Source organism: Salmo salar, chromosome ssa14 (genome assembly GCF_905237065.1).
Source record: "Salmo salar chromosome ssa14, Ssal_v3.1, whole genome shotgun sequence".
NCBI classification, from domain to species: domain Eukaryota; kingdom Metazoa; phylum Chordata; class Actinopteri; order Salmoniformes; family Salmonidae; genus Salmo; species Salmo salar.
In genome coordinates this window covers 93,738,945-93,793,944 of record NC_059455.1, presented here as the reverse complement: position 1 = coordinate 93,793,944, position 55,000 = coordinate 93,738,945, and the positions used below count along the sequence as shown (strand labels likewise).

Genomic DNA, 55,000 nt, shown 5'->3' with positions numbered 1-55,000 from the left:
CTCTCGCTCTCTTGAAGACGGAAGGAACGTAGCCAGCGGTCAAGGATGAGTTGATGAGCGAGGTGAGGTAAGGGAGAAGGTCTCCGGAAATGGTCTGGAGAAGAGAGGAGGGGATAGGGTCAACCGGGAAGGTTGTTGGGCGGCCGGCCGTCACAAGACGCGAGATTTCATCTGGAGAGAGAGGGGAGAAAGAGGTCAAAGCACAGGGTAGGGCAGTGTGAGCAGGACCAGCGGTGTCGTTTGACTTAGCAAACGAGGATCGGATGTCGTCGACCTTCTTTTCAAAATGGTTGACGAAGTCATCCGCAGAGAGGGAGGAGGGGGGGAGGGGGAGGAGGATTCAGGAGGGAGGAGAAGGTGGCAAAGAGCTTCCTAGGGTTAGAGGCAGATGCTTGGAATTTAGAGTGGTAGAAAGTGGCTTTAGCAGCAGAGACAGAAGAGGAAAATGTAGAGAGGAGGGAGTGAAAGGATGCCAGGTCCGCAGGGGAGGCGAGTTTTCCTCCATTTCCGCTCGGCTGCCCGGAGCCCCTGTTCTGTGAGCTCGCAATGAGTCGTCGAGCCACGGAGCAGGAGGGGAGGACCGAGCCGGCCTGGAGGATAGGGGACATAGAGAATCAAAGGATGCAGAAAGGGAGGAGAGGAGGGTTGAGGAGGCAGAATCAGGGGATAGGTTGGAGAAGGTTTGAGTAGAGGGAAGAGATGATAGGATGGAAGAGGAGAGAGTAGCGGGAGAGAGAGAGCGAAGGTTGGGACGGCGCAATACCATCCGAGTAGGGGCAGAGTGAGAAGTGTTGGATGAGAGCGAGAGGGAAAAGGATACAAGGTAGTGGTCGGAGACTTGGAGGGGAGTTGCAATGAGATTAGTGGAAGAACAGCATCTAGTAAAGATGAGGTCAAGCGTATTGCCTGCCTTGTGAGTAGGGGGGGAAGGTGAGAGGGTGAGGTCAAAAGAGGAGAGGAGTGGAAAGAAGGAGGCAGAGAGGAATGAGTCAAAGGTAGACGTGGGGAGGTTAAAGTCACCCAGAACTGTGAGTGGTGAGCCATCCTCAGGAAAGGAACTTATCAAGACGTCAAGCTCATTGATGAACTCTCCAAGGGAACCTGGAGGGCGATAAATGATAAGGATGTTAAGCTTGAAAGGGCTGGTAACTGTGACAGCATGGAATTCAAATGAGGATAGACAGATGGGTAAGGGGAGAAAGAGAGAATGTCCACTTGGGAGAGATGAGGATTCCAGTGCCACCACCCCGCTGGCCAGATGCTCTCGGGGTATGCGAGAACACGTGGGCAGACGAGGACAGAGCAGTAGGAGTAGCAGTGTTATCTGTGGTAATCCATGTTTCCATCAGCGCCAAGAAGTCGAGGGACTGGAGGGCAGCATAGGCTGAGATGAACTCTGCCTTGTTGGCCACAGACCGGCAGTTCCAGAGGCTGCCGGAGACCTGGAACTCCACGTGGGTTGTGCGCGCTGGGACCACCAGGTTAGAGTGGCAGCGGCCACGCGGTGTGAAGCGTTTGTCTGGCCTGTGCAGAGGGGAGAGAACAGGGATAGACAGACACATAGTTGACAGGCTACAGAAGAGGCTACGCTAATGCAAAGGATGTTGGAATGACAAGTGGACTACACGTCTCGAATGTTCAGAAAGTTAAGCTTACTTTGCAAAAATCTTATTGACTAAAATGACAAATGATAGAGTACTGCTGGCTGGTGGAGTAGGCTAGCTAGCAGTGGCTGCGTTGTTGACTTTGTTTGAACGTGTAGCTGGCTAGGTAACCTCGATAGTTTCAGTACTACACCTTATCATGATACAAAAGCAACTATGTAGCTAGCTAACATAGCACAAATCAAGACGTTCCTTTGTAATGTATTTAGTTTCTACAATGCTGCTCGTCGGTAATAGTTGGCTAGGTTTGGAAAAATGGCGTCGCGGGGGATGAAAATAGCTGGCTAGCTAACCTCGATAAATACTCTAAACTACACAATTATCAAACTATGACAAAGACAACTATGTAGCTAGCTAGCTAACACTGCACTAGTCAAATCGTTCCGTTGTAATGTATTAATTTCTACAACAATCAACCTAACAGTTAGATAATGACGATAAAGGCTTGAATTTGTTTAACGCAGAAACACTGTGTTACCCAAGCTTTACCCACTGTTTCTAGATATTACATACTGTATGAATTATACATGGCCAGGATGTGACTCAGTACTGTCTGTGTGTCTATGTGTGTGTGTGTGTGTGTGTGTGTGTGTGTGTGTGTGTGTGTGTGTGTGTGTGTGAGTGTGTTTGTTTGTTTGTCTCTCTGTCTACCATAGCATTCCTCTTTAACTCAGTTCATACACTACAGCCCTTATTAGTGACTCTGAGCCCTCACTCCCATTCCTTCTTACTGGTGCACAGAATGGAATAGCCAACTGCACCGAGTGTAGCAATCTGCCTGTCCAAAAACAATTCCTTATATTGTGATTTGTCTAGAGACTTGAAGGCTTGGAGTTGGATATTCGATACAACCTGTGTAACTCATCTCCCCTTTGTAGTTTGATTTCAACTCACCGTCATGGCCCAACTCCGTGTGCTGCAGCCATAGTCGCTGGACGGCACGGCCAGAGTGTTCCGGTAAGTTTTAGAAGGAAATCTCATTGTTGAACATCTTGGCTATTTATGGAAGCAGATATCAGAGATTTTTTGTCGTCTTTGATTTGATTGACAGCGTGCGTGGTCTCATAACGGAAGTGAAAGGCGAGCTTTTGTATAAATAGGAAGGGTTGAATCATAATTATGATATTGTGGCAAGCGCTTTTTGTTTTTGGAGCTGTGAGCACACAGGCGCTTTATTACAAGTTGACTGTTAACGTCAAGTCAAGTGTACATTCACCGGTTCCAAAAGCTCATTTGGAAAAGGGACTTGAGGTGGACCAGTCTTAAACACGAGACAGTTACTATAGAGATACAGTATATTATGCCACAGTCGGGAGAAGAAGAAAAAAAATATAATCTCTGTAAAAACCATTGGTGGGAAAAGAAGCCTAGGAATTGACTGATGACAACCAATCAGGTATCTAAATGAAAAGAAGCCTAGGAATTGGCTGATGACAACCAATCAGGTATCTAAATGAAAAGAAGCCTAGGAATTGGCTGATGACAACCAATCAGGTATCTAAATGAAAAGAAGCCTAGGAATTGGCTGATGACAACCAATCAGGTATCTAAATGAAAAGAAGCCTAGGAATTGGCTGATGACAACCAATCAGGTATCTAAATGAAAAGAAGCCTAGGAATTGGCTGATGACAACCAATCAGGTATCTAAATGAAAAGAAGCCTAGGAATTGGCTGATGACAACCAATCAGGTATCTAAATGAAAAGAAGCCTAGGAATTGGCTGATGACAACCAATCAGGTATCTAAATGAAAAGAAGCCTAGGAATTGGCTGATGACAACCAATCAGGTATCTAAATGAAAAGAAGCCTAGGAATTGGCTGATGACAACCAATCAGGAATCTAAATGATGGTACAGTTAATATATTGTGTTGCACGTCTCGCTCTTTTCATGACAAACCGTGCCATATGTTCTGAGGATAACGGTGATAATGGAAGAGCTAGTTATCTACAACGCATGTCATCTTGTGTTTTGAGTAAGTCTTTTGCGTAGCCATTGTGTTCTCACTAAAGCCATTCAAGTCAGAAGTAAATAAACTGTCTGTGTACATCTGCCTCTGTCTGAGTGTGTGTGTGTGTGTGTGTGTGTGTGTGTGTGTGTGTGTGTGTGTGTGTGTGTGTGTGTGTGTGTGTGTGTGTGTGTGTGTGTGTGTGTGTGTGTGTGTGTGTGTGTGTGTGTGTGTGTGTATGTGTGAGTGAGTGAGTGAGTGCGTGCGTGAGTGCGTGCGTGAGTGCGTGCGTGCGTGCGTGTGTGTGTGTGTGTGACTCATCTGTGGGTGGCTATCAACCCTTGGGCTTAAGCGTCATTGCATCATCCTACACAGACAAAGTTCCCCTTCCATCGTTGCTTGATGACACTAAGGAGAAGGAGACATCCCGGGAATACTGAAGACGTAGCGGCAATCAGCAGTTGAAACTACAGAATACCAAAGCGTCCTCACTCTAAAAATTCATAGACAGAGCTATGGACGCAAGGACTGATCTCAAAAATAATGTTTTAGACATGTTTTGAGGCTGTTGAACTAAGCTCATGAGGCATTTCTAAGTTATATTCTTCAATAATCAATGGGTAGATATGATTAATTTATAAGTCCAAAAATGGATGTATCAACTGCAGACTTCTCCTTTAAGGGATATGGTGAATATCATGGATGTATCAACTGTAAACTTACCCTTTAAGGGATATGGTGAATATTATGGATGTATCAACTGCAGACTTACCCTTTAAGGGATATGGTGAATATCATGGATGTATCAACTGCAGACTTCCCCTTTAAGGGATATGGTGAATATCATGGATGTATCAGCTGCAGACTTCCCCTTTAAGGGATATGGTGAATATCATGGATGTATCAACTGTAAACTTACCCTTTAAGGGATATGGTGAATATTATGGATGTATCAACTGCAGACTTCCCCTTTAAGGGATATGGTGAATATCATGGATGTATCAACTGCAGACTTACCCTTTAAGGGATATGGTGAATATCATGGATGTATCAACTGCAGACTTCCCCTTTAAGGGATATGGTGAATATCATGGATGTATCAACTGCAGACTTACCCTTTAAGGGATATGGTGAATATCATAGAGGGAACAGATTTTAGATGACTTCATACTAGAACGTAGGCACTGTAGGTAGTCTACAGTCTAAAGCAGGAGACCGTTACTGTAGATAGTCTACAGTCTAAAGCAGGAGACAAGGAGACAGTTACTGTAGGTAGTCTACAGTCTAAAGCAGGGGACAAGGAGACAGTTACTGTAGATAGTCTACAGTCTAAAGCAGGAGACAAGGAGACAGTTACTGTAGGTAGTCTACAGTCTAAAGCAGGGACAGGAGACAGTTACTGTAGATAGTCTACAGTCTAAAGCAGGAAAGGAGACAGTTACTGTAGATAGTCTACAGTCTAAAGCAGGAGACAGTTACTGTAGGTAGTCTACAGTCTAAAGCAGGAGACAGTTACTGTAGGTAGTCTACAGTCTAAAGCAGGAGACAGTTACTGTAGGTAGTCTACAGTCTAAAGCAGGAGACAGTTACTGTAGGTAGTCTACAGTCTAAAGCAGGGAGAGACAGTTACTGTAGGTAGTCTACAGTCTAAAGCAGGAGACAGTTACTGTAGGTAGTCTACAGTCTAAAGCAGGAGACAAGGAGACAGTTACTGTAGATAGTCTACAGTCTAAAGCAGGGGACAAGGAGACAGTTACTGTAGATAGTCTACAGTCTAAAGCAGGAGACAAGGAGTCAGTTACTGTAGATAGTCTACAGTCTAAAGCAGGGGACAGTTACTGTAGGTAGTCTACAGTCTAAAGCAGGGGACCGTTACTGTAGATAGTCTACAGTCTAAAGCAGGAGACAAGGAGAGAGTTTGATTTGTGTCTGTGGGTTTTGGAAACAGTTAGGGAAAGTGATATTGAATTTTGTTATCAATGTTCATAAACTTCAATCAATCTACTCAGTCTGCAACCCAGAGTTTGTAAAGTTCTGGTTTAAATGAAACAGACAGAATTCTCAGCTTACAAAAGTCAAAATGTTTATTCACGAGGGCACTCTAAAGTCAAAAACTGAGGACCCAGTCCTTTTATAATACACACACATTCCTATCTTTAGACCACTCCCTGCTTAAACAACCAGTACTTTTCCACTAACCACAAAAAACATACATTTGGTCACATCCTTCAAGGCTTTCACCTCCCCTCCCCCGTGGGGGCCCTCTTGGTTTGAAAACCTCTAATGATTTTCTATTATCTACTCTACAACTTCACTCTGCTTACATCTCTACTAAAGAATATAATACCCTAGTATTACAATTCTAACAGATCTACACACATCCTCGTTTTAGCTTCTCATGATTCTCAAACATTTCACACTATCATACAATTTCAGAGTGGAACACTTTAGCCATTATTCTAAAACATACAAATTATTCTATCAGAAAGACAACTACAATTAAGAGTGTGTGTGTGTGTGTAACAGGTGTGAAATGACCAGCTAGTTAGCAGTGCACACTAGTAAATAAAATACATTTTTATTTGTCACATACAACAAGTGTAGACCTTACAGTGAAATACTTACTTACAAGAAAAAAAAGAAAAAATAAGTGTTAAGTAAAAAAATAGAAAATAAAGAAAATAAAAATAACAAATAATTAAACAGCAGCAGTAAAATAACAAGCGAGGCTAAATACAGGGGGAACCGGTACAGAGTCAATGTGCGGGGGCATCGGTTAGTAATGAGGCTATATACACGGGGTACAGGTTAGTTCAGGTAATATGTACATGTAGGTAGAGTTAAAGTGACTATGCATAGATAATAAACAGAGACGAGCAGCAGCGTAAAAGAGGGGTCTGGGTAGCCCTTTGATTAGCTGTTCAGGAGTCTTATGGTTTGGGGATAGAAGCTGTTAAGAAGCCTTTTGGACTTCGATTTGGCGCTCCGGTACCGCTTGCCGTGTGGTAGCAGAGAGAACAGTCTATGACTAGGGTGGCTGGAGTCTTTGACAATTTTTAGGGCCTTCCTCTGACACTGCCTGGTATAGAGGTCCTGGATGGCAGGAAGCTTGGCCCCAGTGATGCACTGGGCCGTACGCACTACCCTCTGTAGTGCCTTGCAGTCGGAGGCAGAGCGGTTGCTATTCCAGGCAGTGATGCAACCAGTCAGGATGCTCTCGATGGTGCAGCTGTAGAACCTTTTGAAGATCTGTGGACATTTGACAAATCTTTTCAGTCTCCTGAGGGGAGAATAGGTTTTGTCATGTCCTCTTTACGACTGTCTTGGTGTGCTTGGACCATGTTAGTTTGTTGTTGATGTGGACACCAAAGAACTTGAAGCTCTCAACCTGCTCCACTACAGCCCCATCGATGAGAATGGGGGCGTGCTCAGTCCTCCTTTTCCTGTAGTCCACAATCATCTCCTTTGTCTTGATCACATTGAGGGAGAGGTTGTTGTCCTGGCACCACACAACCAGGTCTCTGACCTCCTCCCTATAGGCTCTAATAATTTTTTAGAATGAGCCGGTATTTTGTCGAATCTGAGGCATAGTTGAAAGTCTGATCGTAAGCTATTTGAACGGTAGTCTTGACAAGGTGCAGTTACAACTCTCATACATTTGTTTACGAATTTAACTCATCAACGGTTTCTGCATCATATTCCACCTCACTGTTATAAAATACACATCAACACTGCGGGGAAATGTACTTTTCTCATGTCATTTTGGAACACATAGGAAGACCAGTTTTACTCAGTTCAGTAACACTTTATCTCCCAAGAGGGTAAAGCAATCTGATGCGGAATTGAATACATACAATTTATACATGAATTATCACACGATTATATCGGGTGTGTTTATTCATGTGCGTACACACACCTGCACCATTGAACATCACGTCCATTACCTCTCTACAATTCCCAGCACTCTTGGTCGCCAGGCAACCTGTATGTATTCTATTTTCACACCCAGAATAAACAACCTCCTCTCTCATTGGTCCATTTATTCTAAGCTATTATTGACCACCAATCACCTTTACCATTAACAGACTACAGATAGTAGTGAGCAGTGAACTGAGGTGAGAGAGATTAGCAGCTCAAGGTCTTCCTGTTTCAGCAGGTCACATTGCTTATATGTATTAATCTAATCACCTCTAATCATAGGATGCATGTTAGTTGTGTACAGCGACTTCCTCTCCTTGTCCCCTGTCCTTCCTCTGCACTGATGTGAACACATGGACAGGTTAAAGCAATACAGGCTATTCGCTTACACCTGTCCAATTCTGTCTGTGTAAACGGAGGAAAGGAGAGGGGGGTGAGTTGTCATAGCTGGATGAGTCATTAGCTGGATGAGTCATCTCTCTCAGTCCAAAATAGCACCCTTTTCCCTATATACAGTTGAAGTTGGAAGTTTACGTACACCTTAGCCAAATACATTTAAACTCAGTTTTCACAATTCCTGACATTTAATCCTAGTAAAAATTCCTTGTCTTAGGTCAGTTAGGATCACCACTTAATTTTCAGAATGTGAAACGTCAGAATAATAGTAGAGAGAATGATTTATTTCAGCTTCTTTCATCACATTCCCAGTGGGTCAGAAGTTTACATACACTCAATTAGTATTTGGTGGCATTGCCTTTATATTGTTTAACTTGGGTCAAACGTTTCAGGTAGCCTTCCACAAGCTTCCCACAATACGTTGGGTGAATTTTGGCCCATTCCTCCTGACAGAGCTGGTGTAACTGAGTCAGGTTTGTAAGGCCTCCTTGCTCGCACACGCTTTTTCAGTTCTGCCCACAAATTTTCTAGAGGATTGAGGTCAGAGCTTTGTGATGGCCACTCCAATGCCTTGACTTTGTTGTCCTTAAGCCATTTTGCCACAACTTTGGAAGTATGCTTGGTGTTATTGTCCATTTGGAAGACCCATTTGTGACCAAGCTTTAACTTCCTGACTGATGTCTTGAGATGTTGCTTCAATATATCCACATCATTTTCCTCCCTCATGATGCCATCTATTTTGTGAAGTGCACCAGTTCCTCCTGCAGCAAAACACCCCCAACAACATGATGCTGCCACCCCCGTGCTTCACGTTTTGGATGGTGTTCTTCGGCTTGCAAGCCTCCCCCTTTTTCCTCCAAACATAATGATGGTCATCATGGCCAAACAGTTTTAATTTTGTTTCATAAGACCAGAGGACATTTCTCCAAAAACGACGATCTTTGTCCCCATGTGCAGTTGCAAACTGTATTCTGGCTTTTTTATGGCCGTTTTGGAGCAGTGGCTTCTTCCTTGCTGAGCGGCCTTTCAGGTTATGTCGATACAGGACTCATTTTACTGTGGATATAGATACTTTTGTACCTGTTTCCTCCAGCATCTTCACAAGGTCCTTTGCTGATGTTCTGGAATTTATTCACACTTTTCACAGCAAAGTACGTTCATCTCTAAGACAGAGAACGAGTCTCCTTCCTGAGCGGTAAGAAGGCTGCGTGGTCCCATGGTTTTTATACTTGGTACCTTCAGGCATTTGGAAATTGCTCCCAAGGATGAACCAGACTTGTGGAGGTCTACAATTATTTTCCTGAGGTCTTGGCTGATTTCTTTAGATTTTCCGATAATGTCAAGTAAAGAGGCACTGAGTTTGAAGTTAGGCCTTGAAATATATCCACAGGAACACCTCCAATTGACTCAAATTGTGTCAATTAGCCTATCAGAAGCTTCTGAAGCCATGACATCATTTTCTGTAATTTTCCAAGCTGTTTAAAGGCACAGTCAACTTAGTGTATGTAAACTTATGACCTACTGGAATTGTGATACTGTGAATTATAAGTGAAATAATCTGTCTATAAACAATTGTTGGAAAAATGACTTGTGTCATGCACAAAGTAGATGTCCTAACCAACTTCCAAAACTATAGTTTGATAACAAGAAATTAATGTAGTGGTTGAAAAACAAGTTTTAATGACTCCAACCTAAATGTATGTAAACTTCCGACTTCAACTGTAGTTCACTAGGGCCCATAGGGCTCTGGTCTAAAGTAATGCACTATATAGGGAATAGGGCTCTGGTCTAAAGTAGTGCACTATATAGGGAATAGGGCTCTGGTCTAAAGTAGTGCACTATATAGGGAACAGGGCTCTGGTCTAAAGTAGTGCACGATATAGGGAACAGGGCTCTGGTCTAAAGTAGTGCACTATATAGGGAATAGGGCTCTGGACTAAAGTAGTGCACTATATAGGGAACAGGGCTCTGGTCTAAAGTAGTGCACTATATAGGGAACAGGGCTCTGGTCTAAAGTAGTGCACTATATAGGGAATAGGGCTCTGATCTAAAGTAGTGCACTATATAGGGAACAGGGCTCTGGTCTAAAGTAGTGCACTATTGCGTCCTACCTGACAGGTCGCTCCTACCAGGTGGCGTGGCGAGAATCTGTCTCCGCACCATGTGCTCTCAGCACTGGTGTCCCCCAGGGCTCTGTTCTAGGCCCTCTCCTATTCTCGCTATACACCAAGTCACTTGGCTCTGTCATATCCTCACATGGTCTCTCCTATCATTGCTATGCAGACGACACACAATTAATCTTCTCCTTTTCCCCTTCTGATAACCAGGCGGCGAATCGCATCTCTGCATGTCTGTCAGACATATCAGTGTGGATGACGGATCACCACCTCAAGCTGAACCTCGGCAAGACGGAGCTGCTCTTCCTCCCGGGGAAGGACCGCCCGTTCCATGATCTCGCCATCACGGTTGACAACTCCCTTGTGTCCTCCTCCCAGAGTGCTAAGAACCTTGGCATGATCCTGGACAACACCCTGTCGTTCTCCACTAACATCAAGGCGGTGACCCGATCCTGTAGGTTCATGCTCTACAACATTCGCAGAGTACGACCCTGCCTCACACAGGAAGCGGCGCAGGTCCTAATCCAGGCACTTGTCATCTCCCGTCTGGATTACTGCAACTCGCTGTTGGCTGGGCTCCCTGCCTGTGCCATTAAACCCCTACAGCTCATCCAGAACGCCGCAGCCCGTCTGGTGTTCAACCTTCCCAAGTTCTCTCACATCACCCCGCTCCTCCGCTCTCTCCACTGGCTTCCAGTTGAAGCTCGCATCCGCTACAAGACCATGGTGATTGCCTACGGAGCTGTGAAGGGAACGGCACCTCCATACCTTCAGGCTCTGATCAGGCCCTACACCCAAACAAGGGCACTGCGTTCATCCACCTCTGGCCTGCTGGCCCCCCTACCTCTGAGGAAGCACAGTTCCCGCTCAGCCCAGTCAAAACTGTTCGCTGCTCTGACACCCCAATGGTGGAACAAGCTCCCTCACGACGCCAGGACAGCGGAGTCAATCACCACCTTCCGGAGACACCTGAAACCCCACCTCTTTAAGGAATACCTAGGATAGGATAAAGTAATCCTTCTAACCCCCCCCCTTAAAAGATTTAGATGCACTATTGTAAAGTGGTTGTTCCACTGGATATCATAAGGTGAATGCACCAATTTGTAAGTCACTTTGGATAAGAGCGTCTGCTAAATGACTTAAATGTAAATGTAAATGTAAATGTATATAGGGAATAGGGCTCTGGTCTAAAGTAGTGCACTATGTAGGGCTCCTTTTGGGATGCGTTCCCTGAGTCAGAGAGCAGCAGGCTAGTAGTTCACCATCCCTTAACTGGAATAAGTTTAAATACATGGCTGGGAGTCTCTGGAATAAGTTTAAATACATTTTTATTTTACCTTTAATTAACTAGGCAAGTCAGTTAAGAACAAATTCTTATTTTCAATGCCACCCTAAGAACAGTGGGTTAACTGCCTTGTTCAGGGGCAGAATGACAGATTTGTACCTTGTCAGCTCAGGAATTTGAACTTGCAACCTTTTGGTTACTAGTCCAACAGCTCTAACCAGCAGGCTACGCTGCCGCCCCAAATGACTGGGGGTCTCTGGAATAAGTTTAAATACATGACTGGGGGTCTCTGGAATAAGTTTAAATACATGGCTGGGGTCTCTGGAATAAGTTTAAATACATGACTGGGAGTCTCTGGGGAGGCTACTTCTGGTATCAGGGCTAGTAAAGTGTCTTAATAGAGATATGGGCCACCACGAGCCTCCAGAACAGCTGTAATGCGTCTTTGCATAGATTCTACAATTGTCTGGAATTCTATTGGAGGGAATTGACACCATTCTTCCACAATAAATTCTATAATTTGGTGTTTTGTTGATGGTGGTGGAAACGCTGTCTCAGGCGCTGTTTCAAATCTGGTGACACACACACATACACACACACACACACACACACACACACACACACACACACACACACACACACACACACACACACACACACACACACACACACACACACACACACACACACACACCCTTTAAACCCCCTATGCTCCTTTGAGACCCCTCTTTCAAAATCACCGAGATCTCTCTTCTAGCCATGGTAGCCAAATATTTGGCAACTGGGCATTTTTATACATGACCCTAAGGATGATGGGTTGTTAACTTCTTAATTAAATCAGTAACCACGCCTATGTGGAAGCACCTGCTTTCAGTATACTGTACTTTGTGTCTCTCATTTACCCAAGTGTTTCCTTTATGTTGGGAGATAACTGTATAACTTCAAGAGCCTTTCTCTCTATATGAAGCCTAAAGAAATCTATAGTAGGGTTCGAGAGTCTTCTAAAGTGTTTCGAACACACACACACACATATACACACATATATATACACACACACACACACACACACACAGAGAGAGAGAGAGACACTTTTGGTTTGTACGCATCACACGGTTCCACAGATGGTGCTGTCATGACTGCCCTGTGAGGTCACAATGGGTCAGATCAGCTTGTTAATGGCTGACAACAGCCGCAGAGGGGAGAAGATGCAGCACTAACCTTTGATGATCTTCATCAGATGACACTCCTAGGACATTATGTTATAAAATACATGCATGTTTTGTTCAATCAAGTTCATATTTATATCAAAAAACAGCTTTTTACATTAGCATGTGACGTTCAGAACTAGCATTCCCACCGAACACTTCCGGTGAATTTACTAAATTACTCACGATAAACGTTCACAAAAAAGATAACAATTATTTTAAGAATTATAGATACAGAACTCCTTTATGCAATCGCGGTGTCCGATTTTAAAATAGCTTTTCGGTGAAAGCACATTTTGCAATATTCTGAGTAGATAGCCCGGCCATCACAGGCTAGCTATTTTGACACCCACCAAGTTTGGTACTCACCAAACTCAGATTTACTATAAGAAAAATTGGATTACCTTTGCTGTTCTTCGTCAGAATGCACTCCCAGGACTTTCTACTTCAACAACAAATGTTGGTTTGGTTCCAAGTAATCCATAGTTATATCCAAATAGCGGCGTTTTGTTTGTGCGTTCAAGACACTATCCGAAGGGTAACGAAGGGTGACGCGCCGGCGCATTTCGTGACAAAAAAATTCAAAATATTCCATTACCGTACTTCGAAGCATGTCAAACGCTGTTTAAAATCAATTTTTATGCGATTTTTCTCATAAAATAGCGATAATATTCCGACCGGGAGTCGTTGTTTTCGTTCAAAGACTGAAAATGTAAAATGGCCTCTTCACGTGCACGCGCGCCCCCGTCTCATAGTTCTCAGATCGACCACTATCCAAATGCGCTACTGTTTTTCAGCCAGAGACTGCAGAGTCATCATTCAACGTTCTGGCGCCTTCTGAGAGCCTATGGGAGCCTTAGAAAGTGTCACGTTACAGCAGAGATCCTCTGTTTTGGATAGAGATGACAAAGAAGGCCAAGAAATGGTCAGACAGGGTACTTCCTGTACAGAATCTTCTCAGGTTTTGACCTGCCATTTGAGTTCTGTTATACTCAAAGACACCATTCAAACAGTTTTAGAAACTTGAGTGTTTTTTGTACCCAAAGCTACTAATTATATGCATATTCTAGTTTCTGGGCAGGAGTAATAACCAGATTAAATCGGGTATGTTTTTTATCCGGCCGTGAAAATACTGCCCCCTATCCATAACAAGTTAAAGCATAGATTACTTGATGTGAAAAATACATAATAGGGTCTGTTTGTATGTATGTCTGTATTGTCTAAAGACTATACCGTACCCACGTCTAGCTAGGACTCCCCTCACCCCGAAAGCGCAACTTCTTGCCGTTATCTTATCACTAACACATTTACCACAGTACAATTAATGGTTCCTACAGAGATAGACTGTGAATAAGGGAACTCACAAGTAAATACATTCATGATTTCTTATTCCAAATGGGCGGTGGTTGGTGTGCAAAGTATTATGATTCCTGTGAGAGTAGTTTCCAAGCGTATCCAAGTGTTGTGTATCTCTTTCTCTCTCTCTCGCTCTACCCCTCCCTCTTTTGGAAAACAAGCCGTCATATTTTGTCAGTCCACTAGGGACCTTTGTCTCATATAAAGGGTGTATGTTTATTCTGTGTAATTATTTAGTTAGCTAGTAAATAAATGATTATTAAACCAATAGTGGTGTAGTACTGAATCATGTGCAAGGCTGGGGGTTTTGCAGATGCATGAGGTTACGACAGTTCAGAATGAAGATATGATAAGAGGTAATGATTAATCAGATGACTGTTTATCGATGTAATAGAGTTTAATTCAGGAGATGGTAACTCTTTAAACAACCTCTTCCGTGGTGCCCCAAAATCCTAATGCATTATATATATATATATATTTTTTTTTCCCTTCACATTTTCAAACAGTACATTTATATTTTCCAACGGCGCTATTCATTTGGGTGAGATTTTTTTCTTGCCTGAGTCGCGTCGTTTCACTGCCAAAAATAACATGAAACCATCTAGTGTTCAGCGAAATAACAACACAATGTCAAATACAGGTAGCCTAGTCAAATAATTAACATGATTTTTTTTGTATGCAAATTAACACAAGCTTACGGACAATGTCAAAAGTGATATAGCGAAGCACCTGAGTGAGTTGGGTGCGCAATTACGCAGGTACTTTCCCGAAACGGACGACACAAACAACTGGATTTGTTATCCGAAAACTAAATGCAGACTGTGTGTGGAAAATGAAATAAGACTGAGACTCTCTCCAATGAAAAAATAAGGTTTTATATGTAAGATGGATAAATAAAGAGCAAAATTATTGATTATTATTATATTATTATTATTTGTGCCCTGGTCCTATAAGAGCTCTTTGTCAGTTCCCATGAGCCGGGTTGAGACAAAAACTCACACTCATTCTTATGTTTAATAAATGTATCGTATTGTATAGTGTGTGTGTGGCAGGCTTACAATGATGGCAAAAAAACAACATTTGAGAGTGTGCTGACCCTGCTGCTAGAGGGGGTACGCAGCTGGGGGTTGAATGTTTGAAGAGGTAGGGGACTATAAGAAGTTTGGGAACCACTGGTCTAATGTGATTTCTCATGTTGAAGACAGAGCGTTTCTACACCTTGTGGCCCTGCAGAGGCTAGACCTGGCCCATAACCAACTCACCACCATCTCAGTCCACATGTTTTAGGGACAACCTCTCAGCGCTACACCTGGATAACAACCTAATCACGACTATCATCCCCTCTCTGGATCTATATGTAGTGAACTTAAACCAACAACAAAGTACTTGATCTAAAAGCTGTTCAGCCCCTCTTACGTTTTACCAAGTTGGAAGGAGTTGTATATTGGTAAGAACAACTTTACTTCGTTTGAATCGAGGAAATTATCAGACATGTCCGTAGGGCTGAGGTTGCTGGATGTATCCCAGAATCATTTTACATTTTAGTCATTTAGCAGACACTCTTACCCAGAGCGACTTACAGTAGTGAATACATTTCATACATTTTTTTTCTTCTTCTCTCCATACTGGCCCCCCGTTGGAATCAAACCCACAACCCCTGGCATTGCAAACACCATGTTCTACCAACTGAGCCACAGGGAATCCATTGGAAAGGTTCCAGGCATCACAACAGATGTTCTTCCTAACCTTCAGAATTTAAACCTCTCCTACTGTGGCCAACATGGAAGCATGGAATGGGATGTAGGCAGACAGGTCTTTTCTGGGTGACATATACTTGCTAGACCCGAGTGGCGTCCAGATATCCTTAGAGGATATGAGTATGGTACTTCAAAGCTTCACCAATTCTTTGTTGACATCTCGGACACTTTTTCTAATTTAAGGAGAAAGACATCCTTTGCTATAAAAGTGGGCAATATTGCCTGTTACATATCTACTCTGAGTGTACTTCGACTGGAAAAATATTTTTTTGAATTGCTGTACAGGAATTGCTGTAGCCCCCCCCAAAAAGCTTGATTTATCAGACATTAATATGTCTGATCTGTTTGAGTCGTTATTTAGATCCATTAAGCAGCTGATAAATCTAAGACTAAGCCACAACAAGCTATAATCTGTATCAAATGCCATAAGGAATCTCCCAACTCTAAATTTCTTGGATGTCAGTTTCAATAATATCAATACTCTGGATTGCTCAGATTTTGCCAATCTAACAGGACTCATACAACTCGTCCTTTACCACAATAAGATGTGCCCTCCAGGATTTGAAGGAAGGACCTTTTTTTTCACCTTTATTTAACCAGGTAGGCCAGTTGAGAACAAGTCCTTTATTTAACCAGGTAGGCCAGTTGAGAACAAGTCCTTTATTTAACCAGGTAGGCCAGTTGAGAACAAGTCCTTTATTTAACCAGGTAGGCCAGTTGAGAACAAGTTCTCATTTACAACGGCGATCTGGCCAAGATAAAGCAAAGCAGTTCGACACATACAACAACACAGAGTTACACATGGAATAAACAAACATACAGTCAATAATACAGTAGGAAAAAAATGAATGAAAAACCTTGAATGATGCTTTCAATAGAGACCCTGCAGTTGAATGGAAATAAGCTAAACCCAATCAATAAAGAAGACTTCGAAAGTTTACAATCACTCAACAGTTTTGCTTTTATTGACAATCAAATTACCAGTATGGAAAATGGGGAAATTGAGGGATTGGTCAACCTTACAACCCTCACTCTGGCTGCAAATAAAATCCCTTCACACATACACTACCGTTCAAAAGTTTGGGGTCACTTAGAAATGACCTTGTTTTTGAAAGGAAAGCACATTTCTTGTCCATTAAAATAACATCAAATTGATCAGAAATACAGTGTAGACATTGTTAATGTTGTAAATTACTTTTGTAGCTGGAAACGGCAGATTGTTTATGGAATATCTACATCGGCGTACAGAGGCCCATTATCAGCAACCATCACTCCTGTGTTCCAATGACACGTTGTGTTAGCTAATCCAAGTTTATAATTTTAAAAGACTAATTGATCATTAGAAAACCCTTTTGTAATTATGTTAGCACAGTTGAATACTGTTGTTCTGATTAAAGGAGCAATAAAACTGTCCTTCTTTAGACTAGTTGAGTATCTGGAGCATCAGCATTTGTGGGTTCGATTACAGGCTCAAAATGGACAGAAACAAAGCACTTTCTTCTGAAACTCGTCAGTCTATTCTTGTTCTGAGAAATTAAGGCTATTCCATGTGAGAAATTGCCAAGAAACTGAAGATCTCGTACAACGTTGTGTACTACTCCCTTCACAGAACAGTACAAACTGGCTCTAACCAGAATAGAAAGAGGAGTGGGAGGCCCAACTGAGCAAGAGGACAAGTACATTAGAGTGTCTAGTTTGAGAAACAGACACCTCAGAAGTCCTCAACTGGCAGCTTCATTAAATAGTACCCACAAAACACCAGTCTCAATGTCAACAGTGAAGAGGCGACTCCGGGATGCTGGCCTTCTAGGCAGAGTTGCAAAGAAAATGCCATATCTCTGTCCAGTGTCTGTGTGATTTTGCCCATCTTAATCTTTTCTTTTTATTGGCCAGTCTGAGATATGGTTTTTACTTTGCAACTCTGCCTAGAAGGCCAGCATCCCGGAGTCGTGATCCTGGAAGAGATCCCAGACCAGCAGCTCTCTTCTTACCACCGCATGAGTAGGCTGCTAAAGAAACAGACCGACCTGAGCTGGCTCAGAGCAGGGGTGCACACCGGGGTCTTCTGGCAGAAACTCCGGGTGGCTCTGGAGACCAGGGACTCCATCCTCACCGGGGTGGAGAGACAGTGACAGACACAAACTAAGTGTAATAACCTAGATGTTCTGAACTTTATCGGAAAAGTTATGATATTAACATGACAACGTTATAGACAAATGTCCATCCATTTTATATGAATTCTGAATTTAAAATTAATTAATTAATTAAATTAATAACATTTTATTTTTGTGTCAAATTGTCGATTGGCAACCAATCTCGTATGGGATTAATTGACACATAAACAAACATTACAATAATTCACTATGGTAATTAAATGATCATTCTCTATAATTAGAAATTCATCTAATATACTTGAATTAAGTTACATGCCTACCCATCTAGGTAAATATTGAACAAAATGTGAGTAGGCCACTGGAAAAAAAAGTTTTAATTTTCTTAGCTTTGCCTAATATCATTGGTGTTTTTTTTATTCATGTATAATTATTACAACAGTGTCCTACCTTATTTTCGGTTGTTAATTTGTGCAGGGAAATCCCTTTTGACTTGTAATGTTCTAATGTTCATGATGAATAAAAGTTTGTAAAAGTTTGTCAGTTATGCTTCATTTCAACTAGCAAGCCACTTGTTAGCTAATACTAGCTAGCTGACAAGCTAATGAAGATAACTAACTAATGCTAGCTAGCTGACAACCCAATGAACATAATGAATGCTAGCTAGCTGACAAGCTAATAAAGATAACTAACTAATGCTAGCTAGCTGACAACCTAATGAACATAACGAATGCTACCGTGCTGACAAGCTAACTAGCTGACAAGCTAACGCAAAACACTCAGATGAAGATGGGTAACTAAGCTATCAAATCAAATCAAATTGTATTTGTCACATGCGCCGAATACAACAGGTGTAGACCTTACAGTGAAATGCTTACTTACAAGCCCTTAACCAACAATGCAGTAAGAATAACACATAATTAAAGAGCAGCTGTAAATCAACAATATCTTGCTGGTTTGCTAGGTTAGATCCACATGATGATCTTGATGTAATTTTAACTCCACCCACTATCCATTCAGCCTCTATGATTACAACGAGGCAAGCATAACGATGCAAACCTCCAGGACAGATGCAAACCTCCAGGACAGAGCCACCCCCCCACCCCCACACACGACAAAGCACCATCTGACGTCACAACTTCGGTCTGTAGAGTGGCAAGTCTACCACTAGAGGGAATGTCATCTCTATAAATGCCATCTCTATAAAATGTCAAGTTCACAACACTCTGTAACTTCAAAAGCCTGTCTGCTATGGAAACGTAACCACAAGTACAGTGATTGTAGACTTGGAAACATTTATGAACACTGTCTGTGGTGTTGCCTGTGGTTGATGTTGAAAGACTCACAGGGAGTGTAGCCATCTCCTGTGGCTTCCTCTGCTCATCCACCTGCCGCAGAACCTCAGATATACACACACACAACACAATGATGTTGCAACTCATTTTTTTCCCCACGAGGATTGTTTACGTATTTATATTACATTGAATTATATTATGTGAAATATTAGTCTAGGGTGGTAGTTGGATAAGGAGCGTCAGCGTTGAGCTCACTGAACTGTTGAATGGCCACTATCAGAGATGTGCTGTTTTGCTTACGGAGTGGTCATAGAGTGGAGTTTCAGGGTTAGAGTAGTCTAGTCCACCACCCGTCTCTGTCTGTCTGTCTGTCTGTCTGTCTGTCTGTCTGTCTGTCTGTCTGTCTGTCTGTCTGTCTGTCTGTCTGTCTGTCTGTGTCTGTCTCTCTCTGTCTGTCTCTGTCTCTCTCTCTATGTTATGGTTGATATGTTGGTTTAGGGTCAGGGAACTCAGGGATAGCGGAATACTGATTGAAGCAGAGAATTGGCATGCAGTGGGATGAACATGATATCTGTGTAGTTATCATGCTCTATAGTGGTGTATGCCTGAGTATGTCTACTGGATAATTGCATTACTCAATCAGGAATGTCCTCGAAAGCATTACAGGCATTGCAGCAATAGATTGGTAATCTGTAGTGCACATAGAACATATCTACCACTTCTTAGATTTGATTTCAATGAGAATGACAGATCTATAACACACATTTCTATGTGAATTTGTCCAAAAAGGTAGACATTTCAGCTTTTAATGGAAACGCACCCTAGCAAGCTATTGTTGCATCTATTTTCTATGCAAACTTTCTAAATGTCGACAACAACAAAAAAATCGCTGGACAAGTTAACCGGAAACATAGCTACTGATTCTACTCATAACAAGCCCACCCCAGTGAGTTCTTCCAAAGTGGGTTATTGCGTTTTTTCCTGGACACACCTACAATTATGTGAATTATGCTCCAAGTGACAACGGCAAACTGAGACGGAGTTGTGGGTGGCGACACAGACAAGAGGTGTTTCTGGGTCATTCACGTGTGAAATAATTACAAAACAGCTCTGCGTGAAGTTGGAGATAGAGAAACTTTCTCGGTGCTAGTAATTTCGTTCGTGTCTCGGTCCGCTTGCTATTTATTTGCAACTATTCGGTAACACATGCAGCGTCAGGATACTGGTGACGATTGAGAGCAGTTGGTAGAGAGAGAGAGAGAGAGAGAGAGAGAGAGAGAGAGAGAGAGAGAGTGGGCGTCCGCGACTCTGCTTCTTGCCAGGGGTGTCATTATTAGTCCAAAACGTTTTGGAACGGAACTCGTTTACTCCAAACGGGAAACGAGAGTTTCTCAATAGGCACATTTAGGTAGATCCTTCCCCGTTTCGTTCCATTTTCTTCCGTTTGGTTTCTAGTGAATACACCCCTGGCAACGCTCCGAAATCACAAGTGAGACGCTCAGCTAAACCAAACCTAATCGAATTGAGACTTATCATATGGTTCAAACAGAGGACTTACTTCCCGGGACAGAGAACTATTTGGAGCCGAAGTCATGAAAGCACAGGTGGCAGAGTAACCGCAGGACATCGAGGTAATACATTTTACCCCCGGTTCTTTTTGTTTACACTGTAGTGTTTACAAGGAGTTAATATAAACTCCCCCATGGGATTGAGATACGACTTCTGATTTAATATAGTCAGCAGCCGTCTCAACAGTTATGTCACATACACCGGATAGGTGCAGTGAAATTTAGTTTTACATAGTCAGCCATAGTACAGTACCTCTGGAACAAATTATGGTAGATGCCTTGCTCCAGGGCATATCGACAGATTTCCCCCTCCACCCACAACCCTTGTTGGCTCGGGTATTCGAACTAGCGACTTCTTGGTTACTGGCCCAATGCTCTAACCGCTAGGCTACCTGACACTCATGTAATGCCTTATAGGCAGCCCAAGTTTAAGATGTTATTTATACCCAAGATAAACACTGAATGTTTAGCAGATGTTACCGCAATAACATCTGTTAAACACGTGTATGTGACCCAATACAGTTTGATTTGAGAGTTATTACTTTAAAATACACAATGTTGACAACAGTGTTTTAACACTGTTAAAATAAAATCAGTCTCACTCACATGTGATCTTTTGTCACAATACTGTATGTCATTTAGATGTGGGTCAAGTTGCAGGGAGACAATTCACTCAAATAAGTACAAATCTGAACACAAATCAGTAGACTGGTGTGGCTACAGTGTATCTAATTATTGCAGCCAAGGGGCCAACACGTTTATGTTAAGGTCTTTTCATATCAGTTGAAAACTAATAGGTGCTTTCAATATGTCACGTGAATATCATCAGGGGAAAAAGAGCACAGCTTTCTCTTGATCTCACATTAAATGTAGCGTGTACTCGACAGCAATGGACATGGCACTTGTGATCATACATACTCATGATCTCTGTTCAAAAGTAGAACACTATTTTAGGGAATAGGGTAGCTTTTAGGATGCGGCCCTGTGTTTCTACCTGTAGCTGTACAGCCTTGTGAGCATGTCAGAGTGGCTGGTTTTGACTCAGCAGCTTGCAGCCTTAACTCTGTAAAAGTGTACCAATGATGTGAAACAGTACACTGTGCCCCTGATGAATTTATACATTTTCTGCGATTGTCCAATTTGATCTTCCTCTCTCTCTCCTTTCCCCTTCCGTCTCTCTGTTTCCTTTTATAGACTGTTCTTTGCTGCAGTCTTTCCTCCAGACACTCTCTCTCTCTTTTGTCTTCCATTTCCCGTACCCGCTTGGCTTCCCTTCTCTGGTTCTCTACCTGCACCTCTATCCCTCCTTCCATCCATCCGGCCATCCATCCTTCCTTGAGTCTCTCTCCATCCGGCGGCGCTGCCATCATGCGTCGGTTCAGCTCCGAGGGGTCCCTACTGAATATGGACTTCCTGCCGTGGAAGAAGGTGGAGCTGAAGGACCAGAACTACCACAGCCGGGACGGGGAGTCAGGCACCTACACCCCCCACCTAGGGGAGGACGAACTGGATGGGCGAACCACCTCTCTCCCCCCCACACCCATCATCCTGGAGCCTGAGGCCAGCCCTGGGAGGACAACGGGGAGGGGGGAGCTGGGCAAGGAGCACAGCGTCAGCGTGGAGAACGTCACCGAACTGGGGAAGCCAGAGGGTAAGGGTCATCTGAGAGTGGTGAACCTCAGTGAAGGATGCAGGGCGTACAGTGACGGCCAGTTGGCGCCAGCGACTTCGGATAGCAGCACAGAGAGCGTGGGCAGGCACGACCGGCCTCCGCCCTCTCCCTCATACTCAACCTTTGACTCCAGCCCCTTCTCCTTCAAGTCACAACAACGGTCCCAGGCCAGAGCCAAGCTGTCAGCAGCCAAGCTACATCTGAAGAGCCTGTTTGGGCAGGTAAAGAGTGAAGTGGGAGGTCAGGGTCACTAGAGGAGTGGTCTCTGACAGTGTGTTTGGTATTGGATGTGTTAGGCTACTGTATGGCAATGAATAGCTTGTGTGAGTGATGGCTTTTGACTACTTTAGTTCTAATTTAGTTCTAGCTTAGTTCTACATTAGTTCTAGATCTACATTAGTTCTAGTTCTACATTAGTTCTACATTAGTTCTAGTTCTACATTAGTTCTACATTAGTTTTAGTTCTACATTAGTTCTAGTTCTACATTAGTTCTAGTTCTACATTAGTTCTACATTAGTTTTAGTTCTACATTAGTTCTAGTTCTACATTAGTTCTACATTAGTTTTAGTTCTACATTAGTTCTAGTTCTACATTAGTTCTACATTAGTTCTACATTAGTTCTACATTAGTTCTACATTAGTTCTAGATCTACATTAGTTCTAGTTCTACATTAGTTCTACATTAGTTCTAGTTCTACATTAGTTCTACATTAGTTCTACATTAGTTCTAGATCTACATTAGTTCTAGATCTACATTAGTTCTAGTTCTACATTAGTTCTACATTAGTTCTAGATCTACATTAGTTCTAGATCTAGTTTAGTTCTACATTAGTTCTACATTAGTTCTAGATCTACATTAGTTCTAGTTCTAGTTTAGTTCTAGATTAGTTCTAGTTCTAGTTTAGTTCTAGCTTTACCACTGAGTGAGCAGAGTTTGCACATTTTAGACCATTTCATTGGAGTCTGGTGAAATCTCTACCCCTCCCGGGGCACAGGAGAAGCTAAACAAATGCACCTCCTGTAGTGTCCTGCACCCCCTGTAGTATCCTGCACCCTCTGTAGTGTCCTGCACCCCCTGTAGTATCCTGCACCCCCTGTAGTATCCTGCACCCCCTGTAGTGTCCTGCACCCCCTGTAGTGTCCTGCACCCCCTGTAGTGTCCTGCACCCCCTGTAGTATCCTGCACCCCCTGTAGTATCCTGCACCCAGTGGTGTAAAAAGTACCCAATTGTCATACTTGAGTAAAAGTAAAGATACCTTAATATAAAATGACTAAAGTAAAAATGAAAGTCACCCATTAAAATACTACATGAGTAAAAGTCTAAAAGTATTTGGTTTTAAACATACTTAAGTATCAAAAGTAAATGTAATTTCAAAACTAAACAGAAGTATCAAAAGTCAAAGTAAAAGACTGAATATGAAATTATTTATACTATCTCAACTGCACACATTTACTTTTTTAGTCATATATTCAAAATTTGATTGAAATTATGTGTAACTCATTAAGCGCTCTTAAAATCCATAATTTTATCCTTTGTGTAAAAGCATCTGCTAAATGGCAAAACCAATGAATACCAAGTTTGGTAGTGGCAAGTCCTTCTCCTATTTCTCATGTATGTTGGCACACACACTGAAATCAACTACGTCTTTTCCAGAGGCAACGTTGGATGTTTTCTTATGACGACGATGACGCAAAAATATTGCTCAAACAGAACTTCCTTAAATGATATCTTACGATTGGGTCTAAAACCAAGGAGGTCATACCACTGAGGTGTGTGTGTGTGTGCTGCCTGCCTGCCTGTTAGTGTGTGACACATGCCGATGATTTAAAATTGGAAGTAAACTAATCGTGTCTCTATTTTCAGAGTCCCCATTCGTCACACCCCAACCTGTTTAACCCAGAACAGAAAGACCGGTAAGCTCATCAACGTGCCTGGGCATTGCATTCCGATGGTAATCCAAAGTAAGTTTGGGGGAAAAAATGTTTTGATCGTCAACGCTGATGTCACTCGGATATACCAAAATATCCTTGTATCCTTGTCACTTCATTGGTATTCAGTAACTGTCTTAGTAATCGCTCCACACATTTCCTCCACTGTGGGCAAAAAGCCTGGGGACAGGGTTTCTTTCTAAGAGGAAGATGTTGTCTAAGGCAGAGTCCCAGGCCAAATAGCACCCTATTCCCTATGTAGTTCCGTATGGCACCCTATTCCCTATGTAGTTCCAGACGGCACCCTATTCCCTACGTAGTTCCGTATGGCACCCTATTCCCTACGTAGTTCCGTATGGCACCCTATTCCCTACGTAGTTCCGTATGGCACCCTATTCCCTACGTAGTTCCAGACGGCACCCTATTCCCTACGTAGTTCCGTATGGCACCCTATTCCCTATGTAGTTCCAGAAGGCACCCTATTCCCTACGTAGTTCCGTATGGCACCCTATTCCCTACGTAGTTCCGTATGGCACCCTATTCCCTACGTAGTTCCGTATGGCACCCTATTCCCTATGTAGTTCCAGAAGGCACCCTATTCCCTATGTAGTTCCAGACGGCACCCTATTCCCTACGTAGTTCCGTATGGCACCCTATTCCCTACGTAGTTCCAGACGGCACCCTATTCCCTACGTAGTTCCGTATGGCACCCTATTCCCTATGTAGTTCCAGACGGCACCCTATTCCCTACGTAGTTCCGTATGGCACCCTATTCCCTATGTAGTTCCAGACGGCACCCTATTCCCTACGTAGTTCCGTATGGCACCCTATTCCCTATGTAGTTCCAGACGGCACCCTATTCCCTATATAGTTCCAGACGGCACCCTATTCCCTATGTAGTTCCAGACGGCACCCTATTCCCTATGTAGCTCCAGACGGCACCCTATTCCCTACGTAGCCCATATGGTTCTTGTCAAAATTAGTGCACTATACAGGGAATAGGATGTAATTTCCCTGGTCAGAAGTAGCGCACAACATAAGGAATAGGGTGCCATTTGGAACTACATAAGGAATAGGGTGCCATTTGGGACTACATAGGGAATAGGGTGCCATTTGGGACTACATAGGGAATAGGGTGCCATTTGGGACTACATAGGGAATAGGGTGCCATTTGGGACTACATAGGGAATAGGGTGCCATTTGGGACTACATTGGGAATAGGGTGCCATTTGGGACTTCATAGGGAATAGGGTGCCATTTGGGACGTACAGTTAAGAAGTTCCGTTTGGAAGGATGCCACCGGTTGTAATGATACTGAGCCATCCAGTTGTGGAAATGAGGGTGGTGTCATCATGGAATCAGATCCACCAACACATACTCTTGTCATCTCCCTGTCTCTCTCTTTCCCTGTCTCTCTCTCTCTCTTTCCCTGTCTCTCTCTCGCTTTCCCTGTCTCTTTCCCTCTTTCCCCTCTCTTTCCCTGTCTCTCTCTCTGTCCCTGTCTCTCTCTTTCCATCTCTCTCTCCGTCTCTCCCTTTCCCTGTCTCTCCGTCTCTCTCTCTCTCTCTCTCTCTCTCTCTCTCTCTCTCTCTCTCTCTCTCTCTTCCCTGTCTCTTTCCCTCTCCTTGTCTCCCCATCTCTCCTTACCCCTCCTTTCTCTCTCTGTCTCTTCCTCTCTTCCTTCCTCTCTCTTTCCCTTTCTCTCTTTCCCTCTCTCTTTCCCTCTCTCTCTCATTCTCTTTTGCTCTTTCCCTGTCTCCCTCTCTCCTTACCACTCCCCTCTCCCCCTCTCTCCCTGTCCCTTCTTCTCTCCCTTCCTCTCCAGTGCTAAAGAGCAGCGGTCTCGCCTCCCGTTCCTTTGCCAATGGAGTCAGATGGGCCACAGCAAGGCCAAGTTCAGCCGGGAGGAACTGGATAAGTGGGCTGAGTCGCTGGACGCCCTCCTGGGTAGTCAGAGTAAGTAGACTAGGCCACCCTCCTGGCCAGTAGACTAGGCCACCCCCCTTTGGCCAGTAGACTAGGCCACCCTCCTGGCCAGTAGACTAGGCCACCCCCCTTTGGCCAGTAGACTAGGCCACCCTCCTGGCCAGTAGCCTAGGCCACCCTCCTGGCCAGTAGACTAGGCTACCCTCCTGGCCAGTAGACTAGGCCACCCCCCTGGCCAGTAGACTAGGACCCCCTCCTTTGGCCAGTAGACTAGGCTACCCTCCTGGCCAGTAGCCTAGGCCACCCTCCTGGCCAGTAGACTAGGACCCCCTCCTTTGTCCAGTAGACTAGGCCACCCTCCTTTGGCCAGTAGACTAGGCCACCCCCCTTTGGCCAGTAGACTAGGACACCCCCCCTTTGGCCAGTAGACTTGGTCACCCTTCTGGACAGTCGGAGTAAGTAGACTAGGGCCCTATTCATTACTGCACACCGTAGCAAAGGTTTTTTGTTTTAAACGGAAAACTAAAATCATTCGCCAGCTACTTGATTAGGTTCTAGAGGGGATAGGTATTAAAAAAATATACTAGAATGAGGAGAGGAAGCAGTGTGGTAGCTCCACCCCCCCCCCCAAGTCTATGAGCCAATCGTCTCCTTCCCCAATTGGAAAGATATGTAGTACACCTGCCAATTTATCCAAATGTCCAATGTAAAAGACAGTATTTTATGTTTTTAAATAATACGAGTTCTACATTTGCTTCATGAGTTATGCATGACCGCAGTTAGATTCCATATGTGTTATTTAATAGTTTTGATGTCTTCGCTATTATTCTACAATGTAGAAAATAGTCCAAAATGAAGAAAAAACCCTTGAATGAGTAGGTGTGTCCAAACTTTTGACTGGTACTGTGAAATAACTTGTAAATGGGGCTTTCTCCATTCTGATTGTTTGAGAATGTAAATGGGGCTTTCTACATTCTGATTGTTTGAGAATGTAAATGGAGCTTTCTCCATTCTGATTGTTTGAGAATGTAAATGGGGCTTTCTCCATTCTGATTGTTTGAGAATGTAAATGGGGCTTTCTCCATTCTGATTGTTTGAGAATGTAAATGGGGCTTTCTCCATTCTGATTGTTTGAGAATGTAAATGGGGCTTTCTCCATTCTGATTGTTTGAGAATGTAAATGGGGCTTTCTCTATTCTGATTGTTTAATACTGTTCAATCAAACTTCAACCAAAGGTTGATCTCATTTGAGATCACTTCCACACTGCCACATAAGGCTGCATGATATTTTTACCAAATGTTGCAATTGCGATTTGCCAGTTCCACTTTGATTTAGAAGATACTGTTACACAAACAACATGCTGATTTAGGCCTACACCAGCACTGGTATCAGGCTGTATTAGCTAGCAACATTTTACTCTGACTCAGTACATTTATTAGCTAGTCAGCTAACTAGCGATTAAAATTAGCTGCTAACATGATTTAGTGACAACTTGCAAAGAAAGTACAAACTAGCTGTTTGCAGATGTAAGAAACACAAACTAATATTTGAATTATTTACATTTACATTACATTTAAGTCATTTAGCAGACGCTCTTATCCAGAGCGACTTACAAATTGGTGCATTCACCTTATGATATCCAGTGGAACAACCACTTTACAATAGTGCATCTAAATCTTTTAAGGGGGGGGGTTAGAAGGATTACTTTATCCTATCCTAGGTATTCCTTAAAGAGGTGGGGTTTCAGGTGTCTCCGGAAGGTGGTGATTGACTCCGCTGTCCTGGCGTCGTGAGGGAGCTTGTTCCACCATTGGGGTGCCAGAGCAGCGAACAGTTTTGACTGGGCTGAGCGGGAACTGTGCTTCCTCAGAGGTAGGGGGGCCAGCAGGCCAGTGGTGGATGAACGCAGTGCCCTTGTTTGGGTGTAGGGCCTGATCAGAGCCTGAAGGTATGGAGGTGCCGTTCCCTTCACAGCTCCGTAGGCAATCACCATGGTCTTGTACCGCTGTTGTAACAGTTTGTGGTCCTTATCACGTACGGGTGTTTCCATTAGCCTTCCATTTATAGTTACATTAAAAGAAAGCTTTGAAAGAGAAAGCGTCTTTGTTAAACGCTTGGAATAGTTTTCTTGCTTTTCTAGTGATGTTGTTGTCAGTTAAAAGGTAAGTTCTAGGTTGCCATGGCTACACATGCCCCACACAGCATACATTGTTAGGTATATGGAGCTCCCGAATGGTGCAGCGGTCTAAGGCACTGCATCTCAGCGCAAGCGATGTCACTACAGTCCCTGGTTCGAATACAGGCTGTATCACATCCGGCCGTGATTGGGAGTCCGATAGGGCGGCGCACAATTGGCACAGCGTCGTCTTGGTTTTGCCTGCGTAAATAAGAATTTGTTCTTTATTAACTGACTTGCCTAGTTACATAACAGTTATAGTCCTACAGGAATCTGGGACATTGGAAAACCCGTTTATGCTTATAGGTAGCCTGTAGACACAGGCCACATGTCTCAATGGCTGAGTTTAGACAGGAAGTCCGATTCTGATCTTTTGCCTAATTATTGGCAAAAAAGAGCTTATCTAATTGGCTGCATTTACACTTGTCTTTTGACCAATTGTCCCTTTTCAGATTCGGATTCAAAGCATTATTGTCCATTCTTATAGAATGGAAATGTCTATATTTACAGAGAGTCTTAAATGACAAAATCGTAAATGCATACACTTAAATACTATCAGTCTACTCTTATTAGAAATATACACTTCTATCTAGGGATTGTCATATAGATCAATTGAAAGTAGTTTTCTCACTGAAAGCAGTTACTTTATATGATTTACATGCGCGTGCGCGCACACACACACACACAAACACACATACAGTGGGGGAAAAAAGTATTTGATCCCCTGCTGATTTTGTACGTTTGCCCACTGACAAAGAAATGATCAGTCTATAATTTTAATGGTAGGTTTATTTGAACAGTGAGAGACAGAATAACAACAAAAAAATCCAGAAAAATGCATGTAAAAAATGTTATAAAATGATTAGCATTTTAATGAGGGAAATAAGTATTTGACCCCTCTGCAAAACATGACTTAGTACTTGGTGGCAAAAACCCTTGTTGGCAATCACAGAGGTCAGACGTTTCTTGTAGTTGGCCACCAGGTTTGCACACATCTCAGGAGGGATTTTGTCCCACTCCTCTTTGCAGATCTTCTCCAAGTCATTAAGGTTTCGAGGCTGACGTTTGGCAACTCGAACCTTCAGCTCCCTCCACAGATTTCCTATGGGACCTTAATGTGCTTCTTCTTGAGCCACTCCTTTGTTGCCTTGGCCGTGTGTTTTGGGTCATTGTCATGCTGGACTACCCATCCACGACCCATTTTCAATGCCCTGGCTGAGGGAAGGCGGTTCTCACCCAAGATTTGATGGTACATGGCCCCGTCCATCGTCTCTTTGATGCGGTGAAGTTGTCCTGTCCCCTTAGCAGAAAAACACCCCCAAAGCATAATGTTTCCACCTCCATGTTTGATGGTGGGGATGGTGTTCTTGGGGTCATAGGCAGCATTCCTCCTCCTCCAAACACGGCGAGTTGAGATGATGTCAAAGAGCTCCATTTTGGTCTCATCTGACCACAACACTTTCACCAGTTGTCCTCTGAGTCATTCAGATGTTCATTGGCAAACTTCAGACGGGCATGTATATGTATTCTTGAGCAGGGGTACCTTGTGGGCGCTGCAGGATTTCAGTCCTTCACGGCGTAGTGTGTTACCAATTGTTTTCTTGGTGACTATTGTCCCAGCTGCCTTGAGATCATTGACAAGATCCTCCCGTGTAGTTCTGGGCTGATTCCTCACTGTTCTCATGATCATTGCAACCCCACGAGGTGAGATCTTGTATGGAGCCCCAGGCCGAGGGATATTGACAGATCTTTTGTGTTTCTTCCATTTGCGAATAATCGCACCAAATGTTGTCATCTTTTCACCAAGCTGCTTGGTGATGGTCTTGTAGCCCATTCCAGCCTTGTGTAGGTCTACAATCTTGTCCCTGACATCCTTGGAGAGCTCTTTGGTCTTGGCCATGGTGGAGAGTTTGGAATCTGATTGATTGATTGCTTCTGTGGACAGGTGTCTTTTTACAGGTAACAAACTGAGATTAGCAGCACTCCCTTTAAGAGTGTGCTCCTAATCTCAGCTCGTTACCTGTATAAAAGACACCTGGGAGCCAGAAATCTTTCTGATTGAGAGGGGGTCAAATACTTATTTCCCTCATTAAAATGCAAATACATTTATAACATTTCTGACATGCGTTTTTCTGGATATTTTTGTTGTTATTCTGTCTCTCACTGTTCAAATAAACCTACCATTAAAATTATAGACTGATCCTTTCTTTGTCAGTGGGCAAATGTACAAAATCAGCAGGGGATCAAATACTTTTTTTCCCCCACTGTACACACCACTCTAATATTAGTAATATGTATACAAGATCCGAGTACACAATCTGGAATACGTAGTGTATACAGATTGTGAACTTAAGGTTGCTCAACCACTTAGTTAAAGGTCAATAGCTAGAGGTTCTGGAAAGCATGCAGTGATTGTGGTAGCCAAGCTTAGTCTGACAGTCTGCACAACTTTAACACGACATACAGGCTGTTTACGAGGATAACTTTAACATACAGGCTGTTTTACGAGGATAACTTTAACATACAGGCTGTTTACGAGGATAACCTTAACATACAGGCTGTTTACGAGGATAACTTTAACATACAGGCTGTTTACGAGAATAACTAACATGACATACAGGCTGTTTCCGAGGATAACTAACATGACATACAGGCTGTTTATGAGGATAACTAACATGACATACAGGCTGTTTACGAGGATAACTTTAACATACAGGCTGTTTACGAGAATAACTAACATGACATACAGGCTGTTTACGAGGATAACTAACATGACATACAGGCTGTTTATGAGGATAACTAACATGACATACAGGCTGTTTACGAGGATAACTAACATGACATACAGGCTGTTTACGAGGATAACTTTAACATACAGGCTGTTTACGAGAATAAATAACATGACATACAGGCTGTTTACGAGGATAACTAACATGACATACAGGCTGTTTATGAGGATAACTAACATGACATACAGGCTGTTTACGAGGATAACTAACATGACATACAGGCTGTTTACGAGGATAACTTTAACATACAGGCTGTTTACGAGAATAACTTTAACATACAGGCTGTTTTACAAGGTATTGTTGATATGCTGCAGTGGCCACACTTGTTCTAGACATTGTGAATTCTCTCCTCTGTGTGTGTCACATACATGCGCATTAACTTGTTGCCCTGTCTAGCCCAGCCATTGACGTGTTGTAACCACTGTGTCCGCAATCTGGGGCCCTTTTACATTTCCTCACTCAGTCATCCTCTTTGCACAAAAATATGTTGCAACCCAGTGTCTAAGCAAAAACAAGAAGTGAAAGAGAGAGAGAACGAAGTAGAGGGATGGAAGGAGAGAGAAAGAAGTAGGGGGGAGGGAGAAAGAAGTAGGGAGGGAGAGGGAGAGAAATAAGTAGGGGAGGGAGGGAGAGAGAGGCAGTATGGAGGAGATGTATGTCTGACTGATTTTAGATGGCAATAATGAAAATGTAGTGAAAAAAATCCTATGATTTGATTTTAGGACTTTTACAGTCTGTGCATACATTGGTGAGAACAAGTATTTGATACACTGCCGATTTTGCAGGTTTTCCTACTTACAAAGCATGTAGAGGTCTGTAATTTTTATCATAGGTACACTTCAACTGTGAGACGGAATCTAAAACAAAAATCCAGAAAATCACATTGTATGATTTTTAAGTAATTAATTTGCATTTTATTGCATGAAAATAAGTATTTGATACATCAGAAAAGCAGAACTTAATATTTGGTACAGAAACCTTTGTTTGCAATTACAGAGATCATACATTTCCTGTAGTTTTTGACCAGTTTTGCACACACTGCAGCAGGGATTTTAGCCCACTCCTCCATACAGACCTTCTCCAGATCCTCCAGGTTTCGAGGCTGTCGCTGGGCAATACAGACTTTCAGGTCCCTCCCAAGATTTTCTATTGGGTTCAGGTCTGGAGACTGGCTAGGCCACTCCAGGACCTTGAGATGCTTCTTACGGAGCCACTCCTTAGTTGCCCTGGCTGTGTGTTTCGGGTCGTTGTCATGCTGGAAGACCCATCCACGACCCCCCTTCAATGCTCTTACTGAGGGAAGGAGGTTGTTGGCCAAGATCTCGCGATACATAGCCCCATCCATCCTCCCCTCAATACGGTGCAGTCGTCCTGTCCCCTTTGCAGAGAAGCATACCCAAAGAATGATGTTTCCACCTCCATGCTTCACGGTTGGGATGGTGTTCTTGGGGTTGTACTCATCCTTCTTCCTCCAAACACGGCAAATGGAGTTTAGACCAAAAAGCTCAATTGTCTCATCAGACCACATGACCTTCTCCCATTCCTCCTCTGGATCTTCCAGATGGTCATTGGCAAACTTCAGACGGGCCTGGACATGCGCTGGCTTGAGCAGGGGGACCTTTCTTGCGCTGCAGAATTTTAATCCATGACGGCGTAGTGTGTTACTAATGGTTTTCTTTGAGACTGTGGTCCCAGCTCTCTTCAGGTCATTGACCAGGTCCTGCCGTGTAGTTCTGGGCTGATCCCTCACCTTCCTCATGATCATTGATGCCCCACGAGGTGAGATCTTGCATGGAGCCCCAGACTGAGGGTGATTGACCGTCATCTTGAACTTCTTCCATTTTCTAATAATTGCGCCAACAGTTGTTGCCTTCTCACCAAGCTGCTTGCCTATTGTCCTGTAGCCCATCCCAGCCTTGTGCAGGTCTACAATTTTATCCCTGATGTCCTTACACAGCTCTCTGGTCTTGGCCATTGTGGAGAGGTTGAAGTCTGTTTGATTGAGTGTGTGGACAGGTGTCTTTTATACAGGTAACGAGTTCAAACAGGTGCAGTTAATACAGGTAATGAGTGGAGAACAGGAGGGCTTCTTAAAGAAAAACTAACAGGTCTGTGAGAGCCGGAATTCTTACTGGTTGGTAGGTGATCAAATACTTATGTATTCAGTCTCTCACAGTTGAAGTGTACCTATGATAAAAATTACAGACCTCTACATGCTTTGTAAGTAGGAAAACCTGCAAAATCGTCAGTGTATCAAATACTTGTTCTCCCCACTGTATTTACGTGCTGTATCTATGTAAATGTTTCTAAGTGTGTGTTTGCATGTCACTATTGGCCAATGGTGTGTACTTGGAAGTCACTGTATTGGCCAAGTGTGTGTGTGTACGAGTGTGTTTGCATGTCACTGTATTGGCCAATGGTGTGTGTGTGTGTGTACAGTATGTACGTGTTTGTTTGCATGTCACTGTATTGGCCAAGTGTGTGTGTACGAGTATGTTTGCATGTCACTCTATTGCCCAATGGTGTGTGTGTGTGTGTGTGTGTGTGTGTGTGTGTGTGTGTGTGTGTGTGTGTGTGTGTGTGTGTACAGTATGTACGTGTTTGTTTGCATGTCAGCGTATTGGCCAGTGTGTGAACATCCCATCTGTCTCCTCTTCCTCTCTAGTGACGTCCTAAATGTGGTGTACTTTCATAAACCCTAATACTCCTCCCCCTCTCTCTCCCCTCTCCAGCCGGTGTGTCTGTGTTTGGAGCATTCCTTCGCTCAGAGTTTAGTGAGGAGAATCTGCAGTTCTATCTGGCCTGTGAGCAGTACAGAAACTCCTCCAACAACTTCAGCCTGCACAGACGGGCCAAGGAGATCACTGTCACCTATATCGAGGCGGGGGCACCGCGAGAGGTATACAGACTTTTGTCTATACATTGACCGGGCAGGCGGGTGGGCCTGTTTCTGTCTGTGGTCCTCCCTGCCTGTCTGACTGGCTGACTTGTCTATCTGTCAGTATCTCTATCCATCTACCAGTATTATGTTGCCATGGTTATCTTTCCTATCTACTACAACCTGTATGGAAGTGTGTTTATTAATCAGTGTCTTCTTAACTGAGCTGGAACCAGTTCATTCTCTCGCTCTCTTTTCTCTCCTCGCTCTCTTTTCTCTCTTCTCAGGTGAACTTGGACAGTAAGACCAGAGATCTAACCACACAGCTCCTACAGGCCCCATCACACACCTCCCTGTCCCACGCCCAGAAACGCATCTACTCCCTCCTGGATACAGACTGCTACCCTCGCTTCCTCCAGTCCACCATCTACCTCACCCTGCTGGGCCAGGCTGACTAGAGACTAAGGGCTCCATTCAATCCATATCGCTGAAGTTCAGCACTATAGCGCAATTTGAAAATTTTAAAGGCAATGTTCCCGCGTTCGCGGACACTGCATTTCACGTTAAACGCTACAGCATATTTTGTCTCAATCTCTGAACTTCCACAATACAAAATGATTGGAGACCTATTGCTGCATCCCTATTGCTGCATCCCTATTGCTGCATCCCTATTGCTGCATCCCTATTGCTGCATCCCTATTCTCCACTCTTCATCCTTTCTCCCGAAGTGCACACTTTTGTAGATATGGAGGAGTGGTGGGGACAGTTGCAGGAGATACAGTTACAATGCAGAGTTAAAGAGGGTTTAAGGGGCAGGGTTTAGTCATTCCAGTAGATGAGCAGGCTTGTGTTCATTAGGGCATGGAACAGAAACACTTAAAAAAAAACAAAAAAACAATTGCAACGGAAAACAAAAATAAGCGTTTCTTGTTGGACAAGTCCAGATAGTCCCTCCCTGTTTGTCAGGTTTTTTTCTTAATTAGATGCCTAATGAACATGACCCAGGTTATTTTCTGCGAGACAGGGGTCTGTTTTTTCCATGACTTAGAGGGTGCAACCCGAGGTGGCGTGAAACTATGCAGATCTCATTGTTTGTAATCATTAAACATCCTCTTTTTAACTCGATAGGTCCCCCACGGTCCAATGAGCACGTACGGAATGGCGCCAGCGCTGACAGAAAGGAAAAACAGCCCAGGCAATACGGAGCACTAGTTAAAGAACTTTGAGTTACTTGCAGTGCCTTCAGAAATTATTCATACCCCTTGACTTATTCCACATTTTGTTGTTACAACCTGAATTGAAAATCTATTAAATAATATTTTCTAACCCATGTACACACAATATCCCATAATGACAAAGTAAAAACATGTTGATTTTAATTTTAATTTACATAAGTATTCACACCCCTGAGTCAATACTTTGTAGAAGCACCTTTGGCACCTCTCTGGGTAAGTCTCTAATAGTTCTCCACACCTGGATTGTGCAACATTTGCCCATTATTCTTTTCACAAATTCTTCAAACTCTTGTCAGATTGGTTGTTGATCATTGCTAGACAACCATTTTTAGGTCTTGCCGTAGATTTTCAAGTATATTTAATTCAAAACTGTAACTCAGCCACTCGGGAACATTCACTGCCTTCTAGGTTAAGCAACTCCAGTGTAGATTTTGCCTTGTGTTTTAGGTTATTGTCCTGCTGAAAGGTGAATTCATCTCCTAGTGGAAAGCAGACTGAACATGGTTTTCTCCTAGGATTTTGTCTGTGCTTAGATTCCGTTTCTTTTTTTATTCTGAAAAACTCCACAATCCTTAATGATTACAAGCATACACATAACATGATGCAGCAACCACTTTGCTTGAAAATATGGAGAGTTTGCCCCTAACATAACACTTTGTATTCAGGACAAAAAAGTTATTTTCACTCTGTCAATTAGGTTAGTATTGTGGAGTAACAACAATGTTGTTGATCCATCCTCAGTTTTCTCCTGTCACAGCCGTTAAACTCTGTAGCTGTTTTTAAAGTCACCATTGGCCTCATGGTGAAATCTCTGAGAGGTTTCCTTCCTGTCCAGCAAATGAGTTCGGTAGGACACCTGTATCTTTGTAGTGACTATTGATACACCATCCAAAGTGTAATTAATAACTCCACCATGCTCAAACGGATATTCAATGTCTGAGTTAAATTGTTTTTAATTTTTTTTTTTTACCTATCTACCAATAGGTGCCGTTTATGAGGCATTGGAAATCTCCCTGGTCTGTGTGATTGAATCTGTGTTTGAAATTCACTGCTCGACTGAGGGACCTTACAATTATGTGTATGTGTGGGGTACAGAGATGAGGTAGTCATTTAAAAAATGTTAAACAATATTTTTGTACACAGAGTCCATGCAAGTTATGTGACTTCTTAAGCACATTTTTACTCCAGAACTTATTTAGGCTTTCCATAACGAAAGGGTTGAATACTTATTGACTCAAGACATTTAAGCTTTTCATGTGTAATTCATTTGTAAAAACATAATTCCATTTTGACATTATGGGGTATTTCGTCTGGCCAGTGACAAAAAATCATCTTAATTTTATCATTTAGAAAATTTCAGGCTGTAACACAACAAAATGTGGAAAAAGTCAAGGTGTGAATACTTTCCGACGGTTTGTAGTGGAAGTGAAACCCAACGCATTTCACACTGGTTGAGGCTGGCCCATTCAAGGAAGTAACCTTTTTAAAGATTGCCTCTAGGAACTCTTTCTGAAAAAGCAATTCCCTTCAAAGACATCCCTCAGATGGGCGGTTTTATTAACACATCAAGACAGATCATTTGTTGCTAGATCGTAAATAATTTGGCACTAGATCATTCAAAAGCTGTATTGCTTCCAAGTAGGCCATCTCACATTAACTTTGTACGCAAGTAGGGAATGCCCCATCAGGCCTTGGCAAACAAAATCAGTGTTGGTTTGATGCTGTTCTTATATGACTGCAGTGTTCGGAACAGTGTATGACAACAGACTCCATTTAATTGGGGGAAACCAAGACAGAGAGAAACCCTTACACTTGATGCTACATTTGTAGATATTTTAAACAGAAATCTGAAGAGAATCCAACAGATAAACAAAGGATATATGATTTATTTCAAGTGTATCATTTGTTTGTACTGAACCTCATGTTAAGTGTTGGTTGTCAGACTATTTTAAAGAAAAATAAATCTAGATTTTTGTACATATGACAGTAGTCCTTGGACATTAAGCATGGCACGGTTGTTCAGTGAGAGCAATAACTTAACACGCTGTGTTCTACATGTTCTATCCGAGGCTGTGTTCTACATGTTCTATCCAAGGCTGTGTTCTACATGTTCTATCCAAGGCTGTGTTCTACATGTTCTATCCAAGGCTGTGTTCTACATGTTCTATCCAAGGCTGTGTTCTACATGTTCTATCCAAGGCTGTGTTCTACATGTTCTATCCAAGGCTGTGTTCTACATGTTCTATCCAAGGCTGTGTTCTACATGTTCTATCCAAGGCTGTGTTCTACATGTTCTATCCAAGGCTGTGTTCTACATGTTCTATCCAAGGCTGTGTTCTACATGTTCTATCCAAGGCTGTGTTCTACATGTTCTATCCAAGGCTGTGTTCTACATGTTCTATCCAAGGCTGTGTTCTACATGTTCTATCCAAGGCTGTGTTCTACATGTTCTATCCAAGGCTGTGTTCTACATGTTCTATCCAAGGCTGTGTTCTACATGTTCTATCCAAGGCTGTGTTCTACATGTTCTATCCAAGGCTGTGTTCTACATGTTCTATCCGAGGCTGTGTTCTACATGTTCTATCCGAGGCTGTGTTCTACATGTTCTATCCGAGGCTGTGTTCTACATGTTCTATCCGAGGCTGTGTTCTACATGTTCTATCCAAGGCTGTGTTCTACATGTTCTATCCAAGGCTGTGTTCTACATGTTCTATCCAAGGCTGTGTGACCCATTTAGAAAATAGAATCTTTAGAATGGACCTCCCCATTCAAGTCAATGATGTCATAATGGGATGAAGGTTCCTAAGCCCTTTCTATAGATTATACTTATATGGTGACCCCCCCCCCCTCCCCCCTTAGCTTGTAGAGGTGTTGCCGGGATACCAAGCCTGTCGTGTACGTGTCATAACAAGGGGAAAGAGCCAGATGGACGGGACGTGCTGTACGCATCATCATGGACCACGACTCCTAGACAAGAAAAAACAAATAGCAAGAAGAAAGCCTTGGAGTCAGTTTCGATGGTGATCGTGAGCAGTCTGTGTTGGTCTTTCTGTCTGTCTGGTTAATGATACAGTCATCGTGAGCAGTCTGTTGCACTTTCTGTCTTGGTTAATGATACATGTTGACATACACTGATTGTATAAAACATTAAGAACACCTGCTCTTTCCATGACAGCTTTCACCTGGATTCCCCTAGTCAGTCACTTGTTCAATCCACTTCAATCAGTGTAGATGAAGGGAAGGAGACAGATTAAAGAAGGATTTTAAGCCTTGAGACATGGTTTGTGTATGTGTGCCATTCAACGGATAAAAGGACAAGACAACTCAATATCAGGAAGGTGTTCTTAATGTTTTGTCCATTCAGTGTATGTCTATCCCCTCTTCTGTACATGAGTTAGTATTGGCCATAATTCTATCAATCACCCCCACATACAGTACCAGTCAAATTTTGGACACACCTACTCATTCCAGTGTTTTTATTTATTTGCTTTACTATTTTCTACATTGTGGAAAAGAAAGACAGCTTTGGCATTCTCTCAACCAGCTTCATTCATGAGGTAGTCACCTGGAATGCATTTCAATTAACAGGTGTGCCTTGTTTGTATTTATTATGGATCCCCATTCCTGGGGTCCAGCAAAATGAAGGCCTTCTTAAAGTTAATTTGTGGAATGTGTTTCCTTAATGCATTTGAGCCAATCAGTTGTGTTGTGACAAAGTAGGAGTGGTATACAGAAGATAGCCCTATTTGGTAAAAGACCAAGTCCATATTATGGCAAGGACAGCTCAAATAAGCAAAGGGAAACGACAGTCCATTACTTTAAGACATGAAGGACAGTCAATCCGGGAAATTTCAAGAACTTTGAAAGTTTCGACAAGTGCAGTCACAAAAACCCTCAAGCTCTATGATGAAACTGACTCTCATGAGGACCGCCACAGGAAAGGAAGACCCAGAGTTACCTCTGCTGCAGAGGATAAGTTCATTAGAGTTACCAGCCTCAGAAAATGCAGCCCAAATAAATGCTTCACAATGTTCTAGTAACAGACACATCTCAACATCAACTGTTCAGAGGAGACTGCGTGCTTCAGGCCTTCATGGTTGAATTGCTGCAAAGAAACCACTACTAAAGGACACCAATAATAAGAAGAAACTTGCTTGGGCCAAGAAACACGACCAATGGACATTAGACCGGTAGAAATCTGTCCTTTGGTCTGATGAGTCCACATTGGAGATTTTTGGTTCCAACCGCCGTGTCTGTGTGACACACAGAGTTGGTGAACGAAGGATCTCCAGATGTGTAGTTCCCACCGTGAAGCACGGAAGAGGAGGTGTAATGGTTTGAGGGTGCTTTGCTGATGACACTGTCAGTGATTTATTTAGAATTCAAGGCACACTTAACCAGCATGGCTACCACAGCATTCTGCAGCGATACGCCATCCCATCTGGTTTAGGCTTAGTGGGACAATCATTTGTTTATCAAAAGGACAATGACCCAACACATCTCCAGGCTGTGGTAGGGCTATTTGACCAAGAAGGAGAGTGATGGAGTGCTGCTTTTTCAACATTTTGTTACGTTACAGCCTTATTCTAACATGTATTAAATTGTTTTCTTTTTCCCTCATCAGTCTACACACAATACCCCATAATGACAAAGCAAAAACGGGCTCTCAAGCTCTGTCAGGTTGGATGGGGAGCGTCGCTGCACAGCTGTTTTCAGATCTCTCCAGAGATGTTCAATCGGCTTCAAGTCCGGTCTCTGGCTGGACCACTTAAGGACATTCAGAGACTTGTCCCAAAGCCACTCCTGCGTTGTCTTGGCCGTGTGCTTAGGGTCATTGTCCTGTTAGAAGGTGAACCTTCAACCAAGTCTGAGGTCATGAGCGCGTCGGATTAGGTATTCGTCAAGGATTTCTCTGTACTTTGCTCTGTTCATCTTTCACTCTATCCTGACTAGTCTCCCAGTCCCTGCCTCTAAAAAACATCCACACAGCATGATGCTGCCACCACCATGCTTCACCGTAGGGATGGTGCCAGTTTTCATCCAGATGTGACGCTTGGCATTCAGGCCAAAGAGTTTAATCTTGGTTTCATCAGACCAGAGAATATTGTTTCTCTGAGAGTCCTTCTGTTGGCAAACTCCAAGAGGGCTGTCAAGTGCCTTTTACTCTACCATAAAGGCCTGATTTGGTGAAGTGCTGCAGAGATGGTTGTCCTTCTGGAAGGTTCTCCCATCTCCACAGGAACTGTGGAGCTCTGTCAAGAGTCACCATCAGGTTCTTGGTCACCTCCCTGATCAAGCTCCTTCTCCCCAGATTTTTCAGTTTGGCCAGGCGGCCAGCTCTAGGAAGAGTCTTGGTGGTTCCAAACTTCTTCCATTTAAGAATGATGGAGCCCACTGTGTTCTTGGGGACCTTTAATGTTGCAGACATTTTTTGATACCCTTCCCCAGATCTGTTCCTCTACAAAATCCTGTCTCTGAGCTCGACGGACAATTCCTTCGACCTCATGTCTTGTTTTTTCTCTGACATGCACTGTCAACTGTGTGACCTTTATATAGACAGGTGTGTGGCTTTCCAAATCATGTCCAATCAATTGAATTTACCACAGGTGGACTCTAATCAAGTTGTAGAAACATCTCCAGGATGATCAATGGCAACTGAGCTCAATTTCGAGGCTCATACTTTTGGAATACTTTTGTAAATAAGTTGTTTTAAATGTTTGTTATGTGGTATTGTGTAGATCGATGCAGACATATTTATTTAATCCATTTTAGAATAAGGCTGTAAAGTAACATGTGGAAAAAGTCAACTGGTCGGAACACTTTCTGGATGCACTGTACATGATGACCCAAACTGTTTTCCTGTTTTCCATTGTTACAGGCCTAAGTTATTTGACCTACTGTGTTAAGATTTCCCTCTGAAGAGTAACTCTGTGTTTACACTGGGAAACGGCATCACGAGGAGAAACATCGGAAAGCCATTCACTTTCAATGAAAGGAGAGAGAGAGAGAGAAGCAGTGTGGGCAGGGGGAACGTTGAGCGATGCGAGCATGGGTGAGGGAGCTGAACAGGGTGGGACTGTTAATACGTAGCCCTACTAGCTTGCTTGCCTGCTAGCACTCACATGAGGACGAGGATAGCGTGGCTCGGAGAGTGCTGCTTGTATAGTGTAAACGGCTGGTAAGGGCTCTTCAATCCACGTTGCCAAAGTTCAGCTTTACAGCGTGATTGAAATTTCAACAGCAATATTCCTGCTTTAGCGGAGACTACATTCACGGTAAATGCTGCATATGTCAACTCAATTGGAAATGACCTTAATGTATATAGTGAAATCTGTAATGCTTCAGCTTTCCGGATGGAATAGAGCCTTTAAATAACGCCTTTATAACCTAGTGAACTACTTCCAAAGCCGGGGAAAGGGTACTGTATTTGGGCCATGTCATTCCAAAGCCGGGGAAAGGGTACTGTATTTGGGCCATGTCATTCCAAAGCCGAGGAAAGGGAACTGTATTTGGGCCATGTCATTCCAAACCCGAGGAAAGGGAACTGTATTTGGGCCATGTCATTCCAAAGCCGGGGAAAGGGAACTGTATTTGGGCCATGTCATTCCAAACCCGAGGAAAGGGAACTGTATTTGGGCCATGTCATTCCAAACCCGAGGAAAGGGAACTGTATTTGGGCCATGTCATTCCAAACCCGAGGAAAGGGAACTGTATTTGGGCCATGTCATTCCAAAGCCGAGGAAAGGGAACTGTATTTGGGCCATGTCATTCCAAACCCGAGGAAAGGGAACTGTACTTGGGCCATGTCATTCCAAACCCGAGGAAAGGGAACTGTATTTGGGCCATGTCATTCCAAAGCCGAGGAAAGGGAACTGTACTTGGGCCATGTCATTCCAAACCCGAGGAAAGGGAACTGTATTTGGGCCATGTCATTCCAAACCCGAGGAAAGGGAACTGTATTTGGGCCATGTCATTCCAAACCCGAGGAAAGGGAACTGTATTTGGGCCATGTCATTCCAAAGCCGAGGAAAGGGAACTGTACTTGGGCCATGTCATTCCAAAGCCGAGGAAAGGGAACTGTATTTGGGCCATGTCATTCCAAACCCGAGGAAAGGGAACTGTATTTGGGCCATGTCATTCCAAACCCGAGGAAAGGGAACTGTACTTGGGCCATGTCATTCCAAACCCGAGGAAAGGGAACTGTACTTGGGCCATGTCATTCCAAACCCGAGGAAAGGGAACTGTATTTGGGCCATGTCATTCCAAAGCCGAGGAAAGGGAACTGTATTTGGGCCATGTCATTCCAAACCCGAGGAAAGGGAACTGTATTTGGGCCATGTCATTCCAAACCCGAGGAAAGGGAACTGTATTTGGGCCATGTCATTCCAATTTGGTAATTTGGGAGTGATGAAGAAATGAAAGATCTCCAAGGAGTTCCTGTCTTGACCGGGGTACTGACTAGTTCCATGTTTAACATGTCATCAGAGCACCAATGTCTTGGTGATGATAGAAATCTGTTTACTGTCTGTAGGGAGGAAATAACCGAAGCAGGGTTGTGTTCATTAGAGCACACTGTAGCAAAAACTTTTTCAAACAAAACAAAAATTGCCATTTCTTATTGGATAAATCCAAGTAGTTCCTCCCTGTTTTTCAAAATGTTCTTCCATTTTGTGCCTAATGAACACCACCCTGTTTTGTACTGACACGTCTGAGGTTTAGTGGTAGTACTGGACCCAGTCAGTAGAGAGCGCTGCAGCTGGTTCAACAGACTCTTGTGCAGGGGATTTGATTGAACATTTCATTGATTCTGATTTATAATACATAACACAGGGCTAACTCATAATGCTATTCCATCAACATTAGGGACAAGTCAGTTTCTGTGATCCGTCTGTGTAGCCAATTTATTTCTAGAAAAAAAAAAAACATTGACATTCATAGCATAATACTTTCTCTTCAGATTAAAAGAAAAAAAAATACATTTGAATGAAATAGTTACAACGAAATGAATTAAAGTGGCAAAAAATATGTCTGGTAAACTCAAGTCTAATGGAATTTCAAGCATAGCTCCATTGCCTTGGCAGATTCTGATCATTGTGCTGTAACCCATCATGTTACACTCTCACACTGTCTATGTACATCCCAAATGGCACCCTATGATGACCTGGGCTCTGGTAGAAAGTAGTGCACTAAATAGGGAACGGTGCACCATTTGGGACAGATACAACACTCAGTGATCAGAGACATCTGGCTGACTATTGTTGCGTACCAACCAAACCCCTCACTCATTCTGTCTTGTTATAAACGTACAACCACTAATTAGTGATCAGGAAAGAGGGATGAAGGGAAGTGGAGGAGGATTGGCTTTCTTCTCTTTTATCGCTCTATTCTCTTCATCTGTATCCATATGTGGTTTTCTTCTCTCATCTCTTTTCTCCCCACTCCCCCTGTTTCTCTTGATCCCTAATCATCAGTCTGTTTGTCCGTCTGTCCATGTTGCGTCACCAGGGTCTGGTGTTTCTATACTCCTGCCTGACCCACTGGGTTGTGTTACAGCAGCTCTCTCCCAGCGTCCACGACCACCCTCCTGTCCCCATGTCCCTCACCGGCTCCGATGGTCCCTTCTCAACCACCTCCAGGGGTCCTACTCCGCAGGACCTTCCTCCTCTACCTCTGTCCCTCTCAGCCTCCGATGGTCCCTTCTCAACCACCTCCAGGGGTCCTACTCCGCAGGACCTTCCTCCTCTACCTCTGTCCCTCTCAGCCTCCGATGGTCCCTTCTCAACCACCTCCAGGGGCCCTCCTCCTACTCCTCCACCCCTCCCTGGCCAGGGCTCTCCCCCTACCCCCATCCGGAGCCCCTTCTCCAGCAGCCTGGTCTCCGTCTCGGCCTGTCTGTCTGGTTCTCTGGTGGTCATCATGGTGGTCTGGGCTCGGAGCGGCTCTTTCCTGGATAGGGGCAGAGGTGGGAGAGACACGGTGAGGTCCAAAATTATTGGGACACCGACTTTGTACATTAATACACAACTGAATTTGTCCCAATACCTTCGGTCCCCTAAAATTGGGGGGGGGACTTTGTTCAAAAAGTGCTGTAATTTCTAAACATTTCACCCGATATGGATGAAAATACTATAAAATTGAAGCTGGAGTACAGAGCCAAAACAACAAATGTGTCATTGTCCCAATACTTTTGGAGCTCACAGTATACAGGCAGGGACCTGGACAGGTTGAGATGGAGGGATGAAGAGAGAAGAAGAAGAGGCATGATGGAGGCGATGAGTGATAGAGAAACGGAGAGAGTAAAGAAAGAAGATAAATCATTTGTGTGCCGGAGAGGGAGAACAAAGAAAAGGTCATTGTCAAACACAGGTCTTCTGTAATTCAGGTTTATACCTCATGCTTTCATTTGTATCCGGCCACTATTCAATGCCTTTCCAATCCACTACATACATTTATGATGTACAGCCTGTGAGATGTACAACCTTCTCAGAGTGTTTCTATGTGAGGGTGAGTTAGGACTCCTTGGATGTCAAACCTGTCTCTGTGTCCCAGTGGCTCTCTCTGTCCTCCTATGTCAGTCTCTCTGTCTCTCATCACTGGTCTCAAACCTGAGGAGAAACACAGCACTAACAGGTCAGAATGGACCACACAGTACATCCATGGGCATGCTGGGTAATGTAGTTTGTCCCAAATGGCACCCTGTTCCCTATGTAGTGCACTACTTTTAACCAGGGTCCCTAGTCAAAAGTAGTGCGCTATATCGGGAATAGGGTGCCTTTTGGGCGTGTTATTACGGTGTATTACACATGTCCCGTAGCCAATCAAATCTGGTTACCTGGCAGTTTGAAGGTGTTCGGCTTTGGCTCCAACAACAGCCCAAAGCCCCGGGTGTTGACGTGGCGGCTGTAGAGGTTGTCCCTGGCAACCAGGCCCTGTTGGCTACCACGGCGATGGAGCAGGGAAGGTAGAGAGGATAGGAAGAGCAAGGGAATGTAAAAAAAAGACAAGGGGACGGGAGAAAACAGGGCACAGAGAATGATGAGGTAGGGAGTGAGACAGAAACAGGGTAGTATAGGGCCAAGGAAAAAGACAAAGAGAAGAATTGTGTTTGAAAGGAAAAAGCAACAGAATTCAACATAAGAAAAACACAAAATGAAAACATAATTAGCAAAACAAAGGTATAAGTGAATGCTTGACAAATCATACAAACAATAACAAAAGGTCAATAACCATGTGATGCCAAAATAGATGCTTATAGTCCTGTGGCTCAGTTGGTAGAGCATGGTGTTTGCAACGCCAGCATGGTGTGTGCAACGCCAGGGTTGTGGGTTCGATTCCCACGGGGGGGCCAGTACAAAAAAAATAAAAAATAAAAAAAATAAATGCATGAAATGAAATGTATGCATTCACTACTGTAAGTCGCTCTGGATAAGAGCGTCTGCTAAATGACGTAAATGTATAGTGTATATAGGGTAACTAGTAGTGTCCTGGAGGAGGAGTATAGTGTATATAGGGGAACTAGTAGTGTCCTGGAGGAGTATAGTGTATATAGGGGAACTAGTAGTGTCCTGGAGGAGTATAGTGTATATAGGGGAACTAGTAGTGTCCTGGAGGAGGAGTATAGTGTATATAGGGGAACTAGTAGTGTCCTGGAGGAGGAGTATAGTGTATATAGGGGAACTAGTAGTGTCCTGGAGGAGTATAGTGTATATAGGGGAACTAGTAGTGTCCTGGAGGAGGAGTATAGTGTATATAGGGGAACTAGTAGTGTCCTGGAGGAGGAGTATAGTGTATATAGGGGAACTAGTAGTGTCCTGGAGGAGGAGTATAGTGTATATAGGGGAACTAGTAGTGTCCTGGAGGAGGAGTATAGTGTATATAGGGTAACTAGTAGTGTCCTGGAGGAGGAGTATAGTGTATATAGGGGAACTAGTAGTGTCCTGGAGGAGGAGTATAGTGTATATAGGGGAACTAGTAGTGTCCTGGAGGAGGTATAGTGTATATAGGGGAACTAGTAGTGTCCTGGAGGAGGAGTATAGTGTATATAGGGGAACTAGTAGTGTCCTGGAGGAGGAGTATAGTGTATATAGGGGAACTAGTAGTGTCCTGGAGGAGGAGTATAGTGTATATAGGGGAACTAGTAGTGTCCTGGAGGAGGAGTATAGTGTATATAGGGGAACTAGTAGTGTCCTGGAGGAGTATAGTGTATATAGGGGAACTAGTAGTGTCCTGGAGGAGGAGTATAGTGTATATAGGGGAACTAGTAGTGTCCTGGAGGAGGAGTATAGTGTATATAGGGGAACTAGTAGTGTCCTGGAGGAGGAGTATAGTGTATATAGGGGAACTAGTAGTGTCCTGGAGGAGGAGTATAGTGTATATAGGGGAACTAGTAGTGTCTGATAGAAAAACATGTTCTGGACAATATCAAATTCTAGGTCATGTTTCTTATTGGCCACATGTTGTCATGACAATGCGAAAAGTCAAGTTTTATATAAAAAAATTACTATTGTGAGAAAACTTGTAATGAATAAATAAACACGTTAACTGCTGTATAATGAATATGAATATATATAATGAATATGACTACAAAAGTGTTCATGTTATTTTAGTGGCCTCGTACACTGTTAATGAGAGTATTGTAGGTTAAAGGTCAAACTATTAGTGAAATACAAGCTCTAAAATGGCGGATCAGGTGAACAGAAAGCAATCTCACTTTTCTAATTTTGTTGGGAGATAGTTTTAATAGCTTCTTCTAGAAAACGGCAGGCAAAAGTTACAGGCAGCATCATAACTCTCTCAACGGGACGACCAGCACAACTAGGAAAGGTTGAACAAGTTCTAACAGACATAGGGAGTCATATCCCTTCTGTTTCGTAGTAAATTAATCATTGAAATAATACTAAACTCCCTGGCCATTACAGACAGATCGGTAGGTTGCATCCTGATCGTCCACCCTTCTGACTAAGTGTGTACTTGCACACTTCCCGTCATGGATTTAACAATGGTGTAAACATCGAGGGGGGGGAGTTTCCACCATTGTTAAATCCATGACGGGAAGTGTGCAAGTACACACTTCAAGAGAAGGGTGGAGAATTGGGATGCAAGCCATGGGCTAGCTAACAGACTAAAAACCACAGTCCTTCCTTTAAAAAGGAGCAAACTGTGGTGGGAAGAGTCAAAAGGTGGTCAATGGAAGCTGAGCTGTGATCGGTTAAGGGAACTGTCCTCATGTTAAGGATGGAGAGGAGGAGGCAGAGCCAGAGAGAGGGGGATGTGAGGAAGGAGAAGGATTAGATGATTGAATTTGTGAGAGTGTACAAATGAAATAAAAGGGAGTGGTGTACACAAACAAGAGAAAGAAAGACAGACAGAGAGAAACAGTGTTTAGAAAGACAGGCCACAGAGAGAGCAGAGCTGGTCACGCAGGACAATTAGATAGGAGAGAGAAAGCAGGAAGCTTGGAATCAGAGAGAAGGTACTTTACCCAGGGTGCCTGTCCCAAATGACACACTATTCCCTATATAGCAGAAAGGGAATAGTCTTCCATTTGGGATGTAACCCACAGTGCCCTGAGGCTGGCTCTTTAACATGGAACAATACTCTTTAATGAGAGGAATGCTGTGTCCTGCTGCCAAGCCTTCCAACCCTGGCAGAGACACAGACAGGCCCTCAGCATAGAACACACACTGCCATTCAAATATACTGCTGTAACACCTCTCCCACAATCCTGGGTTAAGTTACATAGAGTTTTCAGTGAAGTAGTAAAAGTAGGGTTGCAAATGATCACGCAAGGTTCCCAGAATTCCCACGTGGGATGATTCCCTCTGATTATTCCCTCCTGATTCCGGTGAATCAGGAATCACTCCACCTGAGATTCCTGGAAAAGCAGGACATTTCGGGACCTATTCTCAGAATACCATACCTGGTGCGCTTTGCCCTGCAGTTGAGGCTGTTGATGAGTGGGGGGTGAGGGTTCGGGCCCCTGTTGCCCCCAGGGGCAAGTGCCGGGGCCAGGGCCGGATCGGGACGCTGGCGGCCCCTGCTTGGGGAGCACGGGGAGGATACCGACAATGGGGGAGAGAGGGGAGGAGCCGCGTGGCGACACAAAGGCCAGGGAAGAGCCTTCTGCTCCTCTCGCACAGCTGTAGACAATACCATGAGAGAGAGAGGTGAGACAATACCATGAGAGGGAGAGGGGGAGACAATACCACGAGAGAGAGGTGAGACAATACCAAGAGGGAGAGGTGAGACAATACCAAGAGGGAGAGGTGAGACAATACCACGAGAGAGAGGTGAGACAATACCACGAGAGAGAAGGGGAGACAATACCATGAGAGAGAGGGGGAGACAATACCACGAGAGGGGGAGACAATACCACGAGAGAGAGGGGGAGTCAATACCACGAGAGAGAGGTGAGACAACACCATGAGAGAGGGGGGAGACAATACCATGAGAGAGAGGGGGAGACAATACCACGAGAGGGGGAGACAATACCACGAGAGGGGGGGAGACAATACCACGAGAGAGAGGGGGAGTCAATACCACGAGAGAGAGGTGAGACAACACCATGAGAGAGAGGGGGAGACAATACCACGAGAGGGGGGGAGACAATACCACGAGAGAGAGGGGGAGTCAATACCACGAGAGAGAGGTGAGACAACACCATGAGAGAGGGGGGGGAGACAATACCATGAGAGAGAGGGGGAGACAATACCACGAGAAGGGGAGACAATACCACGAGAGGGGGGAGACAATACCATGAGAGAGAGAGGGGGAGACAATACCACGAGAGAGGGAGACAATACCATGAGAGAGAGAGGGGGAGACAATACCACGAGAGAGAGAGGGGAGACAATACCATGAGAGAGAGAGGGGGAGACAATACCATGAGGGAGAGGGGGAGACAATACCACGAGAGAGAGGGGGAGACAATACCATGAGAGAGAGAGGGGGAGACAATACCACGAGAGGGGGGAGACAATACCACGAGAGAGAGGGGGAGTCAATACCACGAGAGAGAGGTGAGACAACACCATGAGAGAGGGGGGGAGACAATACCATGAGAGAGAGGGGGAGACAATACCACGAGAGGGGGAGACAATACCACGAGAGAGAGGGGAGACAATACCACGAGAGAGAGGGGGAGTCAATACCACGAGAGAGAGGTGAGACAACACCATGAGAGAGAGGGGGGAGACAATACCACGAGAGAGGGGAGACAATACCACGAGAGAGAGGGGGAGTCAATACCACGAGAGAGAGGTGAGACAACACCATGAGAGAGAGGGGGAGACAATACCATGAGAGAGAGGGGGAGACAATACCACGAGAGAGGGGAGACAATACCACGAGAGGGGGGGGAGACAATACCATGAGAGAGAGAGGGGGAGACAATACCACGAGAGAGAGAGGGGGAGACAATACCACGAGAGAGAGGGGGAGACAATACCATGAGAGAGAGAGGGGGAGACAATACCATGAGAGAGAGGGGGAGACAATACCATGAGAGAGAGGGGGAGACAATACCATGAGAGAGAGAGGGGGAGACAATACCATGAGGGAGAGGGGGAGACAATACCACGAGAGAGAGGGGGGAGACAATACCACGAGAGAGAGGGGGAGACAATACCAGGAGAGAGAGAGGGGGAGACAATACCACGAGAGAGAGAGGGGGAGACAATACCACGAGAGAGAGGGGGAGACAATACCATGAGAGAGAGAGGGGGAGACAATACCATGAGGGAGAGGGGGAGACAATACCATGAGAGAGAGGGGGAGACAATACCATGAGAGAGAGAGGGGGAGACAATACCACGAGAGAGGGGGAGACAATACCACGAGAGAGAGGGGGGTCAATACCACGAGAGAGAGGTGAGACAATACCACGAGAGAGAGGGGGAGACAATACCATGAGAGAGAGGGGGAGACAATACCATGAGGGAGAGGGGGAGACAATACCATGAGAGAGAGAGGGGGAGACAATACCACGAGAGAGAGGGGGAGACAATACCATGAGAGAGAGAGGGGGAGACAATACCATGAGGGAGAGGGGGGAGACAATACCATGAGAGAGAGGGGGAGAAGACACCATGAGAGAGAGAGGGGGAGACAATACCATGAGAGAGAGGTGAGACAATACCACGAGAGAGAGGGGAGACAATACCACGAGAGAGGTGAGACAATACCATGAGAGAGAGGGGGAGACAATACCATGAGAGAGAGGGGGAGAAAATACCATGAGAGAGAGAGGGGGAGACAATACCACGAGAGAGAGGGGGAGACAATACCATGAGAGAGAGGGGGAGAAGATACCATGAGAGAGAGAGGGGGAGACAATACCATGAGAGAGAGAGGGGGAGACAATACCACGAGAGAGAGAGGGGGAGACAATACCATGAGAGAGAGGGGGAGAAGATACCATGAGAGAGAGAGGGGGAGACAATACCACGAGAGAGAGGTGAGACAATACCATGAGAGAGCGGGGGGAGTCAATACCACGAGAGAGAGGGGGAGACAATACCATGAGAGAGAGAGGGGGAGACAATACCATGAGAGAGAGGGGGGGAGACAATACCACGAGAGAGAGGGGGGAGACAATACCACGAGAGAGAGGGGGAGACAATACCACGAGGGAGAGGGGGGAGACAATACCATGAGAGAGAGGGGGAGTCAATACCACGAGAGAGAGAGGGGGAGACAATACCACGAGAGAGAGGGGGAGACAATACCACGAGGGAGAGGGGGGAGTCAATACCAAGAGAGAGAGAGGGGGAGACAATACCATGAGAGAGAGGGGGAGACAATACCATGAGAGAGAGGGGGAGACAATACCATGAGAGAGAGGGGGAGACAATACCACGAGAGAGAGAGGGGGAGACAATACCACGAGAGAGAGGGGGGAGACAATACCACGAGGGAGAGGGGGGGAGACAATACCATGAGAGAGAGAGAGGGAGACAATACCACGAGGGAGAGGGGGGAGACAATACCATGAGAGAGAGGGGGGAGACAATACCACGAGAGAGAGGGGGAGACAATACCATGAGAGAGAGGGGGAGACAATACCATGAGGGAGAGGGGGAGACAATACCATGAGAGAGAGAGAGGGAGACAATACCATGAGAGAGAGGGGGAGACAATACCACGAGAGAGAGGGGGAGACAATACCATGAGAGAGAGGGGGAGACAATACCATGAGGGAGAGGGGGAGACAATACCATGAGGGAGAGGGGGAGACAATACCATGAGAGAGAGGGGGAGACAATACCATGAGAGAGAGGGGGGAGACAATACCATGAGAGAGAGGGGAGACAATACCATGAGAGAGAGAGGGGGAGACAATACCATGAGAGAGAGAGGGGGAGACAATACCACGAGAGAGAGGGGGGGAGACAATACCATGAGAGAGAGAGAGAGGGAGACAATACCACGAGGGAGAGGGGGGGAGACAATACCATGAGAGAGAGGGGGAGACAATACCACGAGAGAGAGAGGGGAGACAATACCACGAGAGGGAGAGGGGGAGACAATACCATGAGAGGGAGAGAGGGGGAGACAATACCATGAGGGAGAGGGGGAGACAATACCATGAGAGGGGGAGACACAGTGATGACAGTCAAACAGAGCACCACTGCTACTACATTATTCAGGATCTACCACAAACTGATCTCAGTACAGTACAGTGCATCATCACTAGGCTGACTAGTGTCTCTGACAGACATTCATAAACAGGGCTATCTAAAGCAAGATTTGATTAAGGCTTTGTGAATCTCACTGCTCCATTCATAAACAATGGTTATATAAACTCTATCCAACTATGTTGACATTTCACTGAGGCCAGAAGACAAACCAATCAACTGCACAGAAACACTACGAAACGTGACTGGACAGAGAGGTCCTACAGTAGATTCTACCATGACTGTCAGCGGTACATCCTAATGTCTACAAAGCTGTTATCAATGCTTACCCTGGTGAATGGCTCAGTGGCTTTCAAACTAAACTGACCTAACCAGGCAGAATAGATGCCACACAGATGCCAACCTCCCTACAGCACTGTGTTTACAATGGGTGCAATGAAGTGGGAAATATCGCTACAACTAATGATGTTTACTCCAGAGAAAATACTATGTGTCTTCATCGGGCTGTCATACGATGTCATGACTGTGTATTTTAGTACAACATAAATTATGTAACGCTGCTACACTATATATACAAAAGTATGTGGACAACCCTTCAAATTAGTGGCTATTTCAGCCACACCCTTTGCTGACAGGTGTATAAAAATCGAGCACACAGCAATGCAATCTCTATACGGAAACATTGGCAGTAGAATGGCCTTACTGAAGAGCTCAGTGACCGTCAACGTGGCGTAGTGCATAAAAATCATCTGTCCTCAGTTGTAACACTCACTACCGAATTCCAAACTGCCTCTGGAAGCAACGTCAGAACAAGAACTGTTCGTCGGGAGCTTCATGAAATGGGTTTCCATGGCCGAGCAGCCGCACACAAGCATAAGATCACCATGCGCAATGCCAAGGCGTCAGCTGGAGTGGTGTAAAGTTCGCAGCCATTGGACTCCGGAGCAGTGGAAACGCGTTCTCTGGAGTGATGAATCACGCTTCACCATCTGGCAGTGGAAAGCCTTCCCAGAAGAGTGGAGGCTATTATAGCAGTAAATGGTGGACCAACTCCATATTAATGCTCATGATTTTAGAATGAATGTTTGACGAGCAGGTGTCCACATACTTTTGGTCATGTAGTGTATGTTCCAGCTACAGTTTACTATGTAGTGTACATGGGCTGGTTTCCTGTTTTTTCCTGGTTTCCTGGACACAGGTTAAGCCTAGTCCCGGAATAATAAGAATCTCCATTAAATGCATTTTAATCCAGGACTAGCCTTAATCTGGGTCTTGGAAACTGGCCCATTAGGGTTTAGCCTGTATGTGTTCTGTCCATAGGTGGCTCACCTTCTCTCTCCGTTAGCGAGTAGGGCTTGATCTCTCCGTCCGCCTTTTTGGGGGGAACCTTTCTCAACTGGGCCGCTGTTGAAGAATACAGTCAGCAATGGGGGAAACATTATGGCAACCTTATGGCAACCTTATAGCAACCTTATGGCAGGCCTGGGTGCAAAGTGAGTAGACCTAAACATGCCGTCTTACCATCATACAAACAAGCATTCTACTGGACGTACACTATACCTAAACTCAGCAAAAAAGAAACGTCCTCTCACTGTCAACTGTGTTTATTTTCAGCAAACTTAACATGTGTAAATATTTGTATGAATATAACAAGATTCAACAATCAAATCAAAAGTAACAGTCAGTGTCTGATGTGGCCACCAGCTGCATTAAGTACTGCAGTGCATCTCCTCCTCATGGACTGCACCAGATTTGCCAGTTCTTCCTGTGAGATGTTACCCCACTCTTCCAACAAGGCACCTGCAAGTTCCCAGACATTTCTGGGGGGTATGGCCCTAGCCCTCACCCTCCAATCCAACAATTCCCAGACGTGCTCAATGGGATTGAGATCCGGGCTCTTCACTGGCCATGGCAGAACACTGACATTCCTGTCTTACAGGAAATCACGCACAGAACAAGCAGTATGGCTGGTGGCATTGTCATGCTGGAGGATCATGTCAGGATGAGCCTGCAGGAAGGCTACCACATGAGGGAGGAGGATGTCTTCTGTGTAACGCACAGCGTTGAGATTGCCTGCAATGACAACAAGCTCAGTCCAATGATGCTGTGACACACCACCCCAGACCATGACAGAACCTCCACCTCCAAATCGATCCCACTCTAGAGTACAGGCCTCGGTGTAACACTCATTCCTTCGACAATAAACGCAAATCCGACCATCACCCCAGGTGAGACAAAACCGAGACTCGTCAGTGAAGAGCACTTTTTGCCAGTCCTGTCTGGTCCGGCGATGGTGGGTTTGTGCCCATAGGTGACGTTGTTGATGTCTGTTGAGGACCTGCCTTACAACAGGCCTACAAGCCCTCAGAGTCCAGCTTCTCTCAGCCTATTGCAGAAAGTCTTAGCACTGATGGAGGGATTGTGAGTTCCTGGTGTAACTCAGGCAGTTGTTGTTGCCATCCTGTACCTGTCCCGCAGGTGTGATGTTCGGATGTACCGATCCTGTGCAGGTGTTGTTACACGTGGTCTGCCACTGCGAGGACGATCAGCTGTCCGTCCTGTCTCCCTGTAGCGCTGTCTTAGGCGTCTCACAGTACGGACATTGCAATTCATTGCCCTGGCCACATCTGCAGTCCTCATGCCTCCTTGCAGCATGCCTAAGGCACGTTCACGCAGATGAGCAGGGACCCTAGGCATCTTTCTTTTGGTGTTTTTCAGAGTCAGTAGAAAGGCCTCTTTAGTGTCCTAAGGTTTCATAACTGTGACCTTAATTGCCTACCGTCTGTAAGCTGTTAGTGTCTTAATGACCGTTCCACAGGTGCATGTTCATTAATTGTTTATGGTTCATTGAACAAGCATGGGAAACAGTGTTTAAACCCTTTACAATGAAGATCTGTGAAGTTACTTGGATTTTCCCGAATTATCTTTGAAAGACAGGATCATGAAAAAGGGACGTTTCTTTTTTTGCTGAGTTTACTATAATCCTGAGCAAATGTCTTTGTCCAAGAGCATTATGGTAGACATTGAATTGTAGTGGGTAGAGCCATACACACACACACACACACACACACACACACACACACACACACACACACACACACACACACACACACACACACACACACACACACACACACAC

The 55,000-nt window shown here is 44.3% G+C and overlaps 2 protein-coding genes and 1 pseudogene across 11 annotated transcripts in view; 2 read left to right on the top strand and 1 right to left on the bottom strand.

Moving 5' to 3' along the window:
• Nucleotides 1–15,020: 15,020 nt before the first annotated feature.
• LOC106570685 (receptor-like protein 9b) lies at nucleotides 15,021–17,778 on the top strand (annotated as a pseudogene).
• Nucleotides 17,779–20,052: 2,274 nt separating this feature from the next.
• LOC106570678 (regulator of G-protein signaling 1) lies at nucleotides 20,053–34,621 on the top strand. Its single transcript, XM_014143149.2, has 6 exons — nucleotides 20,053–20,683; nucleotides 21,815–22,513; nucleotides 24,158–24,207; nucleotides 26,048–26,178; nucleotides 33,847–34,013; nucleotides 34,280–34,621. Exons 2-6 carry the CDS (start codon nucleotides 21,989–21,991, stop codon nucleotides 34,448–34,450), a joined length of 1,044 nt encoding a protein of 347 aa, XP_013998624.1. The 5' UTR covers nucleotides 20,053–20,683; nucleotides 21,815–21,988; the 3' UTR covers nucleotides 34,451–34,621.
• An 8,480-nt stretch (nucleotides 34,622–43,101) lies between these two features.
• LOC106594333 (alpha-tubulin N-acetyltransferase 1) overlaps nucleotides 43,102–55,000 on the bottom strand; it is a 68,623-nt gene continuing 56,724 nt past the window's right edge. For 3 of the 10 annotated variants that reach the window (XM_045695045.1, XM_045695042.1, XM_045695043.1), the window contains 5 exons: nucleotides 53,191–53,265; nucleotides 48,147–48,366; nucleotides 45,060–45,163; nucleotides 44,760–44,832; nucleotides 43,102–44,173 (listed from right to left, as the gene is read on the bottom strand). In XM_045695045.1, coding sequence (XP_045551001.1) covers nucleotides 43,726–44,173; nucleotides 44,760–44,832; nucleotides 45,060–45,163; nucleotides 48,147–48,366; nucleotides 53,191–53,265 — 920 coding nt within the window. In that variant the 3' untranslated portion in view covers nucleotides 43,102–43,725. Of the gene's footprint in view, nucleotides 44,174–44,759; nucleotides 44,833–45,059; nucleotides 45,164–46,942; nucleotides 47,445–48,146; nucleotides 48,367–53,190; nucleotides 53,266–55,000 lie in introns of those variants that run through there. The other 7 variants (XM_045695048.1, XM_045695046.1, XM_045695047.1 and 4 more) reach the window with 3 other exon arrangements.

Excerpts from the sequence above, each read along its gene's own strand:
- LOC106570678 (XM_014143149.2), top strand. The coding sequence starts at position 21,989 with ATGCGTCGGTTCAGCTCCGAGGGGTCCCTACTGAATATGGACTTCCTG. Across the intron at positions 24,208-26,047 it reads AACCCAGAACAGAAAGACCG|TGCTAAAGAGCAGCGGTCTC; the intron begins GTAAGCTCATCA and ends CTTCCTCTCCAG. Across the intron at positions 34,014-34,279 it reads AGGCGGGGGCACCGCGAGAG|GTGAACTTGGACAGTAAGAC; the intron begins GTATACAGACTT and ends CTCTCTTCTCAG.